Source organism: Strongylocentrotus purpuratus, unplaced genomic scaffold, assembly GCF_000002235.5.
Source record: "Strongylocentrotus purpuratus isolate Spur 01 unplaced genomic scaffold, Spur_5.0 spur5_scaffold_21, whole genome shotgun sequence".
Classification (NCBI taxonomy): Eukaryota; Metazoa; Echinodermata; class Echinoidea; order Camarodonta; family Strongylocentrotidae; genus Strongylocentrotus; species Strongylocentrotus purpuratus.
The window spans coordinates 20311102-20383190 of NW_022145607.1; the positions used below are offsets into that span (position 1 = coordinate 20311102).

Sequence of the window (72089 nt, forward strand, 5' to 3'; positions counted from 1 at the left end):
TGGCAGAAATGGGAAATAATTGAGGCAGCAATGATTCTGCTGAAAGCCTGAAATATTTTTGAACTATATTCTGCTTTAAAAAAAAATCAACTGGTAATCTACAAAAAAGTTTTTTGAAAGAAAATCACTATCCTCTTTAGAATACTACTGCAATGCTATAAATATCAAGTGGTGAATAAAAAGAAAGAAAAGAGGAATATTTTATGTTGATTCCAAATTTTCCAATCTTCCAAGATAATTTTTTCAAGTGGGTCTCTTTTTTTTATAATTGTCATCCAGATCATGGACCATATTCCATGAGAAAGAAGTGTTTATAATAAAAGAGAGTTTGCATCTCCAGACTATCACCTGGTAATAGGGTAAGGATTAGAGGTAGAGGTGTTAGATGAGACATGTAATTACAGATCCCCTAGTAGCCTATAATCTAGGCGGAGTGCCGAGCTTTTTTCTTTGCTGCTAGACTAACCCTAAGCAGAACGTCTGATACGGCAAGACTACGAATCGTGAGTCGCGAAGCGGCTCACCGCCTATAATCACTGGTCGTATTCATGAGGTTTTTTCGTACGAAAAACTGCCACGGATTCATGGTCGATAATAAAAAAAACAACGACTAAAGCTACACCAGTGATTATAGGCGGTGAGCCGCTTCGCGACTCACGTTATAGTCTCGCCGTATCAGACGTTCTGCTTAGGGTTAGTCTAGCAGCAAAGAAAAAAGCTCGGCACTCCGCCTAGATTATAGGCTAATCCCCTAGCAGATTGATATATTAAGTTAGTCTGCAGCTTCAGACCTTTCATTTATGACAAAATGAATTTCCTTCATATCTGAGAAAAAATGAATTTACTTTGTATCTGAGAAAAAATTATTGACACTTTCCAACAGTACTGTATTATTTGACATTTACATGTAAATTGAAATGAGCACTTGCAATCACATTTTCCATCAGGGTTATTCCATGGATGACAAATTGAAAGACTGTCAAATTCTGTTAGTTTACAAGTGTCCTGACAAACTATCGTTGGTCATTAAGGAGAATAAAATAATTGAAAATCATAAAAGTATTGACATTTTAGTCTTGATGCTTCATTTAAATCGGAAGATAAAATAACATTTACAGAATCACATCTCACTCTCAGGCCTTATTATGTGCTGATGTCATCTTTATTTCACATATTTAGAACTACTGTAGCTGTAAATTATCATAACATTATGATAATCTATAAATACTTGTGTTTTCATCCAATCCTTCTCAATCCTGAACTTTCGTGACCTCAGATGTAACCCCTGTTTCCTGGCCCTATGGCTATGGAAATTACATCATCAAATGTATCTTCCATCAAGCACACCTGCTATAAATTGACCAACAAAGGATGAGAAGGTTTGATTGAAGAATATATCTCAATTTGGACCACAAAACACTAATTCTTTGACAGTTTGATGCACAGATACCAATGTAGGCAGCTGTTTTTTAAATCCTCAGTTCTCCTCCCATAGACCACACACATATTACACTGCACCATTCACAACTTCTTTGACAGACACACCAGTAGTCTGTGTTTGCATACCCTGTTAGTGCTCTACCAAACACACTAAAATTATCCTCTTGACTTGAGTGAGTGTACATGTACATGTAAAGTAAATTAAATAAAAAGTCATACATTTTGCAGTTAACCAAGTCAGAAATTCATAAGTTCTGTATTTCAGGATTTTGAAAGATATATTTTCATTGCAAATTTAACAAAATAATGATAACATTCAGTTTAATTTTTAAATGAATAGATTTTTGGCTAAAAACCAAAGCACATCGAATTTTGTAATAAACCATTGTATCAATCAATAAGAAAATAGTCTGTGAAAGTATGACAATGCCTTCATAATATGATATATCCAGAAAGTCATTATTCATGCCTTATGGTTATTTAATACAAGTAATGACCTTTCAGTGCTATTATCTATCTACAGTCTTCAATTCTTTCCAATTCTACCTTTAAAAAAAAAAAAATCCTGAACAATTTTTCATCATAAAATCAATTGTTATCCTAAACAATATTCAATAAATAACAGATCAAATCTTAATTTTCTGTTCCCAAGACCATGAATTCCCAAAAGGGGTCTGCACTGTAGACTAACATATAACACCAAACCAGAGGAGGAGGAGCTTAGTAGTGATGAAAGTTTCCACAACTAGCCAATCAGAACACAGGAAACTGTCTGGACACAGTGCTTCTATACACACCAGTGCATACTGGGTCTGGGAAACTCTATCATCATAATCCTCCCACTCGCACTTTTCTCCTATTCTCAAACACATTTACCCTCACTAACTTGAGGGAGGCTGCATAACAAATCAGGGGAAACAAGTTGTAAAATTTACCTCTCTGCGATTTTACATCTCGAAAACACCTTCTCAGCTGGGGGAATGATAAGCATGTGCAGCAGTGCTTCAATGTGCATTTGCAATCATAGATTTGACAGCGCATCAACTGATTAGTCGCAAAAGGGAAGCACAATTGGACATAATCTGTATAGTACATGGAAATGCGAAAGCCATTGGGACAGAAAATCTGCTCTTGACATTTTTAGACTGGCGAAGAATTCAACTTGAGTTTCTCTCCAGCTCTCTCTTGGCCTGAGGTCTATCCCTTTCTGGAGAAGAGAACTTGGTTTTTGTTTGGATGTTTCTGGTGAATTCATGGATGATTTAGCTGGAGCCACCATCAATTAATACTCATTAGCATTACAAGACAACAGCCTTGGATTGTACACATCACTGGAATCTTTTAAAAGCGTATCAAATATTAGTTTCTTTCAGCTGCTGTGTTATTTTGTCTCTGATTTACTGTGCATCTCGTTCATCTCCATCATCATGAACAGAGCTGTGGAAGCAAGTTTTCTATGAAAATTTGCAAAATACATGTCAACAACATCATCGTCTGATCATCTCGTATTTTATATTCTTGGGAAGCAGCTTCAAATCAAGTTAAGCCAAAATCAGGCTGTATTTTCTACGTTCAGAACTTCAGACTTTATGTTGAGCGGTTCTCTGTTATTCAACTTCTAGAAGTGTAGAGTTTTTGACAAGCATCTTCCATATTTGGGGCTAGGCCTACTTGGGACTTCTGCTTTTATTTGGAGCCCGGCAAATCAATCATATGACTTTCAATTCTAATTTCTACCAAAGGACGAGACTTGAAACAGGACTTCATCAGGAGAATCACATCACAGGGACTGATTACTGGTCCTGATTATCTCCTCCCATCTCATCTCGCACCCTGTATCCATCCATTCTCGCTCCCAGCTCTCTGGCACAAACTTGAACCCTGGCTTACGAACTAAAAAGGATTACCCTACGCAGGACCTGCCTCTACATTGATTAGAGAGAGCTGTCGAATGGATTGATGGTAAGAGCATTCTTGGAATACTTCGGTCAGACTCTTGGATCTAAATGTATATAATCACTCACGCCTGCTTGATGTTCACTTCACCCGTTACATTATAAGCATGTATTTCGTAAATCAATTGCTTTTAATAGACAATATATCCTGAAAATTGTTTTAAATAGATATTGACTGTATTACGTAAATCAATTACTTTAAATAGTAGCTAACAAAAGATCGGTCTATTTATTTTTTATGTTGAAATAGAAGGTAATGAAGCTGTTCATTACTCCCATTCAAACAAATGTAATAAAACATTATTAAAGGAATAACTAATTATGTAGATAAACTTAGAGTATGAGATAGTTTTGCACCCTACATAGATTCATTTATATTTTTAAATAGTCATCAAGTAATTTTCTTTCTTTTTGTAAGTAAAAGCAAGTATGAATTTGTAAATGATACAGGTGAAACAAACTTGTTTGATAACCATTTAGGCCTACAAGTTGATATCAAAGTTACATTAAAAATTATCCTTAATATTTACAATTTACAGTTATCAGTGAAAGTGGAAAAGATCACAGAAATTATTGAAAAATAAATATGAAATTACATTTAGATGAGCACTATTAATGTGTATATTTTCTGTAACACATTCAAATACAGCTCTTATCTGTCATTGTCAGTTAGCAGATGTCACTATCATCCCCTTCACGACTTCAACCAACCAAAACTTTTCTGAGGCATAAGATAACATACCGATATCTTCAATTTCCTTCCCCATGCCCAGCAGATATTTGAGAAGTTGGGCATGTGTTCGTTTGGGAACCAAAAATCATTACTGTGCAAAGATAAAAACAGATAAGTGAAACATGGCCATAACTCTCCCTCTCTCTCTCTCTCTCTCTCTCTGTTTACTTTATTCAGGCATGGAGTTTATATGATGGTCTGTCCTGTGAAGCAGTTATCACCAAGCTGAATCGCGTGACCTGGATTACCCCTACATAAAGCTTGTACTATCAGAGGAAAAACAAGGAAAGATTATATGCTTCGCCATGCAAACAAGGGAAGGAGCGTGACCACTTTTCAAGCTTATCCACTGGCTTGTTCTTTTTTTCCAGATATTTTCTGAAGAAATTTGAAACAGCAATCCTCTGTGACATTTCGAACTAGAATATTTACTTGTTATTTTAACAGTACCCAGGTAGGCCTCATAATAAACAATGGATCTCCTTTGTTTTACGTACTCTCTTGCTGTTACTCTTATGCTGACAAACTGTGTTTCCATGGTTACTGGACAACTAGAATCTATTCGTATATCGCCCAATGACCAAAGTATTCGCGAGGGTGGGGAAGCGCGATTACCCTGTATCTTGCAACAACCTGGAATATGCAATGTGTATTGGTACCGCAAGGACATGCAGACGTATTTCTTCCGGAATGCTGATTTCATGCCACGCATCCCTTCCGAAGTCAGTGAGCGATATTCGATTGCTGGGAACGCATCAGCAGGTGATTTTACTCTGCGCATTGTGAATGTTTCTTCATGGGACGATGGAGAATATCAATGCGCTTGTTACGCACCATCTCATAAGGATACTTTGACCTCCGATCCAGCAGTTCTCCAAGTTCTTATCGCTCCACCTGATGAGTACCCTATCTGTGAGGTACGGAAAAGACATGGATTATTGTTGCCAGGGGATGAGGTGGAATTGATATGTCGCTCAAGTGAAGGTTCACCTGCGGTACAGCTGGCGTGGTACAAAGGAGATCAAAGACTTCATTCTGAAATGTCTTGGAATTATGAGATTGTTGCTAAACACAGAACCGTTGTTACGCTGCGGGATAATCTATCAAACTATTACTGCAGAGCGGAGGGTGAAGCTCTTTTGCTGCCACGGAACTGTACCGTTGATCCTGTTGCCATGGCAGCCCCTCCACCTGTTCAGATCGACTCCAACTTTCAGAAAGTCTGGCAGGAGTTTGAAAGCGGAACGCTTCCGTTGACTGGAGGCCAGCCTCGATCCCGGGACATGATTGAACTGAGCTTTACGTGCGGACCGAGCACCAACTTCAGTCGCGATGTGAACAACTTCACCTGGTATGTCAACCATGATCCTATCCGCCCCGAAACTTTTGGATATATCTTGGAGAATAACGGGCGTACCCTTCGCGTAACTGACTTGTCGATTCTCTACAGTGATATCGATGTCGAGATTGTGTGCGAGTTGTCTAACAATGGTTGGACGGTATCAAATAGCACCACAGTGGTGAGTCTGAATGGCAATGTTCTTGGAAAGCCAACAGCCACCGTGACAAAGACAGAGCTTCCTACTGCCCATGACACTGACATTTTAATCAATAAGCATCCTAGCAAATGGAGGCTCTGGCCGATCTGGCTGTTAATTGTTTGTGTTCTAATGTCTCTTTTCTTGCTCATTCTTCTGGCTATCTACGCACCAGTTATTTGTGGCTGTAAAAGGAAGAAAGCTAAGAATTCTCACGCTCACTGCCATCATGGTGCCACCACAAAATCTGAATTTCATTACACACACTCGCAGGGATGCAGCACTCTGAGAACCTCCCGCGACACGTTGAATGTATACGAGTTGCCCGAGAGCGAACGTGGTGGAAGTGATCAACAGAGGCAGCAAGTGCAAGCGACGCTACATGTGGTGGTTCACTCCGCTAATCACTCCTCCAACAGCCCAGTAGACAGCATGCCCGTCATCTCCACCGCCGAGACTATCGTGTCCTCAGACTACAGCACCAATGACTGCCTGGCCACCACATCCTCCAAAGCCATTGGAAACTACTACCATCCCGAGGTGGGTCACTACCAGAAAGTCCGTCCTGGTGCGCGCCCCGCCCACTTCAACTCGCAGCTCCTTGTTCCCCCTTCACCAAGGCCACACCCACCGGCGAGGACCGACTCGTTGGAGCCTCATTACCAACATCCGCGGTCGCCCATGTGTTGCATCAACAAAACATGGGGGCATAACGTAAGGCATGAGAAACCGTTATGCAATCATGCCCCCCTCGCTATGTCTTCCCAACCCGATGTCACGGAGGGTTGCTATGTTCGGACATTACCCCTTCCGCCTAACGAGGTCAAACAGGCTAGGTTGGTGTACATGGACACTGGCCCACTTGATCAAGTCGGCAATGGGACTGTGTATTCTGATGTTCCTTTGGATGATGGGGACAACATTTACGAGAACATCGAAGGGGAAGAGGGAGAAAAGGGCAATAAACAAACCCTTGTATAATGTTTGTTCATGATCAAAACCTACCTGAGAAATACATGAAGATGTAAATTTACATTGCTCCGTTATACAAGTATGAAATGGAAAATCAGAAATTAACAATTATCTTGAGTTATATTCAATATGAAAATACTGGAATTGTCCTCTAACTTGGTGGAAACTTTATTAATATACACCACTACAAAAACTTAGCGTTTTGTTTGTGTTTAAATTGTTTGTAAGAAAATTTTTGAGTTTCTGATGAAAGTTTTAGTATTTTGGGGAACTGAGCAACACCACTTGAAGATGTATTCTCAACATTGAATTTTGAAATGCAGGAATGTGTAGTTGGTGATGCTTTATAGACAGTGGTCAAATGGCAGAGATATTACATGCGTTACGAAAATGGTCTATTAGTAGTTTCTACCTGTATTTTATGAATTTCTTGTAATCTTGAATTGTTTCCTTTCATTTCTACAAAAATCAACAATGTATTTTCATTAATTTTATTCACCAAGCTGCCTACCTCTAAGTTTATTGTTGAATGAAATAAGGTGTTTCTTAGAACTTGGAAATGACATAGGTACTCAGTGTTTATTTCTTACTACTATTTCTCCCTTGCACAAATAGGTTATGCTAGAAAAATGTCAAAAACATGTTCGTTCTTCTTTGTCTACATTCGTATTCTATCGCCAATTCTATCTCCAATTTTAATGCTATTACATCATGAAACCGTGATATCAGTATCATGATATAATAAAATGCTGCGCATCTTCAGCAGTCTCTTATTACTGGCCAGATATAATCAGATTATAAAGTGGGGGAGTTAATTCCTTAATGGTCCAATGACCTCCATCAACATCTCCAAATCACTCCTCCTACCAGTCTCCTTGGCACCATCATTTTGATTCTGTGAAGTCCCCAAGGTTTCAATTATCTCATCTTGTTCTTTCAATCATGGGTATTACAACATCTGTCTATTTAATTGAGCTGACAGACTGATGCATCAAGTCATCCATTTCATTTGACGGGATGGTTGAAGGCTTGTATTTTGTTTTTATTTTGGAATGGATTTTTGAATAGAAGATTAGATAAAGAAATACCTCAACAGAATTATTAGAAGTCATGAAAAATGTTAAATGTGTTGTATTTGGGCAGAATATATCTTTGGTGTAGACTGATTACAAATACCTTGCAAAACTGTACCACAAAATTGTAGTAAACGTGCTATTATATAAATAAGCTTCTTTTATATATCATATTTTTCTTTAAACAACATACAACATATAATTTAGCCATTCTAGAGTTCTAGTAAATACCAAATCAATTTGTCAAATTGATCATGTCTGGATCCAAGGGTTTAGTAGTGAGTTTCTTACCCCTGTTTATTTGATTATTATTGGTTCATACAAAAGAAATTTCAATTTCCCCTCTTCAGTAATGATTTTGAAATGTCATTCTGTCTGTATGATTTATAGGACTATTTATTTATAACATGATTGGTTTTACAGTAATGTATTCAGTGACCACTTATCAGGCTAACTAATTCAATTACAAGCCACATTGTTCCGATTAAGAAATTCAATATTTGTTTATGCACGATTGCACATACATGTACTGCAACGTTTTTCGACTTCTTGAACGAATACTCCTATATCCAGTGGGGTTGCTAATTCAAATGAATAAGTGGTGTTTGGTCAAATTTCATGGAATTTATTTTTTCCCTAATTGGTGATATTTTACAAGTGGACTCACACAGCTGTTCTGATTCCAACAGGTTTATGACTTCATTTACAGCTACATGCAGTATTGCAGTTACCATATTTGCTCTAGTACTTTGGAGGAGGTGGTAGGTAGGCTACATGTATGGGCTGTACCATTATTATCATCATCATTGAAGAGTGTAGGGGTTAATGTACTCTTTGAGGTCACTGAACTTGGTTATGAACAGAGGTCACAATTTCTATACTAGTACATAAATATTGATGTACAATAACATTTGGAACAGGAGGGGGTAAGCATATATAAACATGTTCTCGTACCTCTGCATATCTTTGCAATTTCTTTTTATTTAATGTGATGATGTTTTGATAGCATGTTTATTTTTTTCTGGTGCATTCTGTTGTTAGTGATGTAAATATTTATTTTCAAGCAAATATTTGTATTTTCACCAAAGAAACATGTATGCTGTCTGTAGCTGCATGAAAAAATGGCGGTGGATACTGTTGTAATTTCAAACTGTGTATTAGAAGAAAAAAAATTTGACCATGTTTGTTAGGTTAATAAATAATAATAACAAAATCAATGTGATTGCCATAATTTCCAACTGAAGTAGGCTTGAAAAGATATCAGAATTGACTCAATGATCTATATAGTGTAAAGTTGTCAATAAATGAGTTGATAATTTGATAATTGATATGCAATAAATTGCAATTATGCATCAACTTCTTTTGTGAGATTAGAAAATATATGTCTTCTCTCACTAGACATATGGTCTAGATTCAGGTTTTACATCTAGGGTAAAGGGTTAGTTATTGTACTTAAATTCAAATTCAAACCACTTAGACCTAGGCTAATAAACACAATATAATGATAATGACTATTATAAAGCAAAGGAACTATTTTCACGAAAAAAAATGGAAAGAAATAGAAGTTTCAGGCTAAAGGATTATTGTTTCCTGTTACAATGAAATAAATCTCATTCAAATGTATTTGTGATTGGAGTGCATTGTGTTATGTCCTTCTGGGGTAAATACTATTGCCCAATCGATTTGTAGTTAGATATTACCCTACATTTTTTTGTGGGGGGGGGGGGGTCATTGTTGGTGCATTTACATTACTCAAGAATATATGAAGTTCACCTCTAGACATGTACATGTATGCCTTTATCAGGGGTGATAGTGAGCACTAAAAAAAAAATAGGTTTTTTGTTTTCCCCTCAACCACGCCCCCCTTGAGTAAAAAAAAAAAAGGCGATTCGCGGGGAAAAAACGGCATCTAACAACATTCCCCCCTTTCGAGTAAGAAAATTGGGAGAAAAAAATAGGGCAAAATAGGGAAGAATAGAGAAAATAAGGGGGGAATCAGGAAAATCAGGATAAAAAAGGGAAAAAAAAAAATCTGGTAAAAAAAAAAAAAAAAAAAAAAAAAAAAAAAAAAAAAATTAAATCGGGAAAAAAAAAAATCGGGAAAAAATCGGGAAAAATAAAAAAAATCGGGAAACCGATTTAAATCGGGTTTTTATCAGGCCTGCTTTATATCTTTATCTGTATTTAACAGGAATATTATGAAGCGTGCATTTGTGATGTGTATGATTCTAAATATTAGTCATCGATTGTAAATAAACTTATTTTCTAAATCATCAAATCATTTTTCTCACTTTGTTTCTTTGTTCCATTGACTTGTATATGTACATGAAAGATTTTTACAAACACAGACAAAATTTCAAATGTTTTAATTTTGCTTTATCAATAAGAGTTAGAATAGCGAGAAATTGTATATACAGTCTTTCCAAGCCATAGAAAATATGAGAAAGATGAGAAAGAGATGGAAATACATGAGGATGAAAGAGAGTGATAATGAGTTTGAGAACAGAAAGAGAAAGAGTGTGAAGGAGAGAAAGAGAAAGAGTGTGAGGGAGAGAAAGCGAAAGGGAGAGAAAGTGAAAGAGAGAAAAAGAGGAAAAGAAGAGAAAGAGAAGAGAGAGAGAAAGAAAAAAAAGGAGGGAAAGAAGGAACAGAGAGAGATAGACAAAATAAACTGAATTTTCAAACTTAAATTTACAATTTAAGTTTACAATTTAAGTCAAGCAATTTGATAAAGACTGGAGTCATAACTTACGTTCGAGCACCAACACAAAATCTTGGATGATAATGATATGACAAGATTTATTGCCAGACATGAGCTACAGGTAATTGATAATTTATTACATAATATTCAATTATCACATTCCTTTTTTTAGATCACTATCACTCAACAGGTGCCAAAATACATTACTCTTCACAATTACAAGGTGATATTAAACAGTTGGGACAATTTTTCTTTTCAAAGCTCTTCTCTTTCTTTCTTTTATACGACAACAAAAAATCTTTAGAGGAGCCAAGTGTTTTGTTTTTCCCCTCAATTTCGGTTCTTTTGATGAACTTGTCCTGGCTTAATTGTTACCCATGCTCCACCATGTTATAGTGGTCTACTTTCAGAGAGACTAATTTGAAACTTCATACAGGTGAAGACAAAAAGAAATCAGTAATTGTACCTTTAAAACAAGCCATATTTCATCACTTGCTGGTGCAACTGGAGCAGAAAAAGAAGAGGTTTTAACCCTGACAAGTCAAGTGAGCACAGTGGGTCACTTCATAGCGCCCAAGGAGAGGGAGAGGGAGAGGGAGAAAAAAGGGGGTTTGTGATAGGATTGACAAGGACGTCACAAGAACAGAGCCCTCAGGCCGCCCACCACCAGATTACTGCAGCAATAATAGCCTGTTCAATCCAGAGGACATTTACACACAAACTTGTATAAAGAAACATTGTACATGTATATTTATATTTATATATATTTATATGTAGAATCATTGTTTAGCAAAAGGGAAGCTTACATTGGATAACAAGTTTGTTGCCAACAACATACATGTATACAGATTGTTGTGCATGTACATGTATAAAGAAACTAGTTGAGAAGACAAATAAGCTGGCCAATCACCAGTGGCGTTCACAATGAATGAGCCCCGCCCACTTACATGGTTTTCATATGATACAATGTTTAGAAAAGAATAGGACCCCCTGATTTTTTATCAAGTTCGTGTTTGAAATGATAAATAAACTTGTATTTCACTATACAACGTTTCATTCAAGATGTTTCGTTAGATGTACAATGTTATAATACTGATGTTCAGACAAGGAGAAAATCAATTACTTATCATACAGCTATACGGTTTTGGTACATTGTGGTCTGAATGGGGCCAAGAGGATGTGATTACATCGAGGGCAAACAATGATCTACACTGTTGGGCTAAGGGGTTAGTGTAACTGCAACCCAACCCATTGGTAAGATGCCCGGCAGGGAAACGCATGTGTGGGACTGTTGTTCTAGCAATTTGCTCCCATCTTATGAGGTGTGATTAGCAGCAGCCTAAGCGCTCAGGTAGACAGGTGACCCAAGGGGGATAATCGTTGGCAGGACTGGTAGAACCTGCAGGAGAGCACTTGAAGTTAAAGTTGAGTTCTGGTTTTGTGTGATTGCATTGTGAACAAAATGATATAACAGTTCTTGATAAAGGAGTTTAAATCATGTACATGTAGCTTAATGAATGAGAACAGTTGTGTAATGTGACATTATGAGGTATGGTAAATCATGAAAGGTCAACTAAAATTGTCCTAAAGATCACAAACAATGAAAATCCCTGCACACAGATGTGGGTTCATGGGACTATAGACCCCAAAATTAAGGAAATTCAAAATTCAAAATCAATTCTAGGTAAAAAACAAAAACAACAAAAACAACTTATGATTGGAAGATATCATTCAAGAGAAATCCTTTTCATGCGACACCACTACTATAATTTTCTTCCACATGCATTTAAAGAAAAAGAAAAAGCTCACAAATTTGTCTGACCTTTGAGAGAACTCAATTTTCTCTTTAATATGGTTGAGGTTAGCGGCTGTTTTCAGTGCTAACACGGTAGGAACAAGCTAGCTATTGTTTGTCCCCTCATACACCTGTGTATGATAACAACGCACCTGTTTTTAAAGTAGGTTGGATTTTTATCCTTTTCAGGGAATATCAATCAAGCCATTAAGTAGGTCCTGTCATTAACCTAGCTTGCAGGGAAAATGCAATAGAGTTTGTTTTACCAATCATAACACACTTTAGTCCTATATTTCATGGTATCTGTCCAAAGCATAGACTGGAATTTTTCAAAATATGTAACTGTTCACAAGAGCTCTTATTGGTTTTTTTATAGTCTGTTGAAGGGGTGACAGATACGTCAAATTGAATATTCAATTTTTGATTATTCGTCAAACGATAAATATGTAACTTGTGGTTATAAATATCAAACTAATAAGGAACACGGCTAAATTATTTAAAAACTTATAATACATCCTAAAGTAGAGATATTTAAAAAAAAAAAGAAATCATAGCTTGGTGTGCTGAACTTATTTCATTTACCGTATTCATTTTTTTAAAGGGGGGGGGGCGTTCCCTCTTGGCGTTCATATCTTCTTCTTTTTCGTCCACTGGGGGCACTGGCAGACACAAGAAGAAAAAGTAACTACAAGCATGACTTACAAATATCACTCCATTGTTTGTTTCTTGGTTATATTCATAATGTTCAGAATATTTGTGCTGATTTACATCAAAGACCAAAAAGTAAAGAAGGCTAGGCAAGTGTGAACCTGGACATTCTTCTTCAACTTGTGTGACATGCTACGGGTCATTGCTAATACACCCTAATACCAGGGATTGGCTTAAACGCCACTCTGTCCAACCAATAAGTGGAACCACTTCTGACAAGTATTTGGGGGTTATAGTGAATGACAGAGAAGGGAGGGAGGGAGAGAGAAGGGGGAGAGAGAAGGGGGAGAGAGAAGGGGGAGAGAGAATGTCAGAGAAGGAGAGATAGAGATGGAATGACAAAAGAAAGAGAGGAGAGAGGAAATTGTGAGATGATTTTTTTTTTTTTTTTTCCTTCAAAGGAATGGAGAAAAAAAAACTAAACAAAGAAGGACAGGGAAAATGAAGGAGGGCAGATTTAAATAACAAAAGTAGAAAGCAAGACAAGGAGAAAGAGAGAGGAGTGAGGGGGAGAGAGAGAAACAGAGAGACAGAGAGAGAGAGAGAGAGAGAAAAAAAAGAGAGAGAGAGAGAGCAAAGGGGTTGTAAGGTGGAGGTTGATGTCACAAAGTGAAATCAATTATGTTGCCACAGAAAAAGTACTGTACATGCATCAGACATTTATTAACTAAAGACTGAAAGAAAGACTCTACATGAATTAACATTAGCAAATAAAAGATAAAAGAAAATGACAGCACAAAATCTCCCGTCATATTATTTTCAACACTAGAGGGAGCTATACCAAAAACCTCTCAAAGTACATTGTGATTTTCATAATCACTGCCAAAGGTGTTTTTTTTATTTACCTTCCACATCACTCTATTCTCATAATAATCAATAATTCCCTCACTCACACACAGATATGATGCCATAACACAATGTATACAATAGCAATGCAGTCAAAGGAATGCATTCCTACAGAAAAGGCAAAGTAAACAAAGAAAAATACACACAGATTGAACTTCCACTTTGCACACCTCTTCACCTCTTCAAAAATAAAATTATAACACCCAAGTTGATTTCATATTTCATGAAAAACAAGTCACTTCTAGCTATTAAGAACATAACCAAACATTGAGCAATATTGTATGAATAGACAGTTCAAACATGTGAGATGCCACTTCTTTATAAACCCATTGGCCGGAATTCACAAAGGAGGTTTAAATTTAACCCATGGTTTCAAATTAGTGCAAAATAAGCGTGACACAAGTCAGAGGTCCAATATTAGACGCGCGCAAGGCAAGGTACGCCTCAATTTGCGCTTATTTTAAACCATGGGTTAGGTAAATGAGGGTTTAAACCATGGGTTAAATTTAAACCTCCTTTGTGAATTCGGGCCATTGGCCAATAAGGTAACCATCCTGTTAGTGTAGGAAATGGGTTCAGGTCACTTCTACTGTTTTCCTCATTCCAACGATACATAAAACCTGTCTAGGAAGGTCACCAGTCTAGAGGGGTCACTTCTACTCCTTCTTTTTTGGAGGCCTTCTTCAACTTGCTTGCTTGTTCAAACACTGAACATCAACAACAACCTCTCCAGGGTGGTGTCTTTACTTATTAGGATACTTGTAGTGCTTGTTTAAAGCGGGACTGCACTTTTTGTAGCTACTTGTGCCCTCTATATAGCCAACAATGCCTAAGCGGTACCCGTTAATCCCCCCATGGTCCCCTTTTTCTTTTGTTAATTGAGAGCTGATTTGATGAGATAGCCACCTGCCAGTGACCACGCAGGGAGGTCTAATCCCTCCTGGCCAAACTAGTGCAGATAGGCTTTAAAAAGTAAGATATGGAGTATTTGCACACAAGCTTTCATTACATTTGACATCATGAGAAAGTGACACAATCTTCTTTCTGAGCCCTAAACATATCACTTTGTCCAGGTTTCAAAGCAGTACTACTCAGCAAGGAAAATACAAAGGCAACACAATATCTAAACAACCATACTTAAACATTCTGGCAATCAAATAAATATAACAACCAATCGATAGAGTCAAAGACGGACAACCAACAAACAGAGTCAAAGACAAACAAACAAACAAGCGAACAAACAAACTCACAAAGAGGACTTACCGCTTCTTCCAGCGCTGCTTGGCGGCCGCACAGGCACGTGAAGCTTTTGAGTGAATCCACGAAGGAGTTGAGAAGACCTGCAGGTTGACTGGCGATCAGATCGATAGGGAACTTGGTGACGAGGTGATTGAGGATGCTGGCGAAACCCAAGGCTTCATGGTCCTGGACCTCAGAACTGAATGATACAGAGAACGAGAGAGAGAGAGATTGTTGAATGTTATGGACATTTCATCAAGTTCAAATGAAAACCATTGGAGCAGAAGGGTGGTAACTTTTTGTATTCATGACATGAGTTAACGGCCCTCTGGCTCAAAACTGACAATATTATTTAAATAATACTATTTCATAACCCTAGAACCTAATTCAATGTTGACCATACATCATTTCTAAAGAAGTATGCTTCAAAAATCTTCAAAGCCTTTAATGCACAAAACTACACCTGCGTCATATCGTTGACTTGATAACATCATTCTTGGTCTTCTTATCTACAAGATAATATTTTTCAAACTTTGTATTCAACAAAGACAAAATGTCTCATGCAAAGATCCACAGAGATTATAAATTTGCAACTTAAAATAGCCACAAACAACCAAAGAACATCCTCAAGATATGCTAGAATACACCCTGACTGGGGTAACCTGTCTTAGGACGACCCTCAAAGAGTCGCTGCATAAATTGGGCTAACCAGCAAAGTATTCACTTTAATATAATTAATTCACATTAAATAGCAAAATAGAATAGCCATGTAACGATCCTCAAGGACAATTCAAGAAGACATCCTTGAAAAGGGAGACCTTAACCATTGAGACTCTAGAAGGGAAACAAAAATAACCTTGTGGAAAGATCTTTAGAGACCATAAAATTGCAACACAAAATATTTACGTAGCGCCCAAAGAATGTCCCAGAGGATGTTCCTACATGTAGAAGACATTTCTCAACGGAGTGCCCTACTGAACAAGGGTCAAGAACTTACCCATTGAGAGCCTGGAGCAGACATCGGATGAAATGAGCCAGGTAGTCACTCTTGGCCTTGCGGTCAGCAAAGACGGGTCCATCGAGGGTAGCTAGCTGGGATAGGCTCTGCATGGCGAGGTGACAGGAATCAGGATTTAACCGAGTCCTTGCATGAATCTGAAAAAAAGTAAAGGATTATCAATCTAATGGGGCTTCGCAAGAAAGTTGCAATCAATTGCAAATCTCCAAAATCAATCTCATGATTAATTACAAATTTGCAATTGAAAGTAACTCAACTTTCTTGCAACAATAAAAGCTAGATCTAGTTAACCTAATTTAATTGTTTAAACTTTAATCGTAACAAAATCCTTGGAAACTTAGGAGACTAGTGGGGCGTTGCAAGAAAGTTCAGTTGCAATCAGTTGCAAATATCAGTTGCAAATTTTGCAACTTGCAATCAATTGCAAATTTCTTGCAACGTCCCATAAGATATAAAGATCTTCATGTACACAAACTTGGCTGGGGAGGAATTAGAAAGTGAGCGACAAAAGAAGGGGAAGAGAATATGTTTAGCTGTTTTCAGCTTGTTTTTGTTTTGGTTGTTTCCTACGAAGGATTTGAAAGATCTGATGGAATGGATTTTAAATGAAGGAGAAGACAAGAGCTCATGAAAAGATGACTGGCATCTACCCAATGTCTAATATTAACAGAGGCAGTATATTTTGTTTGAATAAAATCTGGATGAGTATTCGCTTTAGGTGAAGCAAAGTGTAAACATCCTTTACCCATTTCCAAGTTGTATCAAATTATCAATAAGTGCCATTTTTCTAAATACGGCTTAGGATGCGATTTATGATGACATAAGATGCTTCACCTCTTTTCCACATGAATAATGAAGAGCTAATTTCAAATTGATGTTGGATGTTTAGCCTTAAAGGTAAAGACCAGTTATGGAAATGCCCCCATCTCAAAAAATGAAATGGAAGCTCTTATTACCAATCATGTGAAAGAATATGTTTTGACTAATACGTGATGATAAAAATGTTGCCTAGAAACCGCCAACTAATTGATATATTTGGTAAATTATTATATCTATTTGGACCTGATAGATATCGCCGCGCACGTGTCACACACGTATCGCATAGTCCCATATACATCTTTCTGTGTAAAGTGCTTGTGACTTTACCAAGACTGGGCCAAATTTCTTATCATTTTGATGATTCCAGAACCTTGCAGTACACACCAATACTTCTATGCTAGATGATCAACCTTTTCTAATCGATTCCACAACGTTTCTTTCACGATGCAATCGCATGACCATAACTGGTCTTTATCTTTAACCTGTATTGAGAACCAGTTTACCTTGAAGAACAGGTCTAGAAGTCCATGGTCTAGAAGGGGGTCTCTCCATTTACCATCGGGTCTCAGAGGGGGTGTGTCCACTGGCTGGAATGACCCAACACGACGTCTCGCCGGTGAACATTGGAAAGTCAAGGAAAGTATATCGTACAACTGCATTGAACAAAACTATCATCATCATATGAATTACAAAAAGATTATACAACACTGACAAAATCTGTCAATCCGAATGTTTAATCCATCATCACAGACTTTCACAGTGTCTAAACCACCTTGACTCAATCAAAGTAAATCTAATTTCAGAGGATATTAATTGTAGCCTTTGAAAAGGGAAAGTGAATATTTATGTTAATAAAACTCCCCTCAAAACACCCCAAAAAACAAGAAACAAGGAAATGTGATTTTTTTTAAATGGATAGATTAGTAGCTGGATAGATATCATGATGGCAGATAATCAGAAGTTTCCTGACATACATCCAAGAGTTTTTTTGTTATAGTTTTAATAATTGAATGAATTTTATGGAGCCGTGCTGGTCTCCAACTTGGCACCACAATACACACCATGTTGAAACAGGTTTGTCAATAGCTTTCAACATTATTTTTGTTGTTACTTGCTGAAAAGTTCAGCATGATTCATCAAATGGTGAATCATGGTGACATGGTCATAACAAACAGGCCTGTGTCAGTAAGTACTGATGTGGAAGGATGCCAGGATCACTGCCTACAGCAGGCCAGCTAATCACCTGTTCACACATACCCAGAAATCTCTCTAAATAATTACCTCCAACCTCAGTGTGAGTAATTGTGATATGGTCATGACACATTAGTCTGTTTGACTATGGACTGGTACAAAAGGATATGTCTACCAAGGGCGAACTCTCAGCTCATGACCTGTTCACATATATTAAAGAATCTGCGTAACACCCTACCTAGATAACTACAGCAATCCTTGGTGAATAACTTTGATATGGTCATAATAGTCTGCAGTATGTGAAAGGAACAGTCCAACAAATGTGAACTACCGACTCAGGACTTGTTCACAACATGTATACTAAAAATCCTACCTAAATAATTACACCGTACCTTAGTGAATAACTGCGATATGGTCAAAAGATTATTTGTCTAGGCAGACTTGAAAGGAAATGTCAAAGAAGTGTGAACTACCAACTCAGGACTTGTTTATGACATGTATACTGCGGATCCTACATAAATAATTACACCAAACCTTAGTGAATAATTGTGATATGGACATAACAAATTAGTCTTGACTGATGTGAAAGGATATGTCTAACGAGAGCGAACTCCCAGCTCAGGACCTGTTCACATATACTGAGGAACCGGCTGAAGACCTTGGCTGTGTCACCACTCAGAGGCCCCTCTGTAGACATCATTTGGTGCAGGATTTGGACAGCATACATGAACACCTTCTTTAGGTCATGTATCTAGAACAAAAGAAAATAAAAATTATTTTTAAGAAGAATGCTTTTCATGTTACTACCACTCACTAACTCTTTCCATGGAGCAGAACGCATAACCAGCCCAAGAGCCCAATATTCCATTTAAAATGTCAATCTGGTGCTGACATGATTTAATGAGATTAACTGCAGAATACACTACCATGTATCACTACAATGTATTAGGTTTCAGGGTAGTATCAGGGTCAGGGTTCAGTTTAGAGTAATGTTTAGGTAACGATTAGGTATAAAGATTCAGTTTAAGGTCAAGGTTAAGTTTATTTAGGTCATTTAAGTGGTGAGGTATACCCCCAAATTATGTCATAGCCTTCAGACATAAACCTTGCTGCACATTCTATGTTTATCTCTTTATTACCATATAGCATTTAAAACTTATTTGACTTTCAGCTGTTTTTCAATTAAGCAAATCCAACTTGTATTGTTATCACTTATAAAGAGGCTAATCACGTAATTGATTGGTCAATTGACTGCATCTCTTATGATCAAGGACCTTATAGATATTTAGCTTTTAATTTGTTCATATATTCTGTTTTTGCTGTATATGACAATCAATACAATTTGTTTACGTCGAGTTCAATGTTTGCACGTTTACCCTTCCTCACGAAATCCACTGAATACTAAGCCTAAGATAACGGTGGATGGGTTCTGTGTAAATTTGTGTTACATTGAATTGAAATCATATTCAAAGAAATGAAATGACGATAGAAAATACCTCAAATATGTGCTTGCATTGTATGTGAAACTCCCAGCTGAGACCGATGTCACTGGTTCGTGTGGATCCAGAGTATTCATTGAGGAGGGCAGTCAACATGGAACACGCTATCATTTGCTGAAAAATTCATGACAAAAAAGAAACCAGTAGATTAGAACAGTATAGGTACTCATACATCCTTAGCAAGAGTATTTAAAGGTAAAGACCCATTCTGGTCATGCGATTGCACTGTGAAAGAAACGTTGCGGAATCGATCAGAAAAGGTTGATCATCTAGCATATAAGTATTGGTGTGTAATGCAAGGTCTGGACTCATCAAAATGATACGAACTTTGGCCCAAACTTGATAAAGTTACAAACACTGTACACAGAAAGATGTATATGGGACTATGTGACACGTGCGCCATATCTATCCGGACCGGATAGATATAATAATTTACCAAAAATATCAATTAGTAGGCGGTTTCCCGGCAAAATTTGTATCATCACGTATAAGTCAAAACATATTGTTTCACATGATTGGTAATGAGAGCTTTCATTTCATTTTTTTGAGAGGGGAGTGTTTCCAAAACTGGTCTATACCTTTAAGATTTAAAAAAGAAAGCAAATAAATTAAATGCTCAACGGACCCCAATTCATCAAGAATATTCATCTGCGGGACATTTAATTCACTTGCTGTGACCATTTAGAGTAATCCAGAGACACAATCGTAGCATCCAATATTATTTTATCTTGGGCCCTCTTTGTTTAGTAAATGCATGTACATCGTATTTCAAACATATATTTTGCATCAATAAAAAAAATCTAAACTTCTTGTTTGTTCTCTTGCATTGGATGGATTAAAGGGGGGAGCAAAAAAGTCAAAGGTATTCATCTCTAAATTGGCTCATGCTCGAGGACCAACACAAATTTGATACATACTTTTCACATTCCAGCTAAATATGAATCCACAACAAAAACTATCATCCTCACGTAGGAACCAACATATTTTGTTTCTTGTAAATACAGGGCATGACCAAGGGGGGCGTTTCACAAAACTTGTCATTGACAGTCTTTCTTATAAGCTACTGAAATCCTTGCTTCTGATTGGTTATTAGCAGATTTATCACTGATTTTTGTCATTTGTCATTGAAAAAAGGCTTTGTGAAACGTTGCTCCAGTACAAAGAACTTACCAAGGAAGGATCTCCACTTGTGATGATCTGTGAAATATCAGCAAAGAGACCTTCCCTGCCGTTCTCCTTGCTCTCCACTGTCCCGCGTTTGAAGATTACTGCTACAGCTTGTAGAATCTGCTCTCTCACATAGCTGGGTAATCTGTACAAACAAGAAAAAGATATGCATTTAGATCAATTCAATCAATTCACATCAATTCAATTCAATTTATTTGGCATTCCAAAAAAAACACATCATAAATACAGAATTCATAAAAGGCCAGGACCTCCAAGAAGCACCAATGAGGCACCTATTAAGTTAAACACATTTATTGAATTAAATTACAAAGAAATAAAACTTACAAGATATATTATATAATATGTATATCAATTTTAAATATCATCTATAACAGGTATCGACATTGGAAATGACAAATTAAACTTTTCATGCTGGTGGTACATTATAAGACCATGCATAATAAGCTTCATTCAAATTCCTTTGGGCTACTTGTAAATGGGCTGTTACAGAAAATGTTACCTTTGAACATCCTTAAAACTGCACCAGTTAATATACATGCTTTTAAACCAGGGAGGATCCTTAAAACAGATGCTTGGGATACATCAACCCCAATAATTCCAAAATGTTAAGAAGTGGCTAAAGCAGACCTGTCGATGCCCTAATAATAGCGATCCAGAGCCCGGTTGCATAAAATTTACCTTTGATGGTATTACAATAGCCAAGCCATCAATGGCAACTACCATGGACACAGGGCTCAACAGCCAATCAAAATCAAGGTTTCCATGGTAATTACCATTAATGGCAAAGTTGGTCAGTTTTGTGCGAAGGGGCTAAGATCCCTGGAACAAAAATTTGATATGGAGCACAAAGTTAAACCATATGATGGCTACAATTACTGTAAAATTATCATACTATGCCATTCTTAGTCTATCATCTTCGAAAAAGGACAAAGATCTCTTCTTACCCTGGTTTGTGAGTGACATATTTGAGGAGGAAGCTTCGGACATTGTCCACCTGGGAATGGTCAAGCATTGCCCAGTCTCTGATGACCGCTTCCTTGACCGTTGAGGCTGCCTGGAACAAGATGTAGTCAACATTGCTGTGTTCTGTGGATGGAGAAAAAAAAATTGTTTGTAAAGGCAATGAAATAGAGGCCAAAACCAATGCTCCCACCTATAACTTACATGTAGTACATGTTATGCACTTGGAGTTAAGACTGTGTCACACAATACACATATGATCTTGAAGATTATAATATCAATATTTGAGGGATTAAAAAAAAAAATCCTAATGAATACATTCCGTTCTTGAATTGTGAGGATGAACCATCATAACGTAGGCATAGAGCTGTCTGTAGAGAGATATTTATCAATTAATTTATAATTTTTATTTCATGACTGGATTCATTTTGCTTAATTCATTTTGTTTCAGTAATCCGTACTTACTAACAAACTTATCACCTAGGTATTCATAAATCAGTAGACTAGAATAAAGTAAAGTGTTTTTTTAAAACTTGGTCTAACTTTATGTATATAAACAAACATAAACCCTATCCAACCATACACATTCGTCCTGAAGAAGATGGATACAACCTACAAAAACATTGAGATAGAGCATGAGTGGGCCCTTGTCAGGGACAACCAACCCTGTCGAAAGAATATGTGGTGTAACCGCAAACCTCGCTCAAATATGGCAGCCTTCAAAGATTACAAACCAACATTATTTTCATCATACCACCTTTCGTTATCCCATACTCACCCAAAATGAATTGGCAAGCTTGCAGTGGATTTGATGCTCTTCTGAACGCTAGAATAGTGTGCTCAGCTGCCTGTCTCTGCTCCTGATTCACAGTGTGAGGAGGCGCCTGAACAAAAAGAAATTGGAGATCAGATTAGGATAGATTGATTGATTGATTAATTGACTATGGACAAGCCCTCGATTAAGCGGGCACAGGGAGCAAATTTTCGCTCATAAAACCACCAATTGCGCCCATAATCATCTACAACTAGACCGCAAGGCGTAAGTGTTTGCCCTGAAAATGCACCCATAAAATATTAGGACAGAAAAAATACATGAATCACGAAACAATTGCCGCGCACAAGCTCTCTACTAGCTAGTATTTAGTGTATGCATTTCTTGATGTGGAAGTGTTTGCCGTGAAAATGCGCCCGTTGGTACTAGTCTATAGGCTATAGCAAACATACTTTCATGCGATCGCTAGATGGTGCTGTGGCGCACGCACGTACGTACAAATGTTTTGAAGGATCAAGAAAACAAATCGTCAAATGGAGAAATAAACAAGCATTCAATAAAAAAGCTAGCCGGCCAGCTTCCCACCGCGAACCTTTCGAGTCCCGGTAACAGAAAGTTTGTGTTCTGCCGAGAGTGTGGCGGAAGGTTTGTGTGTGAGGTGCGATTTCGATTTGGGATAGACTTGCCAAGTCCTTCTGACTTTCGATGTTCGTGAAATTCATGATTTATTTATTCATTTGCTCATCAATATTTTTAGTTACTTTAAAATACTGTTTAATGTGCACATTGATGTTCTTAATCAATCTTTCCTGTTGATCTTGTTAAGATTAAAAAGTTATTAAATTGATCGTATTGGCATAGTGAAATAAACATTGTATCTTTGAACTCAGTCTATTTAACTTTTGTAATTGGTTGTCATTATCTGTTTTAGGAAAATTGCCCCTGGTTCTAAAAGGTGAAATTCAAAGAAATTCACAAATATGTCAACTAATTTATCACTAAAAACTGGTAAGCTAACAGATGGCCGTCGTTCAAGTTTTAGGTCAACTACATATTGGGTGATTTATAAAAATACAAATACAACCACCTCCATAGCAGCTGGGATATACGAGAGATTCGCCAGAATATAACAATGTTTTAATGACGTCACAATATGGACCAATACTGCCCAAGCAGACGACATCCCATAAAGAATGAACATAATTGCAAAGCTATTATTTGTCAAATTATAATGAGTTTAGTGTATATAAATGTAATGGCATGTCAAACCATTCAAAAGGGGATATGACCCGATTCTGATAACTAAAATACACAGGATAGGGGTTAACAATCAAAGAAACCATTTGTTCCCTCTTGAAATGCTGAACATAGCGCGGTGTGTGCAGCTGAATATACAATGGCTCTTATTTTGTTTCCAAGCGACAGATTCCTTTATTTTTGTATCGCTGCATTTGTCATAAAAATAAAACCCGACGGTGGTGAAGTAAGAGAAAGAACCCAAGAGAAGATGAAAACACAGGCACTGAAAATGACATCATGCGACGCATGCATGCGAGGTGTGCTGCAGCTGTCCGATTGTACCGTAGTACGTAGAACTTTAGCTTACATTATAGCGCATGTTCATCCAGTCTCTGCCTCATTTTCCTAAATTGGCACCTTCCAGAGGAACCTTCTAATTGGATATTGCTGGCTACCATTTGCTCAACGTTATTACATATTACTGCGAGGAAAAAACTTGCGATTTTCCATTTGATTAGAGACTTTGGTGGTAAGCACTTTTAGCACTGTTTTATTATTATTATTATGATATTCCAGTCAAATCTTCAATTTTGTATGATTTTTTCAGCATCCTTAAATTTTGTATTGGCATTGGCATTGCCATTGCGCTCTCTGCTAAAGCGGGCCCTCTCTTACTTAAATTCAAAGCCGTTTGAGCGGCTCGGCCAATGGGAGAGCGTAAACTCGCTGTAAAGCGCTCAGCGCGGAAAGTTCTACATGTGGAAAGTTCTACGTGCGTAACAGCCAACGAAGATTCGCTATGATATCGTTATGTTATGGAATCATTATCATGTTTGTTTTCCCAAATTCATTGAAAGCCTGTCCCACAATGCAGTTCACGTTATTAACCTCATTCCCCATACATTGATACCAAGATCGTTCATCGGGCAAATTTGACCCATTAATTTGAGTTTTAGCAGCTGTCTGTACTCTGTAGCGTGTAAAAAATGTATTCTAAAACAGTAAATTTGACTGATTTTGTATAATTTGTGTAATATTGTGAAATATTTTTATGGATTCTTGACATGTTTAGTCTAGACCGATAGTTTTTCCAAAGGCGAGCGTGTGTAAGGTATGTGTAAGGACTGTGCGAGAAGAGATTTATGCACAAGCGACGAGCTTTGGTCATGCCTGTAAAATGATTGTAGACACCCTTAAATTATCCCTTAAATCTTCCCTCAAATGGCCTTATCGTTATCAAAGTCCCCTCTCTTTCACAGTGTACACACACGTTTGCATGCAAAGTCTACGGAGATGGATCGAAGTCCCTCGCACGCAGACGCAATAAAGCTAGCGCTGTGTAGAGAAATGAGAGGGGACTCGGATCACGATTATGCCCCTTATCTGTAACAAACTATACACTCATTATCAAGTTCCACAGCAACATAATTTTCAGTTTAGATCATATCCTCCTCTTCAGCACTTCACTTCATTCAGTCTGGCCAAGCCTGGCTACGGCTCGTCTACATATATTTACGCCACACAAAGTGACCGTAAACCGGCGCGCCAAATCTGCCATTCATTCTCATCAAAAGCTCATGCGTAAATCGAATTCAACATGTCAACACTAACAACAAACGAACATCAAGCACAAAAAGTCCATAAATATGCTCGGAGTCAATATCTTACCAATATAATATGTGAAGCCTCTTCTAATTGTCTCAAAAAGTCACCCATTTTTCTCCAAAATCGTCAGTTCATGTAGCAGAAGTCGTGTGTCTCCGTGGTGGTAGTTATAACCTCTGCGCTGCCTTCTCAACGAAGTACTTCCGGTAGTGAGTTGATGACTCCCTCAGTCTCCTCTCCCTAGCTCTCTCAACAACTCACCCCCCCCCCCCCCCCCCCCCCCACTCAGTCGGAATGACCGCATGCGTGTTGCCAAAAGGGGTACTTTTCGTGCGACAAAGTCTGGCCCGAGAATTATAAAAAAAAGGGGTGTATTTGACTTTCATCCGGAGATTTCTTTAAAAAGGGGGTGTTTTCTTTTTTTTCTCTCATCTCTTTGGACTCCTGAGAAGTTATTCCGAATTTAGGGGGTACATTGAGCATTTTTCCTGATTTAGGGGGGTCTCCAAGGCAGGAAAAGCCCCCGGCCCAAAAAGCCCGCGAAAGGGGGGTTCGGAAATGTTGGCAGTCCTCAGATAGGGGGTGCTTTCCGCAAAAAGAGGGAACGAGCATAATGCATACCCTAAATAACACTGAGTGGGGGGGGGGCGGGCTCAAAACTCCCTCTCATCAGAGGCGGCGCTCCCGAGAGCCCCCTTTTACATCAGAAAAGTGCCCCCTTTACTTTGACATGTGCCCTTATTAATTTTTAAAAGTGCACCTTCCCTTTTCCACCTCTGATAAGTGCCCTTTTTATTTTGACACGTACTCCTTTTCCTTCGACAAGATCTCCTTTTCCTTTGCAATAAGTGTCCATTTTCCATTCTCATAAGTGCCCTTTTTTAAATCTCTATGAAGTGCCCCTTTTCAGGTACAAGAAGCGCCCCTTCACCTCTGATAATTTCCCTATTCAAATCTGAGAGGTGCCCCTTTTCCTTTGACAAGTGCCCCTTTTCCTTTATGAGAATGTGCTTATAACCCCATCAGGATTGGGTTTTTCCTCTTTATAAGATGTCATTTTTCGCACTGCGACCTCACAAATCTTAACAATTTTCCTCGCTCACTTTGCTCGCCCGCCAATGAATTTTCAGAACAGCACACCCAACTGCAAAGTATGATATATGCTTAAGCAATATCTTATATGATCTATATAGAGAAACAAATAATACAATTATCCCTGATAATGTAATCAAAATATAGGGGTATATTATCAATGTATCAAAAATGGTATGTTTTCGCTTTGAAGGTGCCCTTTTCTTCAGAAAGTGCCCTTTTTTGTTGGTGTCCCCCCACACTTTGGAAGTCGCTCCGCCGCCTCTGGTCCACATGCTCTCTCTCTCTCTCTCTCTCTCTCTCTCACTTTCTCTCTCTCTCTCTCTCTCTCTCTCTCACTTTCTCTTTCTCTCTCTCTCTCTCTCTCTGTAATCACTTCAGTAAAGTTCAGTTGGAATATTCCACTCAAAAGCAAACATATATAATACATTTTGTTCAACACATCAAACAAACTCACAAGAATTCAAGCGACACGGGCAGTGTAGAAGAAGAAAGCTTTTAATATTTTGAATTATAATCTATCTGTGAACATGAATAAGTCACATATTGCACAACATACATTTCCACAAAACAATATTTTCTCTATAATTATCAACACTAGAATTAGTTTGAAATTGCACAAAAAGATTAAAACACATATTACATCAAAATAATCGACAGCTGGATAAATACTGTCGCAAACCTGTCTTTCATTGATTTCATTAATACCCATGATTTGCACAAGTTAATGATGTCGCTGCGATGAAGCAGGGAAAGTGTCCCTGGATAGAGCTACTACAAAATAGAATTGCTAGACGCCTATATGGGAAAATGGATACTCATAAATAAAGCGTCAGTATTCGCCAGATTCTGACGTTCATGGCGCTCTGCATCTTACATCATAGCTTAATAAGCTTATTGAGAGAGACATGGTTCAAGAACATTTTCGGCAAGATGGCATGACAATGTCGAATTGATATTTCAATAAGTATGAGTTGACCCCCCCTCTCTCTCTCTCTCTCTCTCTCTCTCTCTCTTTTCTCTCTCTCTCTCTCTCTCTCTCTTTCTTTCTCTCTCTCTCTCCCTCTCTCTCAGGTTTTATGCGAATGACATGCAGGACCACGTATAAGAGCCATCTTAAGTTCTTTCCCAACCCCTCTCAATTTTTAGCCTTTGTCTTCCTGGCATGGAGCACCGAGTGCTAATTTCATATTCGCTCGTCTTCCATGTTACTGGTTCTAAACTAACCTGCGCATGAGGTTCCCTGCGAAATTATTCAAGCAACGGACTAGAGTAGGGCAAATTCAGTGATTGGGGTGGTGTGATCGCCACATTGTTTTAGCACAAAATTGTTTGGAACCAGCAACCTTGACAACTTGGCCAATTTGACGTCACCCTTCGATACTCTATTATGTCTGTCACATATCAAGTCCGACACTATTCTAATTCTTGGTCTTCCACTTCCACATTTACCATCCAACTTCCCTTCTAAAATGTCTCTGATCATGTTATCCACCTTAATTTAGGCTGAGATGAGTAATTGATCATCATCAGAGTATTCTACAAAGAACGTTTTACAATGCAGAGTGAAATGTAAGGCCTATAGTTTCATGTAGAACAGTACCAACTTAAAATCAAGCTTTTTAACTCAGAGATGAAATATGTATATGAGAGAGATATGCACTGACACCGTCCGATATTAGTTTTGACTTCGAATGATAAAGGCATTACAATTCAATGTCATTGTATTCATAAAATACGTTTTGATTATTTACACATTCATGAATGACACAACAATTTGTCGATGATGGGATAAACTTCGCTTATCAGCAATAACACCAATTTCCCTCACACGAAAATAAAAAAGATAATGGAAAAAGTAATATCATCGCAAAAGTTGGGAAAGGATCACATCAGCGGCGCATGATTGACAAGATGATGAAAGTGGTAAGAATCTGAAGACGAAGTGGAATACTAGAGCTTTTGAACATTTGAATGCTCAGGAAATTAAAATTCAAAAGATGACAATTTTTGTCATGATGATAATTTATTAGAATAATTCTTCTTGTAAACTCTATGAGGGCATGACAACTTTCATTTGTCTTGAGGTATATCTATAGTTGGGGACTAATTATTAACTGATCCTTGGTTGTCCATTTCATGGAGAAACTCTCAAAAACGGCCTTGGAAGTTTTATATTTCAACGTAGTGGTGTAGCCAGGAAATTTGTCAGGGGTTCAGCGAGGTCACTTTGAAAGAAATATATTGGGGTACGTACAAATAGGCGTCCGAACTGAGCTGACCCGCGATAAATTTCCAATAGCCGGGATACGAATTTTGGGCAACCGTTAAATGATATGCCCTATGCCCTATCCGCTGCAGCGAGGCTGTGCATTCGAAACAATCTATTTGTCTGTTATCTTTAATACTAGTATTTTCATTATGATGACAACATAACATTTTTACTTTCATTAAGATCCCGAATTCGTGTTTGTTCCCAACATTTTAGAAACTGAAGTTCATTTTCGGGTAAGAGGAGTCAGCCCTTCCCTCGTCGATATTTTTCTCTTGCGCTTCCTGCCCCCTCCCCCTCCTCACCCAGGGCTACTTTAACATTTGAAATGAGATGATACACAATTACTCTAATGTTACATACACAAATAAATAAACACCCAGCGACATTTTGCCCGGTTTGAAGGAAAATAAACTGCGTTTTTTAAGTCCACTTGAAAAACACAATTAAGCTTCTTTTTTTTTTTAAATCCAAAAAAAAAAATCAAAATGAAAATGAAAATTGAAAAGTTACTCGCAATAAATGTTATCCAATAGATTTTTCAAGAAACTGATCTAAATTTACTTTACATAATATCAAACTTTAAGAGGCGGTTTAATCATGGTTGTGTCAAATGGTAGTTATATTTTTTAATATGTTCACTCTGAGTCCAAGATAATTCAAACCAAGAAATAAAGTTGTTATTTCTATCAATATGAGCTCTTTCAACTCTTTCAAGAAACTATTATACGTATTGTGTTGGCGCACTCTCCAATAGCTTGAAAACCCAACTGTTGGACACCATCTTAAAAATGATAAAATAACGGTATCTATAAATAATTATAATTTGAAAGAATGTGTGTACCTATATTCTTCGGTTTTCTTTGCTAGCGGCACGTTGTAAAAATTCGGCAAGTTTTTGGATCAAAATTTGTTGTTTCATCTCTTCAAAGAGTTGTGGAATCTGCATAGAAAACAGAGAAATGGAGCAAAAGAAAAGTAAGAAGCATGTTAACAATGATCAGTTGAGACAGCGCACAGTGGGCCGGGAAGAACCAAAGTGCGCCAAAAGTAATTTATTTTGATTTTGTTCTTCTTTTTGTTCTTCCCCAGTTGAAAGATAATACATTCCAGAGTAACTCAATAAAAATATCTAATTCCGGTATGCTCAATAAGGGTATACATTTACTCCTTCGACTAGTAAAATTTGACATATTCACAGTTTTAGTGCAAAAGTGACTTATTTGATAAAAACAGTCATATTAGATTTTAAAATTCTACATTATTGTTTCCAAAGTGGCACGTAGCTTGAATTTGTAAAGTGAAGCAGTTGATTACAAATGGTAGTTGGAAAGATTCGATTCTGTTAAATAGTAAAGTTGGTATTCATCAATTATTATTTGAGTTAGAATACGCAAAACTGAAGAAATGTTTCCCATGCCATTGGTTAAATAAATTATACGTTCGAAATAATTTTCAATTAAGTAGTAAACAAAACAATTCAAATTTGATAGAAGTAGCTACAGGAGATTTTGTTGATATATCTAGTTTCAAGACGAAACATTATTATTTATCCCTCCTGAAACAAATGCTTCAAAAACTGATTGTTACACGTTACTAGGAATATTACTTGAATTTACTTTTTTTTTTATAAATTGGCAGAAAGTATGCAATTTTAAATTTCAACAAATAGGAAATAATAGGAAAAAGCAAGTTAATTTTAAAGTATTGCATACTTAACATAATTCCATCAAAACATAATTTATGCAGATGGCGTATAATAGAAAATGACCAGTGTGATATATGTAAAGGAACAGAAACCACTTTTTATGTCTTGTTGAAATGTAACAAGGTTAGAGTTTTTTGGAAAATTATTAAAAACTAATATTATAATTACTTTCATGAACAAATAAATATGAATGAAAAAGCATTAGTTATAGGTTATTTTATTGAAAAAAAAGGAAAAATTTGTGATAAACTTCATGTTAATTTTATGAACATAATGTATATCCAACTTCGGTATGATGGTAAAGACGTACAATAGTAAAAGTCTGTTCATTAATTTCGAATTGAAACTACGATATTATTTAGCATATAACCAAATTTGTTAATGACAAAAAACAAAGAAATTGTTCGAAAAATGTTAAGGTTATAACTATTTATTTTTTATTACTTTTGTCTTTTATTATTATGTTAGAATGTAAATTGATGTAAATATATATGAAATGTGAAATATGCGAAATAAAACACCTTGGTAAGAGGACAAGAAGAACAAAAAGAAAAAAAGAAGAAAAAAAATATAGAGATTTGAAGAAAAAAAAAGATAATTTTATTTCAAGTCCTTACCACTTACGTTTGATTGAAGTTCATCTGGGATATCCTCCCAGTCCGGAACCGATGCTTCTGATTCCGATGCCTCTGAAAAATATTCGGCTTCGTTTGCAACCTGATCTTCTCCTGCGACATAACTCTTCCAGCCACCCTCTTCGATGGGGTTTACCGAGGCGGCGTTGTTTTCAGCAGGATGGTTCGATTCCTTGTCGGTCTGTTCGTCCAATGTCGCCTCCCTTTCCTCATCTTCCGTTTCTTCATCGGATTTAAAACTGCCCCATTGCGTGTCCTCACCCGAATCCGACTGCTGATCCTCATAGCCGAGGACGTCGTTCCCTCCGCCATCACCCGTTTCGGCTTCAGCCATTAATGCCTGTAGCAGGATTTCTCTCTGGAGCTTTGGAGATGCGTCCCTGATGTTCAGCAGATGCTGCAGGATGTTGTCCTTGGCTTCCTTGGTCTTGATCGCAGACAGGAGCCGGGATACCTTGTCCGAGCCCTCGTTTGGACCCTCCATCCGACCGAACTGTAGATATTCTCCCAAGGATTGTGGTTCCAGGAGGTCTTGCGGATCGAAGCCATTGTAGGGTAGGTCGAAGCTCTCTCCGCCCGATTCCCACGAGTTCGGGATAATCTCATCGGCGAACTCGTCTTCCATGAAGGGAAACCCATAGGCCTTCTTCCTGTAGAGTGACTTCACTACCTTCCTGCCGAACGGGGGAGGTGGTGGGATCTGCATGACTCTTCGCACCCTGAGAGCTTCGTTGGATCTCAGTGGGCCCCTCCCGGCGAGCTCGAGGGCTAGGTCCTCTAGAGATTCATCCATGATGGAACGCTCGACATCCTGCGGGGAAAAATAAAAATAACCGATTCACTATCAGAATACATCAATAGTTAACCGAGTATAACATCTCTAAGCTACCGCTGCTTAGCTGGTTAGCCGGTTACCAGGTTCAGAATTAGGTTCCACGACACCTTGACTCTACCCTTAACCCTAACCTAAAACATAATTGACTACAGCCAAAGAGTGTCTAACTTTGTATCTATGATATTTAGGCGCTGACGTAAAAGAGAAAGAGAGAAGAGAAAGGACATGAGGGCAGGAGAGAGGGGGAAAGGAACATGCACAGAGAGAGAGAGAGAGAGAATGAAAGAGGGAGAGGAGATGAGAGGAGGACAAAGCCATACAAGGGCTGGAAAAGTGGGGTGCAGAACAGCTGATCCGACACATAAGGTATTTTATCATTATAAGATTTAGGACGAAAGTTTATGTTCGGGTAGAATGTCCCGGGGCCGGGGTTGAAATTAGTAACATGGTTAGTGTCAGGAAAAGACTGCGTTGCGTTTGTCACTGGACCATGTACCGAAGAATACCGGAACCTAACAATTTTGAGATTCGGGTAGGCCGTTTTTGAACTGTACACTCTTGTAGAACTCACCTTGAGGTACTGATAGCGCTTGTTAAAGTGGTTCATCATGTCGACCCCGTTGGTCTGCTCCTCCAGGAGACCATTGTCTTGATCGAAGTCTGCAGGCAGTTCCCATGGCAACGTATCATCGGGTGGTAGTTCTGGCCGGATTACGTTGTCTGGTGGTGGAAGATTCGGGGGCTGCGGGTAGAACGATCCCGGATCGGGTATTTCGAACTCCTCTTCCGGGTCCTCATTGACGGCCACTGATAGAAACAAATAATGGAAAATGCACTCTGAATTTTGATCGAACAGGCAGAATATTATAGAGGAAGCTAGGCAATTATAGATAATGGGAATTGCGCCTAATTTATTGTTCAGTAACATGCAGCGTTTATTACTGACACCTCGTCCAGTTGTTAAAAATCAAATTGCGAAGCCACGGGATGAAGAGCGAGACCATAGAGCTATATGGAGATAAGTCCCCTTTTGTAATCAAATGTTTGTATCAACCTGCCCCGCCCCCCCCCCCCCCAACAAAAAAGGTTCATCATCCTTCTGAAGATTGGATCTTTTGCTGCTCCGATATGCTACGGGCTTTTTTGCCAAGTATTTAGGGTTAGGGCTCAATAAGGTTTTTGGTTGGGATTAGGTTTCGGGTTGCAGTTATATTTTGGACTACTATTAGGTTTAGGGTTAGGCTAGTTGATACTGGGTTTAAGTTGGGAATTCCGTTTAGAATATTGACCGTGGAGTAATTGTCTATAGCGTGTCGCAAAACCCCCATACAGCCCGTCACCATGTGGAGCTTTTCCGATTGTACCCTCCCAAATTAATAATTTTGAAAAACTAATCTCTTGCGACGAATGTAGTTTATCACTTACATGTGCGTTTCCGCAGACCTTCCAAAGTGGGCATACTGTTGATGAATGCTCTGAGATCTTCTTTATTTCTCCGTCTCCTGTCCAACCTCTGTAAGGGTGCTCGAAGACTACCACGCAGATTCAGAAAGACGTTCCTCCAATTCGTTTCTTCCCTAGGGTCAATTTGTTTCCTCTCCTGAGGTCTCAGGGGTTTCCTTCCAAGGTCGTTAAATTCAAGCACGGATTCCCCTGCCTCAGAAGAACTAGTCCATGAGGTGTCCAGCTCAGAGTCGCCATCGACGACCTCGTCTGCGAAAACAGAGGATATTTCGGCATCAACTTCGGCCTCTGCCAGGTTTTCATACATTGGTTTACCTCGCCGCCCCCACCCCAAGTCTCTCTTGAAACGTCGGCTAGGCTTAATATGAATTGCCTCCCTATGTTTCTCGGGAACGTTGTTCATTGCCGACTCAACTGCATTGTTCTTAGGTGTGGCCTTTGAGCTATTCTTTGGCACTTCTTGGTTACCTTGTGTAAGTTGACCCGCGAAGCGCTGTCTATCTTCTGAAACAGCGCCGAATTTGTTCTCGACCATTACGTCTAAGTGGTCATCGTCACCCTCCACGGCTGATACATCGTAGGATTCTCCTGTAGTTGAATAAAAACTCTCCTCCCCAGACACCGACTCGTCGATGTCCTCCAATTCGTCGGTCGCCTTCTCCCGCAACTGGTGAAGAAGCGACTTCAAATGTGAAATGGAGCTGTACAGTGGCTCAAGTTTCTCATTCACCAGTGCAGTTTCAATGTCAGCCAGGATGTCTTCCTCAGTATTTTCTTCATCCACGTCGTTGATGCTTGTAAAATATCCATCCGGCAACCACGAGGGGTACGACATCGCGTATTCCGAATTATCGACATCGTTGGTTATGGATACGTAGGATAGATCCTCCTGCTTGTGCTCTTCACCTTCTTCTTCTCTCCGTTCGTTCTTGTTTGCCAAATATTCTGCTGCTACAAATGGGGGTATCAGATCCCCATCGCCTGGCTTTGGCAAGTCTGGTAACATAATATGCGGGCCTTCATCTGCACAATGGCGATACAAATAAACAGAAAAGAATATAAGAAATATGCATATGATGACCAGTCCACATAATATTACATCTATGACTTGGCCTAATTTATCAAATAACCCAGCTCTGAGGATGAAAATTTGTTATGGACACATACAAAAACACGACTACTTAACCAAAATCAAACTCTGTGATTTAGTGATATCTAGTTTTTCTGATAAGAAGATTTACCTTTTTTTTTTTAAATGTCATCCTGTTTAATACTTACTGTCTATTATGTGGTCAAGGCATCATCTGGACAAGAAAATATTTGTCAAAGTTAACCGACAAGACCTGTTACCTGACGAGAAGCTCACGGCTTCATGACATATTGGTCATATCGGTGCATGGTATCCTTAAAGTTCCCGTTCAAAGAAAATCACGAATATGACGAATAACGTATCACTAGAAACTGGTAAGCTAACAGATGGCCATCGTACAAGTTTAGGTCAACTACATATCGGGGGACTTATAAAAATACAAATAAGACCACCTCCATATAATTTAGGATATACGAGAGATTCACCAGAAAATAACGAAGTTTTAATGACGTCACAATATGAACCAATCCTGCTCAAGCTTTCCTATACTGTACAGACCTTTGGTGTTATCTACTAAGAGCTCGTTTTCCAGTTTGTCTTGGTCTGGAGCACCGGTCGGTGCGCTGTTCCCGCCTCCCGAGATGACGAGCAGGGAAACCAGGGCACACAGAACCTTCATCTTGAGGCACTGTAATGATGAAACGAGAAGAAGAATGAGGTAGAGGAGAGAAAGATGGAGCGGAGGAGAAGAAGAAAGAATAGATAAATATTCGTTTGGCTCGCAGTGTATGGTCAACAAGGGATCTAAAAGATCACGACATTTCGTGCGCCGCTGCAACACTTCGTCAGGTGATGTCAGTGTTGCGGCGTCGCACGAAACGTCGTGATCTTGTAGATCCCTTGTTGACCATACATTGCGAGACAAACGCATATCACTAGCGATATTATTTTCGATACTACATCCGCAACGAGTAATATATTTAGCATTAATAGATAAATGAACAAAATAAGCATCAATGAAAGGAGTTCAATAAACCCTATACCTTGGCATTAGATCGATTCGTAAAGCACCAACACCAATAAGTGGACTAATGTCTTATGGTTGTCTTTCGAAAGAGCAGGTGCTTTTTCATGGACTACCTTGACACGATAAACGAGTCAATACACACATCTGTGTCTGCAACACCTATTCCAACGCATCATGATTGATATATTGATAAGGTAACACCCTCACTGCGCAACTTGGAAGATAGCACTCTTGTCTCTGTCAAAGATCTGCACAGCTTCTTGATAATTTAATTGTCTCATAATGTAATATATACAACACGCGTTTACCACGCATGTTATTTCCCGCATATTAACATAATTCATGTAATATGTCTTTCATTGTTTCTAGTCATCTAGCTTTTCCATTAGAAGCATGATTGATTCCTTCTATTTCTATTTCTTGAAGATTGTCTCATCGTGCATCAGAAAAGAACGGTTACTGCTATAGTAGGCAATATACAGTACAGGTCGTTGTGATTGAAGCGAGGTTTATGATTACATATTTTATCATTTTATGAATGCATTGTTTATACCCGATTCAAAGGCTTTACCATAACAATATTATTCATTTCTCGACAAAATCACGTGGTGTGTGTACATGTTGGCATCGTTACAACATTTTGAATTGGGGGGGGGGGGGGGAGTATACTGAGATGGAATTAGGGAGTTGTCGACAGCACTGATATTTGCCGTGATAAGTTTCAAGGGGTTGGAGAGGGTAACACCCAAACACCAATGTTGCCTAATGCTTCTTTGTGTACGAACCAGAGGCGTACCGTGGGCCAAGGTATTAGGGGTGAACTGTCGTAGTGGAAGGGGGGCAGGATTACTTGATGAAAGTAAGGCAAATCACCCAAGTCAACAAGACCATCACTCGGGGTAATTGTGGGAGGGGATAGTTTCGTCTTCTCCTCATTCCATTTCCCTCCCCCTTTTCTCCTCGCTTCTCCTCCCCAGCCCCTTGCCTTATGTAACAATTTTGATGTGGGAGGGGAACGTGCCCCATGCCCACCGTATCTAAACCAGGTAAGCACCAAAGTGTATCTGTTACATCCAAATTACATGTTAAGGTTACTGACAACAGATTAGCTACACATATAGCTGAGTCATTCGACGCGGAACTAAAGAGACTTTTCAAGATCCGTTCACATCCAATTCAAATGAAATATTTCTGACAATAGTATTCATAATAATCATCATTCTCCGGCGGACGTGACATTTGCTTAAAGTATAAACTAAAACAAAGTCTGTCATTTTAGATAAAGCAATGCATTTCATTGCTTTACCAACTTCCCCTCTGATCTTTAGCATTTTCTTTTTACCTTAACCGAAGTCTCTCTTTAAATCCAAGACTATCTATAGCTGTCGACTAAATTTCAAAGTCTTAAGGGCCCGAATTCACAAAGGAGGTTTGTCGACAAACCTTGGTTTTCGTGCGTCATATGACGCGTTTTGACGCGTTTTGACAAACCAGGTTTGTAAAAACGCGTCAAAACGCGTCATAATTATGACGTACATTAACCTCGGTTTGTCGACAAACCTCCTTTGTGAATTCGGGCCATAGTGTCTTTGAACTTTAAAGGAAATGTATCCCCTTTGGTAGATTCGACATTTTGTTCGGGCTTAAAAAGAAACGACATTGGAGGTAATTAGAGCATCAAGAAACAAACTTAAGTCAGAAAACATAGAAACACTAGTGACGCAGATTCACAGACACAATAAAATCATACTGTTTTACTTGAAATTATCGATTGCTTTCGGTCCATTGTTATGGTTTAATTATTTGTGTCTGTTAATTATTGAATAGCTTCCATAGTTCTTATAGTCAACAAGTGTGAAAACATGGTAGTTCATATTTTTTCTTCTATTTTCTCCATGGCAGCACTGTTTTAAGAGTCTTCAGCTATATAAGAAGCCCCAATCAGAAATAATAATGAACGGCAAAACGTTGAGACCCTTTCGTATTTAGTGTTGTTTTTAATTAACCTGGCTCTGTATTTTAATTATCTGTTTCTCACTTTATCATCAAACTGGAGAAAAACGACGAGATCATTGCTTAGTTCCTCGATCAGCGGTGAGTTGACCGTACTCTCTTCCTCTCTCCGTCTCTCTCTCTCTCTCCCTCCCTTTCTTTGCTCTCATCTCTCATCTCCTCTCCACCTCTCTTTCCCCTATAATTTTCCACCTTTTCTCTATCTCTCTTTCATAGATGTATGAGTAGGGGCGGGGGCTTTACAATCTCGAAAATTATGAATACCTATATGCGGTAAACCGCAACCTCCATATGAGAAGTGAGGCGATCTATATGTCTTATGCAATCTATTTTGTTTTGATAACTAAAAACTTCTTATTGTCACTTCAACAAAAAAATTAATAGTTTTAACAACTTTCTTTGCTCGAGCGCAAACTTCAGAAGAGTGGAAGGTCGTTAATCGATCAAGCGACGTACGTCAGGATATCCAGTATTTCATACACACTTGTGATTGGAACTATCCCCAAACCCAAAGTAAATTGAATTGGATCCCCACCCCCTCCCCTAGGTCTACAATCATTGTATGAAGCACTGATTTTAAGCGTTAGCTTTAAACTACCCACGTGATTAAATCCGTTAGAATTAGTTTTAGTTTTTATAGACAGGCATGAATCGGGAATGAATGTGAGATTTCCTTCTAATTGTCAATTTATTCACATTTAAATCCTTCCCACTGCCGTTCGGGCGTGTCGTTCTAATTCTGTGGCTCTAAGCATCATTACTAATGGCGCCCTGCCGTATAAAATTATGAAACAGGAAAAACAAGACATTTACAAGCGATTAAATATGCAGAAACATTTGTAATTGGCGATATGTGCTTGCAAGTCTCCTGGATTGTTTGTTGTTGAGAGACTTAATTTGGAAACGCTTTGAGCTTATTTAATCTCACCCTAATGATATAGATCGTGCCATAGGAGGTAATATCTTCATTCGAAAGATAAATAAAACCTGCTCTAGTTTAGACATTCTATGTCAAGCAGCTTGAAATAAAAATACTTATTCACCATAAAAGTCTTCTATACATATAATTTTGCTTTCGTATCTTTTTTACAAGCACTATCCTCTGAAACTATCATCTTTGATGCTTAGCGTCACACTGCGGGGAGCTTTTGAAATAGATAACTGCTTATTGATCGGCTTATTTCTCGCCTTTTCAGCCTAGATAAACCGCCCACCTGCACCCATCATCCACAGAACTCTTAAATAGTTCTGTGCCATCATCCCACTCCTTATCTATATACACTCGATGGGAATGGCGCCTCTAGTTGGACTTCGAGTGATCACGTGACCAAATTTAAAGAGATTTAGACTTAAAAGACCCGAATACATATGAATAAAGAATGATCTATCTAGTATGAACTGTTCAATATTCAACACAAAAAGACCTCAGTGACCTTTATAAGTTTCTCTTTAGAATATAAAATATTATCTGTGCTTTCATACTGCTTTTTTATATTCTCGCGAAATGTTAATAAAGCTTATACCTTCAGCAGATGATTAGCAGCATGATGAACTTTAAAATACAGTCAGCGATTCACTTTCAACGCAAGCTTCTTATTCAAATTGAAGATGTAATGACATAAATCATTTCCAAATGGTTGTGTAGGAGGCAAAGCAGCTTTAACAAAAAATAAAGCAAAACATTTCTCATAAATATCAATTTTTATATCAGGTAGGCCTCAGTCTAACTACCTTAATTTGTTCACGTTTTAGTCTGGCGTTTTAGACGGGGCAAGGAATAAGGAATGCTGTTCTAGCTATAGCCTAGTGAAATCCAATGAAAAGTTGTGGTTTGAATCCCATTGAAGAGAGTGGATTCCACTATTTTTAGCCATGATTTCCACTTCTAAACGGAGTAAAATTATATGCCTAGTTCATTCTGAGTTTAAAATACTACTTTTTTTAATGCATTGTAAGGTGAATTTATGAAGTTTTAACTTTATTTTATTTTTGCAATTTAAATGTTTTTAACTTTGTTTGCCCTCAGTTAGTTAGTTCCATGATGGGAAATTGCTTTTCTAATCATGTTTTTTTATCCTGAATGTTTCAATAAGAAAACAAATACAAAATATGAATAAATGGATGAATACATTTATAAATTAATGAATAAACATTTAGATGAAGAATAAATAAATAAACTAATCAATGAAAAAGTCAATAACTTAGTTAATAAATAATTAAGATTAAGTATATAATAATAATTATAATATTCCGCTTTTATATAGCGCCCAATACATCGATACAACGATGCGTCTAAGCGTTTGACAGATACATCATATATGAAAAAGTACAAAAAAAAAAAAAAAGAAAACGATGACTTTTCCAAATGGATCAATGCAATGTTTTTGATTGGTCTGTTGTCAGTCTGCTTTTGGTCTGCCGTCCGTCTCGTTGGAGTGAATGAAGTATCATACTGACTCCTAGATGAGAGGATTACACTCCTGAGCATTTAGAAAGTAGGCTGAAAATACGACACAGCTTACCAATCTCCGAGAGTAAGTGTGTAGGTTCTCCAAGAGCAATGGTTTCTAACTTGTCAATATTAGTGCCTTTAGGGCGTTTCCCTGTAACATTATTATAAAACAAAAATCAAGGAATACGTAGTCTAAAAGAAGGCGAAGAAGAAAAAAGGCAAAAAAAGACTAAACAAATACAAGAGAAATAGACAAAAAACTAAAATCTCCCAATAACAACAACTGCAAAATTTAATTTTTATGAACAAAGAGTATACAGTTTAATAATCCAATACAGAGAAATTTTTAGATATCAAGTCCAAGGCCATACATGAAATCGCGATGCCATCGATACATCTGAAAAAAGCTCGAGACAAAATTCGAAGAATTGTTATGACGAATGTTGAACTCAATTTCGTCATTTGAGCAGAGCAAGAACTATTGGTTGTCTAGTTTACGGCTCCGAGCCGGGAGCGTCCTCCTCTCCATTAACCCTCGAAATCGTGCTTAAATTACAGTTAGAATTTGGATCTGATAACAGAATGTGAATGAGCCATTTCCGTTTAAAAATTGTGATGAGTAATATAAATAGGTATTATTAATCGTCATTTAAAAAGACGGGTAACATGCCCTTTTTCGCCTTGCAGGAAAGTAGAAAAACGTTTAATTTAAAAAAATGAACTGCATATATAATTAAGTGCTTTTAAATATTGGGAGAGAAGGGATTACGCTAACACTGTCAATGTATTCCAATCTTCATTGCAGTTTAGTAGACTGAACAGAACTTGTACAAATATCTGGATACAGTGGATAGAAAATATTTAAAAAAAACTGTCACAGAATCAGTTGTTTACTGGACAAAATCTGTGCCAATATTTGGTTATTATTAACGGTCACATAATCACAGCTGTGCAAAATGAAATTTCAAAAAGGGACAGTAACGACGATAAACTGACTAAATCATGTTAAAACTTCTCCAAGGCTTTTGTAACATCCTTTATCGTGCATAATGTATGACGTTAAGTTAGTATACGAATGACATACATTTTATTTCTGTCATAATTTTGTTTGTCGTAGAAGATTTCGTGGAAGAAACTGTTGCTAAATATGGTAAATATCATGTATTGTCAATCAAAAGTAGATTCGAATTCGTGTGCTATTGCTTTGTCGTAGTCTAGTGGTGCTTGGCTGTAGTTACATGGGTCTATGGTACGTATCCCAGCACGTTAAAGTAAGGCATTTCATTCATGTTGCTTCTCTTCTACCGGGTGTATGAATTTGAAGACGAAATGGTATGAACGTCATTGTACCAGGATTACAACGTACACGCTTTTAAATGGCGCCTGGCAGGAATGTTCCACAAGGACATGCTGCTAACATTCATAAGTGGTCCTCGGGAATATTGGCCTTGTGAAACTGAAGTAACACATTACATGTACACTGATTGTGTACCCGTGAAACACATCTCCTGGGAGAGGCCAATCTACACAACTGTAATTAGCTACAGGAGACCAAGTTTTGCTGCAAAGTCGAACCACATTACCCAAAACAAGGGATGAAAATAACTAGGCTGAGCATGCAGATATATTCAGTTTGATTTGGTGTCGTGAATTAAGGACGGTTCGTTTTTATCCCCGATGCCGACTTGAATTAACATTTAAAGGCCAGTAAGCAAAGTGCTATATAGGGAGAAAATGCGATTATTAGGAATAAAGGGGAATAAAGAAGACGTAAATTGCTAGTCTGGAGCCGGGAATTGACCGGGGATGCGCAGGTATAATGCAAATAAGGTATAGGAATCGCCAGGGAATAACAACAGATAGGCAATTGCCGAGATGAGAAGGAAGATGAACTCCTTCGAATCTGGAAGATCAGTGGATAAGTTTAAAAGTTGGGGTGAGAGAGATGGTGAATAACCCGCGATACCTCCGAGAGGTGTATTGGGTTACTCCCGCGCTTTTGAAGATCGCTTCGGAAGAAAAAGCGTGGTGTGCAATGTAAAGAGGGGTAAAGGGGGACAGATTGCAAAGTTAGGTTGGTTCGGAAAGGGAAGAGCAGACGCAGAAAGAAGGGGCGAGCGAGATAGACAGAGAGAGAGAGAGGGGGCTAAGAGAGAGTGAAAGAAAGGCGCAGCTATTATGTAGAGAGAGAGAGAGAGAGAGAGAAAGAGAGAAAGAGAGAAAGAAACTATAAGAGGAGGCAGATCGGGAGAAAGTGAGGGGCAAAACAAAGGAGAAGGTAGAAAAAGAAAGAGAGACAAAATAAAACAGAAATATAGAGAGAGATAAAAAGCCAGAAATGAAAGAGAAGCAGGTGGATATAGAAACAATAACAGAGAGGCATATAAAAGAAAGTCGGTGAGCTTGGTCAGTGAAATAGATTGAGGCACAGGGGTCGACTGCAGAGGCAGACGGATACACCCAAGGAAAAGAAAGAAAGAGATAAGACTACAATACAAAACGATAAACCGAAAATAGGTATGGACCAAAGTGTGAATGAAATGATCATAAAGGTAGCTTGAAAATAACAAAGAATGCATATACGTGGAGAGTGAGTAAAAATGGCATACAGAGAGATTAATACGGTTCACAGGACTGTAAAGTGTGAATCAAATTTGGAGTTTCACCTTACGCCTGCGGTTCAACAAAACCTCAGAGGAAAGTGCAAGATAAATCCAGTTCCACCCAGATTTGCATTCGGGTCATGTCTTTATCGTCCATTTTCCCGCTCAAAGCACACATTTTTCAGCATGATCGATTTTTCAACTTCATCAGACTTCTGAACGTCGCAAAGTGAGAAATGATAACGACGTTAGCATGCTCACAAATTGTTTCGGATGTTTATTCTATACCAACCTCCACAAAAAATGCCTTCATTCAAACGTTTTGGCCAGTAAATGTTTACATTTGGATGCATATTGAATCGACGACCGCTCAAATTCACACACATACACACACACAAATAGTGTATAATTTTGTATTAGAAAGAAAATATAAATCAAATATAAAATAAATCTAATCTTTCAAGAACCTCCCCAAGTGCCTTTTTCAGATAACAATTAGATAAGATTGACAATCAAATAAATAAATGAATAGTTAGATAGATAAATAAATTGATAAATGCAATCAAGGATATTAAATAAGTTGCATACACGAAGTACAATTTTTGAAGGCGCACATGAACTCAATTTAGGGGGCACATGTTTCATGAAATTATAGTTTGAACGATAAGAAATCAAAGGGGGGAGGGGTTGGTACTAGCCAGTTGTACCCCTATACCCCTAAGCAACGAAGCACAGAAAGTTATTGGATCGTAAACAAAAATCTAAACATGCTTAGACGAAATCTACAAAATCCTGTTACCTAGAATTTGATAAAACTGGATTATATAAAGTAATCCCTGGTAAGATGAAAGAATTAAGAAGATGCCCTCAGGTTATTTTTATCCTTTTGATTGAAGGGTTTTTCGAACCCGTAAAAGCTTTCATTTCATTCAACCGCAGTAGAAATCTAAGTCGTTCACTTAAAGGAAATCTGATGGTAATCTAAACAAAAAAGTTACAGGAAAAGAATTTTTTTTAAAGAGCATAATACTTACAAATCAAATAAAAACAGCTTTGGGTGCAGTCATGGTAATTTCTAGTTTATTAATCAATTTGTTGTTAAATCAAAATAAACTACTACAATATATAAGGCCAGAAATGGATATAATAAGGATATTTCATAAACTATGCAAATGACTTCAACAAGAACGAGTAAAATCATGGAATTTCATGAAACTCGATATGAAACGCCATCCAGATTAACTGTCTCGTCTTCAATACTATTTTCATCTTCACGTCTACTTTGGGGACTTCTATCAAACCCACGATTAGCTCGCCTTTCCAAATAAAAACCATGAACTGAGTCGACATTATTTTGACTTTTTAATTCACATCACGTTCATCTGGTGATGGGTTCAATCCTTACGTGCTCATAATAGTGATTAAGCTTGGTCAATATTTATACTCTAAATTTACCCTCGAGATTTCGATTTGTTTCTACAATTGCATTCCCCATTTCCTCCTACCCGCAGTTGCAGATGGAATATAGATTGATTTTGAATTGGAGGCCGGTGTAATAAAGTTCGGGAACACCCCAAGGGGGAATATGTCAAATGTATTTGGTATGGCTTGATAACATAATAGTAAGAACGTTGGTCAAATTTGAGAGCGGCTGTCGTATATTTCATCTTAATGATGTTGAATAATAAGCAAATAAGATATTGGAGAAAGGATTTAGAGCCTCTAGCTGTGGCCTAACATGCATTTTATAGTAGAGAGAGATAGAGAGAGAGAGAGAGCAGCTTTACTAAAAATTAGATTTAAGCGCTATCGCTTTTTTGTTGTTGTTACAATAATGTTCAATATAAGTCAGGTATATTGAAACCATTTTCAGTTTCTATAATGGGATGTCAAACAGAAAAATACAGTTCTAAATAATTATCTAAAAACAAGTAATTGATTCTGCTTATATTTTAAAAGCTGCATGATTGTGTGTGGTAAAATAAAATCGCCACAGTGAGAAAAGTTCTATGGTAAATATATCATCCGATGGTTAATATATTATTCACCACAACGAGGAATGCAATTTGTCATGTCAAACCCCCAAAAGTACAGCTGTACAAATTACTGTAAGATGTACAACGAAAGCTGCAGCTAGTTAGAGCGCTCAAGTTGTCATATCGGTGGCGGCGAATAATCTTTAAACAATGGTACTTTACAGCGCATTCGATGGTAATTACCTCCTCCCCCCACTTCCACACGCACATGCTACCCACACCACCAAACGATGAATTTAGAAGAAAACAAAAATCTGCCCACATATACCACCACAGTGTGTTATGACACTAAACAAATTACTCTGTAATGGGATGGAAATGTGATGCATAAATGCGGTTTTGAAAAGGTTAATTTATTCATTTAATTCATTTTTATGCGGCAATTGTACTATAACCTTATGATTGATTTCATAAAACTCTTGACTTCTTTGTGGAAACGGTGGTTGTTATGACTCGAATCGTAATATGACATTTGAATGAAGGTCTTTTAAAGGGATAGTTGAGTTCTGTTGCAGAGGGCGCTACACAAAATAATTTTTGTGTGAGATAATTTTTTTACGAGAATTTATATGCATGTAAAAATGGTGAAATTACAGAGGATATTGAAAATATGTTCTTAAATGAATTACCCAAATTAAGTAAAGAAAATAAAGAGTATTGTGAAGGCAAAATAACACTGGCAGAATGCTATCAGGCAGTAAAGGAAATGAAATGGAACAAATCACCAGGCAATGACGGCTTCTCGACTGAGTTTTATTTCACGTTCTGGCCAATTTTAGGGAAAACAATAGTGGAGGCTTTTAATGAAAGTTTTGAAATAAAAATGTTATCGAACTCACAGAGACAGGGGGTAATTACACTAATTGAGAAAGAAGGCAAAGACCCTTTGTACATGAAAAACTATAGGCCAATTACTCTCTTAAATGTAGATTATAAAATATTGTCGAAAGTATTAGCTACAAGGGTAAAGGAGGTATTGGAGGATATTATTCATTACGATCAGGTGGGCTATGTTAAAGACCGGAATATTGTGAAAGCGGTTCGGTTAATTGATGATACATTCTTTCAGTCCTTGTATCAACCTGTAGGCTTTTTAATTGCCGTAGATTTTGAAAAGGCTTTCGATTGCATTTCCCATAAACTTTTATTTAAAGCTTTGGAACAGTTTGGGTTTGGTAAAGTTTGGTGTTCTTGGGTTAAAACCCTCTACACTAATGTTAGCAGTTGCGTGATGAACGGGGGACACTCAACAGGATATTTTGGAATTAATAGAGGGGTAAGACAAGGCGACCCCCTATCTCCATATTTATTTGTAATAGTTATCGAATTACTAGCTCGTTATATTAGGAAAGATGAGAGCATTAAAGGGGTAGGATTCGGGAATAAAGAAATAAAGCAAGTTTTGTATGCAGATGATATTACATTGTTTTTAAAAGATATGGATTCAATTAATAAAGTGAAGAAAGTTTTCAAAAACTTTGAAAAAATAAGTGGATTGAAGATAAATATGGATAAGACAAATTTTATGTGGTTAGGAGAGGAAAGTGATAGGCCGGGTTTACCCTTTTTTGGACATAGGGTACAACATATAAAGATCCTAGGGGTATATTTCGCACGTCATTCCAAAATAAAAGATGATTTGAACTATAAGGAAATTTTGAGCAAAATCAAAAGACTAATCGGTTGGTGGAAGCAACGAGATTTAACGATGTTTGGCAAAATTAAATTGTTGAAGATATATGTATTTTCAAAACTAAATTATGTTTCGTCTCTTATGACAGTCCCACAAAACATTTTTGAAGAAATCGAAAAGATTTCTTTTAATTTTATTTGGGGAGGGAGAGACAGAATAAAACGGAAAATATTATATCAAGATTACTGCGCTGGGGGACTCAGAGTAACGAAGTTTAAGATATTTATCAAGACTCAGAGAATAATGTGGATCAAACGGTTGCTCTATGGAGAAAAGTATTCAGGTTGGAAAGTAACCTTTGACCACTTTTTCAGATCACTGGGGGGTCGAATTATATTTCTTTGTAATTATGATATAAATAAAATGGACTTGAAGGGTATACCATCTTTTTATAAAGACATGTTGAAGGCATGGCAAGAATTAGATAAATGCAGACACTTTGGAGAAAATAAGAATAATCCGATTATATTTAGCAATAAGTGTATAATGTCTCAGCAATAAAACATTTTTTGATGTCGAACTATTTCAGAAAGGTATACTTCAAGCATCAGATATAATTGTCAGAGGTCATTTAAAACCGATCTTACATTTTTTAAATTTGGGTTTTGCAACTAAAAGCTTGCTTAGAATTCAAAAGATCTTTTCAGCAATCAGAAACGAATGGATACAAAGTGATTTTATGGAAGTGGACATTGAAAATTTTGAAATAGAATTGATGATATATGGACGTTTACAGAAACTATGTGATATAAAATCTAGGCGGTTATATGATTACTTCATTGAAGACCTTCAAAAAGAGTATACATTACATGTTACAGATGGCAACTGTCAATTTGATCTTGGAATGACGGAGTTGAAAGAAACATTCACAAGGATGAAAGGTGCAATGCTTTGTAATATACATAGAGAGTTTCAATACAAACAATTACAAGGGGCTGTATATACGAAAAGAGAGCTCTTTAAATTTGGTTTTGAGTCAGACCATTTTTGTTCCTTTTGTGGACTAGAAGTAGAGACATACCAACATTTATGTTTAGATTGTCTTAAAGTTAAAAGATTATGGCAGGAGGTAATTCAAAAGTTACATTTAATCGAAATTGACATTGATGATTGGAAACCCATATTTATGGGAATATCCGGAAATACTACTAGAATATTTGTAATAAATTGTATCATATTTTTAGTAAAGTATATCATTTTTATTTCTAGAAAAGAAGGAACTTTGCCATCTGTACAGAAAACAGTACATATGCTTAAAAATTACAGAGACGAGGAATACAAGATAGCCTTCAAAAAGGGGAAACTGGGGATGCACTTACAGAAATGGGAACAAATCGATGCATTTTTACCTTAATGGACGTGGGTATTATGTGGGTATTATTATTATTAGTAGTATTATTAATTCTCTCTCGTGTACAGGTGGACAAACCGGAACAGGTTGCATGCAGCGTGTGTGTCGGCGTGAAGGGGGTGTGAGATGGGTGGGCTAGGGGGGGGGGGGGGGGGGTGAAGAGTCTGTGTGGTGTGAGTTGAGGGAACAGGTTGCATGCAGTGTGTGTTTGTGTTTGTATGGTTGTTTATGTGTGTGAAAGGGGGTGTGGTGTGGGTGGGCTAGAGGGGGGGGGGGTGTGAGAGTGTTGTGATAGGATGGTAATATGTAACTTAAAAACCTTCCTCTACTGTTATTTTGATTATACACTGATACATGCAAGACTTTTTTTTTCCTTTTTTTTCCCTTTATGTTCATTGATTAATGTAACTTATGATATGTCTTGTATCAAAGAACTTGTTTTATATTGCTTATCTTGATAATTTCTTGTTATGTGAATTTCTTGCTATGTGAAATTATGAGGAAGGAAATAAAATATCATTTAAAACAAAAAAAAATCTACACTTTAAACCTTCCTCTACGGTTATTTTGATTATACACTGTTACATGCAAGAATTTTTTCCCCTTTTTTTTCTATGTTCATTGATTGATGTAACTCATGAAATGTCTTGTATCAAAGATCTTGTTTTATATTGCTTAATTTGATAATTTCTTGTTATGTGAATTTCTTGTTATGTGAAATTATGAGGAAGGAAATAAAATATCATTTAAAACAAAAAAAAATAATGAAAAACTGAGTGTCAAGTTTGAAAGAACATAATAATTTACATTAAATGACAAAATCATCTTTGTTTGATCAAAATCGATTCAGAGACGGCTGAAATATAACGATTTCTAATACTTGTGTAACACCACAAATATTAGATATTTTGAAAAATTTGAAAAAACCGTTGAAAAAACGAAATAACGCCTTTTACATCGTATTCCAGCCAATGCCGATGTTGGTTTTTTTGATTAAATAATTAAATAACGGTCCCCTTGTTTTTTTTTATGGTGGAGCTGAATTGGAATGCTCGTATTGGCTAAATTTCACACATTTTGGGGTCTAAAATTACCTTCATAGCAATTTTAGGTTCTAAAAGGGCACTAGAAATGTCATAGATAAGATAAGATCAATAACCATGCACTTTGAAGGCATTTGCGGTCTGAAAACAGAACTCAACTATCCCTTTAACGTCAAATACAGACTGTATTCATAGCGCGACGTTATATTTTCCAAACATTCTTTATTCTATATTCCCAATGGTTATTCATGGAGATCACACTGCGAGGCAATTTTTATTTTTAATTCCGAAAATCCCAATAACATACCAAAGCTGGGACATGGGCATGTTTTGGTGCATAGTACTTCATACTATAATTTATCATATTGTGTTTGCTGGGGGGGGGGGGGCACGTTTCTTTTAAATGAAGCATGATTTCAATGGAGACAAAAAACAAGTTACTAGAATCCCGACAAATCTACATCTTGACACAACTTTAAAACCACATTCCAGAGAAGCGAAGATGACGCAAACTTCATAGGGGCTGTTTGTCGTACCCTTCTTAGGCGCTATGACGTCAGAGCGTTTATAATTGCTTGAAGTAATGAATGATGGGCTTTGATTAGAACGATCTTTACCTGTTGCCATGGTAATGGGGCGGATGTAAGGAACGAAAACCATGGAATGTACAGTAAGCTGCGTAGTTGATTTAAGTACGTTTGTTTTGTATTCCTGTTCTTGGATATTTTTAGCTTCTATTCACTGTTATCGTTTCTCGGTTTTAATTGTTTTTGGACCCCTTTGGTTACGTTTGAAATGAAAGGAAGGAAGAGCTGAAAAGGGGAAGCATGCATTGCATTTTATTGCTGAAGCATTTTCAAGAAACTGGATAATGCGATGTGCCGTATGGCATATCTTCGTCTCCCCTCCCTCTTTCTCTCTCTCTCTCTCTCTCTCTCTCTCTCTCTCTCTCTCTCTCTCACTCACTGTTTCTCTGTCTCCCTTCTCTCTCCCCTATTTCTCTGTCTTCCCTTATGTATCCCTTATGAGGAACGGTCTTCCCTAAATTTGCGCTCTTGTCACCAGTTATCCACTTTCAGAACTCAACTAAAGACATACCTATTTCAGGTTGCTTACAATTAGTCACTGCCTTTTTTTTTGTCTTTCCCAGTTAGAATCATGAACATACATTTTGGTAGTTTTTCAGTCTCGCCAGAGCCTTTGAGTAGGCAACTAGATATTGGCGCTTTATAAATTCCTAGATTGGATTGGATATCCCTCCCCATCTCTCTCTTTTCCTTGCCCCTCCCTCTCTACCCACTTCCGTCTTTTATGTAAGACCCTTACCACTCACTCTTTTCACCTCTCCCACCCCTCAGCAAACCATCCCCTTCTTCCGATCATAAGTGCTGACAAACCGATGAAGTGCGTCAGGATGATATCATTCTCATTGACCATGGTCACATTCCCTCGTTCTAAAAATGGAGAGGCGTCAGACAGTACCGGTCAATACTGAAGGGTTATACTAGTGAGAAATCCACAAAATATGAACCACCTACCCAAGTCACACCGTGAAACCGAATCCAAACTGACCGATTAATGACAAATCTTGTAATTTTACGTTCTAAAAAAAATGGAGAGGGCCAGAAGAAAAACAAAATGGTTGTTACCAGGGAATAAAGGGATGTAAGTGATCTGTAATGATGAACCTTAGATAAGTCACACCGCTAAACCCACTTGCATACTGACCGACAATCGACAACTTTTACACATTCGTGCTGGTAATGTGACTTTTGTTTTTCAGTTTATTTTTCTGTCTTGTGTCTCGCTGATGTGACTGGGGTATACAAAATGAGGTAGGCCTCCGCGTGAAAGATTCCACCAGAAATGACCCTCCTACCCCAAACACACAGGCAAAGCCGACTCCAAACTGGGACTCCGATTAGCTACATATCATGGCCATTCACGGTTATGTGATTTCTGTTTGGTTTATAATTATCGGTCTGGTGTGCCGTCGTTGTGACTGGGTCCACTGGGGGATATAAAAGGGGTATGAGGAAACTTCGACGATGAGCTTCACACCCCGGTCTCACCGATACATCCGACTCCAAAGCGACCGATTAATGATGTTCGCGGTAAAGTGAATTTCTTGTTCATCCGATGTTGGTCACGTTGATGAGAGTGGGGTACCAGAGTATCAACTCCTCATATTCTAGTCTCTCTTGGTTAATGCCGCAGACCGCCAAAAGCAATGGCACATTTTCTGTTCGCTCTAAACGTGAGAATTTAATCCCCCAGTCCACCAGTGTCATGAATAAAAGAAACGGAACAGGAGTTCTTCATGAGGCTGCCATTACATTCAAGTGACCTTTTGGTGAGCAAAATGAATGCTATAGATATATCGACTTTAAAACACGCAGAAAATGCCTTCATGATTTAGTTATTACCCCCATTACACTGTTTTTTGTGGTACGGCCTATGGCTATAATACATGTTTATCTCAAATCTATAGCTATCTTATGTGATGAAGAAATTTAGCGTTCTGAAATCCTGCAATATGACCATTCTATGCACAGACCTACTTTATTTTATATTAGGATTTTTTTTTTTTTTTTTTTTTTTAAACTGATGTGGATTGTTTGAGTGTATGATAAAACGAAATGAAAAACTTCATCACGAATCATGACGAACCTCTTGAGTGCATTGAAACCATTGAAGGGGCGCTGAAGAAAAGGGGGTCACCCGTAAAATGTGAGATAATAAGGCAATCGAGCGGGTAAAAGGTAGGGAGGGGCGGTATCTTCTTTCTTCACGTTCTCTCTGACCCCTTAGATTTGTGAAAACAAATATCATAAAAAGTTTCAAGCTCCAATCTAAACATTGTTTAACATTTTGTTTTTACCCATAAGACACCGTATACGCTTTCAACCGCCAAATCCTACTATTGCATAAATAAGTGTTTACAGCAAAAAATGCGGGAGAACAGATTTTTTTCCAGGGAGCATATTTGAACACGGATGTTCTTGATTTCTGCAAAACCTTTCTCTCAGAAATCCTATTTCATTCTATTCTTCTGAAGAAAAAAAGAAGACCCAAACGAGCTTGGAAAACATTTTGTGAGCTTTGATGCATTAAACAAAAAAACACTTGATATATATATTTTAAAAAAAATTCTCGGTAACTGAGCTCCCACTCAGAGATTTTTCTTTTTTCTTTTGCGTCTCAAATTCATGTAAAGCATTTCTGATTTACCTGTAAGTTATAGTTTACATCATTATTTTCAGCAAACTTATTTGTGTAAATGTTTGTTCAGTCATCTTAATCCTATGTCGAATAAATTATCCCACAAAATTTACGAAATCATGACAATAGTTGTTAGCAAACAAAATAATGAAAGATATCTGCACCATCAATTCAAACATTCCTGTAACTTTGAACCAATCCCGTTTCGTAGACATTAATAATAAGGCGGCTATGCAGCAAAACAAGAAAACAAATTCTAAGATGACAGGAAATGAGAACAAGTATAACAATCTCATTCATAAGTGGAAAAAAATAGGATTCCTTTGAAATGCAATGCTGGATATAGATTTTCTCTCGAGATTATCCATCTCTTCCCCTTCGCCTATACCTCTTCTCAATCCATTCTCCTACAATCTAACCCCCTTTGGCTTTATTCAATACTTGCAGAGGAAGCCCGGTGTCATATGAAGGAAATGCCACTCAAAGTATGAGGAAAATCCGTTAAGCATGTGAAAGTTATGATATTTTAGAGCTTTAGTTGGTGAAGCGCAAAATGACAACTCGGTGACGTAGCATTCGAGCACCGGACTTTCCCGTTTGCTCTATTACTAAGAATAATACATTTCTATCTTCTGAAGATAAATATTCAATTTAGCACGTTACATAGATATTACCATGGCACCTCTGTTTATGATATCACCCAGTTATGAAATATATCCATTCCTTCATCAACAAAAATACTAATCTATGACATTTTCAGTACAAATCAGTTGGACAGTGGCTCGATAGAAACATTTCAAAATGGTCAATTTGAATAATTTGAAGAAAAAAACAATATAACTTCGTATCCTTTATAAGATTTCTCCAAAGTTTTACTCATTTCTTCCTCCCATTAATCTTTTTTAAATCCAACTTTCCAAGGAACAGAAGGCATTCTAGGGAAAAAGAAAGAGACAATACAAACGTTTGACGCTTCTGGGAAGTTATTCGAACGTCATAGCATCGTTGTGTATTAACTTTAAGTTTACATCAGTGAGGATTTCCCCCTTTAATCTCTCTCATGAAACGGGGATTTCGCACGTTTCTAGTAAATGTGTCTCTCGAGGAAAGCAGGCAATCCATTGCGAGACGGAATCAAAGGCTCTCAGAGTAAGAACAAAAAACCAAGTACGCCATTGCTGGTGTATACACCACGCAGAATTCATGTAATATATTAACTTAACATTTTGGTTCTCGACGGTGAAATTTTAGGAAAGCGTGCAATATTTGTCAATTTTATTACAAGTTTACCCTAACTGATTTTCTTTTCGGTCCTTTTCAGAATAACTTACAATGTTAACATTTTACTTTATGAGGGGAACTATTCTATCTCAAAAGTAATCGGGTAGGAATAAAGGGTCATACATGTCGTGAATATTTATTATTTAAACAAAACAGTGCGAAGAAAGATAAATCGGGAGGCCCAAATGGTTTAGTGTATTAAGAGGGTGATGTATTTACATGTATTTACTGTATATATGTAAACATAAATGTATATGTTATCTAAATCTGTGGATCATCCACAGATTCATCTATTTTGGCATTCTCGCAGGAAAAAACGGCATTCAAGGTTACTTATCTTGAAATAGACAAACTACTATGTGAAACATCTTTGTGCCTGCTGTCACGGGTGTTCGATTAATCGCTATTGAGTCGTAACTAAGTGGTGAGCCCCTGCATAATCGCGATAGTCATGTGTCGTCTGCGCTGCTGGGCGAACGAGGCAACGCCACGGAGTTCGCCGCGAGGTGTGGACCACAAATTATGCGCGGGAAATGGGCTGCAATGGAGTGTGAAAGTAACGTCCACTGGGGCGGGATTTGATTGAGTTTCCTAGATGGGCACTTTGGTGCGAGGTGGATGGACGTAGGGGGAAGAAAGAGACGCAAGCTGAATGAGAGAGAGAGAGAGAGAGAGAGAGAGACAGAGAGAGACAGAGAAAGACATATAGACAGACAGACAGAGAGAGAGAGACAGACAGACAGAGAGACCGAGAGAGAGAGAGAGAGAGAGATAGCGAGAGAGAGAGAGAGAGAGATATATATATATATATATATATATATATAGGATTCGGGTATGAGAGAAGAAAGATAAAATGAAGAGGGAGGAACAGCCACAGAGAGAAAGAGAGACGGAACGAGAGAGATGTAAATAGACCGACAGAGAGATAGATAGAGAGAATCAGTGGAAAACATAAAACGAAATTACCAAGGACAGCGGAGTTACAGAACAAAAAGAAACAGTTTCGGAACTAACAAAAGGTGTGTAAGCCATGAAAATGAAGGACATTCCATAGAATTCAGAAAAGCGTGAGAGAAGCGAGGGAAGTGGAAATCTAATAATGTAAAACTAATAACGCGCTGAAAACTGGCTGTAATAGATCAACCTTAATTCACCCGGTCAGATTTAATTAAGTTTAGTGGAAAACCGTTCAGTACTTGTAAAATGAATACAGTGCTAACTTAAGGGTAGATTAGTGGGTGTTTGATATAGAATTAAAAGACACTTGATGGATAAGGCAGAATTCATTAGATCGTTGCGAGCTCATCCAACAAATAGAAGAAGACAAAGTATCTGGCGTTTGGACATGTCGGGGGATGAGATGAAAGAAGACAACAAATACTAGTAGCTGGTGAAAAGAGGATCCTTTTTTTATGTGATGGAAATAAGTATGTTGGTAAACAATGATTTAGTCCGATTTGAAACCGTCAAATTGAAAAAAGAAGATTTAGTGTAACTGTGATGATCACAAGTCATTTGCACGAACGTAGAGTAAAAGCGAGAGAGAAAAAGAGAGAGAGAGAGTGAGAAAAAGAGAGATTGCGCGTGTGCGTTAAAAAGAGTACGAGAGAGAGAGATAGAGAGAGAGAGAGAGTGTGTGTGTATGTGCGTGTGTGTGTGTGCGTGGTGTGTGGGTGGTGGCGTATGTGAGAGAGCATGTGTTTTTACAAGAAAGAGAGTGATGAGAGAGTGTGTGTGTGTGTACAAGAGAGAGAGAGAGAGAGAGAGAGAGAGAGAAAGAGTGATAAGAGTGCGTGTACAAAAGAGAGAGAAAGAAAGAGAAAAAGTGATTAGAGTGTGTGTATACAAGAGGGAGAGAATGAGAGAGAGAGAGAGAGTGTGTGTGTTATTGTTATTCTTCTTATTATTAGAAAAAATCTAGCGATTTTATTCCTTTATTCTCCTTCTTTGCTCACTGTTTTGTGAATAATTTATTTTATTTGTGTTATGAAAACGTAATTAAGATTTATATTTGTATGGAATTATTTGAAGTGATTTTTATGTTTAATAATTTATTTTGAATGAAATCTCTAATACAAAAATATGAAGAAAAAAGAGAGATAATGTGAGAGAGAGGATTGATAAGAGAAAGAAGATTAGCCTATTCATGTAATTGGACATAAAAACGACAAGCGTGCTGTTATGCAGGTAAAGATATAAAGAAAAACGAGAGAAAATATTGTTCTCGTTAGCATCTGGAAGGATGCTAGAAATGGTATTCTTCAAAAGAAAAAAAGAAAAAAGAAGAAAGATAGAGGAAAAACAAGAGAAGTGGCCAGAAGGCGACATAGTTCGAGAGTAGATGGGGACGGCCATACAATGTAGGAGAAAATATATATATCAGAGAAATAGATCAAGAAACCATTTTTTTTTTCACTCGGTCGATCGCGGAGGACGAGAATCGTCTTTACTGTTCCGGCGATAAGTTGATGTCATTTTTTTGGAAACTGAACACCATTTATAATCCTCAGGTAAATATCGCATGACAACTTATTTATTGACTTAGCCACCATGTTCTCCTCAATAATATGTTTACTTCACAGGGATGGGATCTGATATAGGTTATATCATAGACAATCTATCCGTGGTTGCATAAACCGAGAACATCTTAACGCCGACGTATTGGATGGATAGACATACTCGATCCGAATCTTATCAAAGATTAATGCGGACGAGATGAATCCATTAAATTCTAAAACGTTATAACGTATCCTAACCAAACAACGCAATTAGGGATGCATTATTCAGTTGCGTATTAAATCACCGAGACAGCAAAATCCAGTCGGGCCCGGGAATTTGTAGATCATCTAATTTAGTTTACTAAATGCTTGCGAGAATGAAAATGTCTATACGCCTTTAAAATAACAGAGGAATATATTAAATAAATTGTTAGATAAGCAAAATTCTGCTGTAACGTCTTTCTTTTTCATTTTACGAAATGAAACAGTCCCCTAATAGTGAACAATACAAGCTTGCAATTCGCAAAGCACACCATGACCATCTGTACATGCTTTAATTACATTAGTAAATACAATTTTTCATTCGAAGTATAATAAGACGCCTGGTAGGATAAGGGTATACATGCATCAGCATATCTAAAGAACATTATTTTTTATCTGAATGTATCTCTATTTATTTAGATTGGAACAAAAATACACGAGGACAAAATTATTGAATTCCTTTAATGATTCTAAATAAATGCATGGGAATCAATAACAAAATTGATGAAGTTGATGCTTCCGTATTTATCAATACATTTTATTAATATTAAGTTGAGGTACGAAGAAAATATTTGTATGGGAATACTTACAAATGCTGATTTACCGCTAGCACAACGTCATCTATGTTGATTTTACGTCGGTCTGTTAAAAGGAGAAGAACGGAGAGGAAATTTCACTACATGAACACTCAAATAATATCCAGGTTAACGTATAAAATAGAAACTACTCTTCAACCTTCAGCCGTATGAGAGAATAGTATCGAGGGAAATACTAGTAGCTGAGAGGAACCGCTCGTCAGCTTTCCCGCTCGACACAAACAATAATGAATCGATACACGATACACAGAGTACACGGCGCCTTTTGTCGTGATCACGTGATCACCGCGGTTGAGCCAATACGGACGCGTATAAGGTAAATATGCAAGCCTAGGGTGAATTGAAGTGAAAGGTATGACATCAAAAGGGAAAATACATTAGTGTGGGGTTATCTAAATATGACTGATTTCTCTTTCTTCCGAGTCAAATTGGAAGCTAATTAGAGCGTAATAGGAACTCGACCATTCCACTTTAGCACGACTGATAAACACTAAATGAACGAACTCTCACAAGCACCCTCTTAAGTGCAATATTTCTCTTTCAATAATTAATGATGTTTTGTTTGGGGTAACATGTTTCTTTCGTTGCTGATTCTGCTTTTCACATGTATTTATTGGTCGTGGTTGTTACATCTGTCTCAAATTCATCTAATGAAATTTCCAATATTTTTAAATGTTAATGTAATACATTACGCGAAAGCATCTTCATTTTGTATCCTTACACAAAATTTAGAATATTACCATGAATTGTATTCCCCAATATTTGCTCTATATAATATCCTAATGTTTTATATCTCTTACTATCTTGTATTTTGTTTTACTCCTCTTCTCCATCGTCCTCCCCTTCCCCTTCCCCACCTCTCTCTTCTTCTCTATCTGTCTCCCTCCTTCCCGTTCTCCTTCTTTCCCTTCCTGCAATTCTCCTCTATTTCCCATTTTCCAGACTTCCTCTAGACTGGCGCACTTCTGTCTCTATATCGTTGTTTCCTGTTCTCTCCTTTCTGTCTCGTCTCTACCCTGCTCTCTCTCTCTCTCTCTCTCACTCTCTCTCTCTTTCTCTCTCTCTCTCTCTCTCTCTCTCTCTCACTCTGTTTCTCTCATTCATATCATTCTTTGGAGAACAAAGCCATTAATCATTTAAATGGTTCTAAACAAAACTTTCCAGCTGCTTTTTAATTCTTTATTTGTGTATAATGTATATATTCATATTAATTATGAAATTGATTTATGATGCGAAAAATAGAACTTAAGGAAGCCATTGCATTTTTTTCTCATACAAAATGAAATAAAATTCCAGTCTCAGATAAATTCTCCCCACGTTTTACATTAAATCCATGCTTTAATTTTGTGCCGCATGATTACATAGAGTGCAATTTTATTCACAAATTATTTTTAATTTCACCACAAATTGTTCTCCCTTTAAATGTCATGATGTTGTGATTCCATTTGGTGTTGGGTTAAATAGAAATGTATTTTATTCATTAGTCTGTACCCCCTTGCTATTGCAATATCTTGTTCGCCTAAATATCACCAAATGCCTTTGGGATTTCACCTTCTCTCCTCTTTAATATGAAATGGAAAGAAAAATGCGGGCATTTTTTTTTTATTTCATGTATTTTTCGTGTCGTCACTTGTGGATTGAGGCTAGCCCCAGGACGACGTCGCTCTCCTTCATTAAAGGCAATTAGTAATCATGAAAAATGAAATTACCTGAGAAATAACTTGTCGATTCTTGTTTGCGCTGAGGCTTGAATGCAGCCCGTAGGGGAAAACAGAAAAAAAGACATATTTCCCCTTCTTCGATGCCATTTATGAGTCATGCATTGAAAAGGGATAAAATAGTTTGTTTTCAAACTTTTTAAAAATCGTAAAGGTGGTGTTCTAAAGAAGATCGATACAGAAAAAAGAAGTAGACATGCTTGTATATTCAATTGTTGTGAGTGATTACTTAGAATGAGTGTCATCGAATTAATAATAAGTTAGGAAAAATTCTACATCAGCAAACATAAAGGACATAAATGGTTTTCTTTAGAGAATAATTATTAAAAAAAGGTTTAATAAAGAAAAAATAGTCTCATATAATCACTTCACCTCTTTCCAATTGTAAATCAATGTTTCTAGTTATTACTCTAGTTGTGCAGGTCATTTGCTGCGCTTTTCGATATTTCATTTTGAACAGTGGTTAAAGGAGTCATGGGCGTGTCAAATATAATTGTATCACACAATCCATACCTTTCACAAGAATGAAAATCACTCATCACATTCCCAATATCAAATGAATTGGAATTCAATCAATCAATGAAAAACTCAATTACTGATTGTTTTCATAATGCCAACCAATGTCACATGTTATACGCCTTTCGCGTTTCAACATTTCTAGGCGGCGGTAGCAAGTACAAGGCCGGGGCAATATTTGCTACCTATTTTTGAACCTCATGAAATATCACACTTTGTCACCGGCAGACCGATAGAGTGTCGTTCAGGTATACTAAGAATAGAAAATGATGGCAATACCTATGACGTCGGATGAAAATGGAATTGTCGGGCAGTAAATCACAGTGTTTGTCGATGTAACATCAAACATTCTCACGCAAAAACAATTAGAGACCCATAATGATAGAAAAACGAGAAGTCACTCGCTAAGAGCATAGAATGCAAATGAATGACCAAATATAGAGTTGAATTTTTCAGGGGATCTTAAATGTTCTCATCAACAAATAATGATTAGTAGAAAGTGCGTCATGGGTTCTACGTTCTTAGACTCGTTTATTTTTGCACCAGCGAGACTAACTGAGATTGGGACCTCCTCCTCAAAAGATGCGAGCGGAATGTTTTTTCCATCTCTCTCAGTTGAGGGCCCTGTTGTCGTAATAATTTCATCTTTCATGCTTGTGACAATTTCTCGTGTATCAAATTTTGGGGTTTGTTCGTTTGGTAAACATCTGGAAGGGCGAAAATATTTTTTGAGAAAAAGGTTTGCCCTCTTTCAAAGGACGTGTATGTAATAAAACTGTCGCCTTTGGCAAGGTCGTAAAATGCATTTTCATGTAGATCTTGTTCGACGCAAAAATCAGGAAAGGAAATTGTACAAACAATATATTTCTTTTAACTTTCGACTGCATTGTGAGTGTCACGTACAATTTAGATCACAGAGAGGGAAGAATAGAAAAGGAAAGATTTGGGTTCAATGTTCCGATTCCACACCCGAAGGCGTGCAACAAGTTGTAACATTTATTGTCGTTTATCACAATAACCTTATATATAAATGATTTAGAGAAATCACTAAACATTGCTTGAATGACGATTCTGAGAAGAGAGCGTGACGGAGAGACAGAGAGATGGGAAAAAAGGAAGAGATAATACAAGTTATCGGTTTTATTTCAATAACAAAGTCAAAAGATCTAACAATGGAATACCTAGGTCCTCTGTCAGAAGAAGAGAAACGTTTCTCGACGAGAGATACGAGAACAAAAACAATATCGACGAGGAATATGAGTGATTAAGTTACCTGAATTTAGCCAAAGAGTATCCCTGACCCAAGTTTGGTTGCACGTGGAGCAGTTATATGCAAATTTATTCTATACAGAGTTACTCGTTATAAGAGAGTCGTGTGGGTAAACCTTAACATTCGAATCCCTTGTAGTCTCCATTCAACCCTCGGGGGGGGGGGGAGACAAAAACAACTAGTAACAACTAATAACAAGATTAATTCAGATAATATTCAGATATGTATATACATTGTAAACTTTTGTAACCATTGCAATTCAGTCTTTGGACTGCGAGAATGGATAATTATCAATTAAATCCTTCAATCATTCAATCATCATAAAGGACAATCCAACCTTTGTAATAAGTTCTTTTGTATGAAAAAAGACAATTAAAAGAAATAGAATGGCGAAAGTTTGAAGTAAAATCGGACTAATAATAAGAGAGCTATGAATCTTTGAAAAGTGAGATCACCCAGCGGATTGTAAGGTAGACACGGACATATCTCCCGTTTGTCGTGCACAACAAATAATTTATTTCCGCTTTCTCCGAAGTACCTTCTCCTAGACCTGGGGCCCTATTTGAAATATATATATGGATTACATATTGCTATAGTTCCTTTATAGAGAAAACACCCCCTTTCATCATACTTTTTGAAAAGAAAATACAATAAGTTACTTTGTGTGTTGATACAAAAGGAAAGTTGTCCGGCGCTTCGTAAAAGTGACATTACCGATTCACCATTATTTGAAGTTCCAATTGAAAATTCAGAACTTTCTTATATTTTGATCCATTTCATTCAAAATATCAAAAGTCTGCTTCATTAAATTTGCTTTCTTTAAGTGTAGTTGCTACGATCGAAGGTTGGATTTTTCTTTAAGTTCAGATGAAATGAGAACACCATAGTAGTGGAAAGTACGGAAGCCCATTAGTGCCACCTACGAAATAAATTTAAGAGAAATTATCTGGCGGCCGCCAGTTAATTATCTGGCGGCCGCCACTTAATTATCTGGCGGCCGCCAGTTAATTATCTGGCGGCCGCCAGATAATTATCTGTGTCTTCACGGTTGTTTCATCGCAAAGCATGCCGGGACATAATTCTAGTACATTTTTGCCTTCGCCGTGATCAGCTGTCCCGTTGCAAACAACGGGATTCTTATCGAAGCAACATCTTAATCTTGTACATAATCCGCTATTCTGCAGTGATTTTCTTTCACTCCAGTATCGTTTGTACGGAAGCCCATTAGTGCCACCTACGAAATAAATTTAAGAGAAATTATCTGGCGGCCGCCAGATAATTATCTGGCGGCCGCCAGTTAATTATCTGGCGGCCGCCAGTTAATTATCTGGCGGCCGCCAGATAATTATCTGGCGGCCGCCAGATAATTATCCGTCTCTTCACGGTTGTTTCATCGCAAAGCATGCCGGGACATAATTCTAGTACATTTTTAACTTCGCCGTGATCAGCTGTCCCGTTGCAAACAACGGGATTCTTATCGAAGCAACATCTTAATCTTGTACATAATCGGCTATTCTGCAGTGATTTTCTTTCACTCCAGTATCGTTTGTACGGTAAGAAACCAAAGTTTGTGTTTATTCATTTTTATGACGAATAAAGCTGATAATACGACGTAATGCATGAGAGTGGGCCGGGTCAAGCTTTAGTAAATGTAGGCCTAGACCTCTAGATCTAGTCCCGTATGTTTAAATGTGTGTGCATTTTAAGTAGACTGCATGATTGCCTTGTGTCTATCTTGATCTGAATATAATAGTCTATGTATTGATGAGCTCTACTTGAGGATCTACATGACAGGGGCGTATGAAGGAATTTTTCGAGGGGGGGGGGTTAAAATTTGAAAATCGTGCCGAAAATTTCACATCGACTCAGCCAGCCGGAGAATGAGAGGGGGGGGGGGGGGTCGGTTAGAGCATCTATTTTTTCCTGAAAATATTAATTTGGCAGACCGATATTTTGTTCAGTTGATGGTAAGGTCACCTTTTTGGGGTCACCCTTTTGGGGCCACCCTTTAGCACAAAAATATTTCCCCATGATCTAGTGTGATAAGGGTTCTTTTGTTACCGTTATTCTTCAGGTTACAAACTTAAATTTGATTGTCTTTTTCCTTTTATTTATCAGTTGCAGCATCATCAAACACTATATGGCCGATGAATCAGAAGATGACGTAGATGCTACGAGAGAGCTCATTTCACAATGGACAACAGAAGTGATACGTGACTTTCTACAAGGAGGGGACTCAAGCTTGGAGAAGTCATTATTTTATGGGTGTTCTCTGCCCTGACGCTGGGGGTACTGTTCAGCCATTCGAGGTAGAGAGGTAGAGAGGAACTGGACGATGGATGGATGGGGGGGGGGGGGGGGGGAAGAAAGGCATGTAGAGATGGCCGTCTACTATGTATAGAGACATTTGTGTGCTACTGGATAAGGACCCTCCATCACTAGAGGGAAGAATAATGAGAGACTACAAAGAGGGGAAGGCATTTAGTTATTTTGTCAGTTTCTGGTTAGGGAGACATTTGTTTCATCTCCTGGGAGAAAGCTGTCTGAAATTCAAAATGTATTTGATACTTGAATAAATTTAGTTCATTTTCTAGACTGGTTCATGTCAAACCATTGATTCTACTTTCTTGTGAGTATACACTGTAGTCAGAGAGAAAGAGAAGTAACACGAGTAAAGAATGAAAATTGAAAAAGAAGCCAACATTTGAACGAGGAGGAGAAAATGGAGATTACGTTGTTGCCCATCAAGTTGGAATAATTGTTCTTACTGTTTGTACATAATGGTCATATATTATAAGAACTGTATTGATCAATCTCAGGAGTCTTATACATGTAGATTGATTAATACAGTTTTGAGATGATGATGATGATCGTGATGATGAACGAGAAGGAGAAGAGGAGGAATATATCAAGAGTTGATGAAGAAAAGATTGATAGAGGGGTTATCATTACAGAGAGAGAGAAAGAGAGATAGACTAACATGAGGAAGGGAGAGCAAGAACAAGGCTATGACATAGGGGAAGAGATAGAAATCAAAATTATATTTATACAAACATTTACTAAATTAAAATAATAAATTAGAATACAAGGCGAGAGGAAAGAATGCAAACTAAAATTAAGCAAAGACCATCACGATATCGTTCACATTATAATATAAATTAAGAAAAGGTACATGGAAACATGTACATTTGTAAAATTCAATCTTTCATTCTCTTGATCTTCCTCTTCACACCTAATTCTTGCTCTCCCTGTCTATCTCTCCCACCCCTCTCCGTCTCTCTCTCTCTCTCTCTTTCTCTCCCCCTCTCTCTCTCCTTATTATCACTCTTTCTCTTTCATTAAGTGTCGACATCTCTCTCAATGCCTCTCTCTGTTTCTATGTTTCTCTTGTTAAATATTTTAAACATCAGGTCTGTCTGACCTTCCTCTCTTGAATAAATCATGAATAACTTCAACTCAGTGTCCTACATACAGTAATGATTGCTTAGTAGTCATCTACAACCCTCGCTGTGTTGTTTGATTTTATTTATAAAATAAATATAACCATGAGATCAATATCAACAGGTTTAATGCAATGCATATAAGTTGACATCCTATGAAGAAGTAGTACCAATCTCTACCAATCTCTGGTTCGTAACAAAATTAAAAAAATTAAAATATAAAAAAACCGCTACTTTTAAAGAGCTTACCACCAAAATCTCTAAGCGCTATAACAAACAAAAATAGACTGATAAACAATTACATATTAAACAAAACAAAAAAAGTGTGAATAAACCTACAAATTACAATACATATACAGTACATGTACATCAAAGTGAACAGAGCCTGGCAGCAGAGTTTTGGATTCTCTGGACTTTTGCAATGAAAAAGATCTGCCTGTATTGACTTAACACAGGGGACTTATGCTAAAAACTTATGCTAAAAGGGAAGGGGGGGGGTGCTGGGAACACGCATGTGCTTACCCTAAATAACACTGAGTTGGGGGGGGGGGGTACCACCTTTAATGCAAACGCATTTAAAGGGATCCGGTAACTTTATCTCAGATTCTGAAACAAAATCCTGGATTTAGCTCATGCTGCAATGATAATTTTAGGTCAGTCAAGAACTCAATGACTTTTACAATCCAATCGCCTGTCTGATTATCAAGATATTTACGATTGGAAATCGAAACCAAATTTTGGGTTTGTCAAACGCTTTTCATAACACTACAAGTCTATTAGGGAAAACGAGTATGGTAAAAGGGGTCAATCAAAGATTTTTACTTTTTTGAGGCACTTCTTGATCATTTTGAAGCGCAGTTTTGTTAGGGCTTCAGTATTAATACACCATATCGCAGACACTGGTAGCACGTAGGACCATACGTCAATCTCGAATTAAACATTGTTAAACCCCGGCCCCCCCCCCCCCACTCAGTGTTATTTAGGGTACGCATATGCTTGTTCCCTCTTTTTGAAAGCACCCCCTATCTGAGGACTGCCAACATTTCCGAACCCCCCTTTCGCGGGCTTTTCCTGCCTTGGAGACTCCCCTAAATCATGAAAAATGCTCAATGTACCCCCCTAAATTCGGAATAATTTCTCAGGAGTCCAAAGAGATAAGAGAAATAAAGAAAAAATACCCCCTTTTTAAAGAAATCTCCGGGTGAAAAGTTAATACACCCCTTTTTGTACAATTCTCGGGCCGGACATTTTGGTAACACGTATGGGGTCCATCTGTTCTCGGAGTGGGGGGGGGGGGGGGCCTGGTGTTAAACAATGCCTTTTACAATACCTTTACAACATACACCATTGGCTGTCACATGGTTTGGAAATCACATTACAGATAATAATTCTACAATTGTAAGGTTTCACCTGTCATCATTTGATACCCGAAGGAACGCTTTTTTAGGGGCTAAATCTAATTTTTCTATATGCCTTCCCCTCTTTGAAGTCTCTCATTATTTTTCCCTCTAGTGATGGAGGGTCCTTATCCAGTAGTTACATACATAGTAGGCCAGTTCTGCATTCCTACCCCCCCCCCCCCCCCCATCCTCCCTATCCATCCATTGTCCAGTTCCTCTCAGTCTTAAAGGGGAAGTCCACCCTGAAATTAAGTTAGTTTTAATAGGAGTAGAAAAATGAGAGAAACAAGTCAGTGAAAGTTTGAGCAAATTCCGATTAAAAATAAGGAAGTTAGGATTTTTGAAGTTGTGATCAATCAAACACAAATTGGCAACTCTATGACGTATCATGCGAGCTCAACTTCCATTTGCTCAGTACTAAAAAAATCTAAAATTTTCATTTTCCCTTAAGAAAAATTTCAACCATACATGCACCCTAAATATAATAATTGCAAATATGTTTCTATACTCTCCCTGCAAGGAACAAATATATATTCCGTCATCAATAACGAAGAAAACATGATTTTATGGAATATTATGCACAAAGCAAATGAAGGAGAGCTCGTATAATAAGTCACAGAGTTGCCAATTTGTATTTGATTGATCACAACTTCAATAATTCATAACTTTCTTATTTTCATTCAGAATTTGCTCAAACTTTCACTCACCTGATTTTCTTATTATTCTGCCTCTATCGAAACAAACTTATTTTGGGGGTGGACTTTCCCTTTAACCTCGGATGGCTAAAAAGCTACCCCCAGCATCAAGGCAGCCGGCAGAGAACACCCATAAAATAATGACTCCTCGGTTTGCAAGCTTGAGTCTCCTCCTTGTAGAAAGTCACGTAGCACTTCTGTTGTCCATTGTGAAATGAGCTCTTTAGTAACATCTACGTCATCTTCTGATTCATTGGTCATCGTGTTCGATGATGCTGCAACTGATAAATAAAAGGAGAAAGGCATGTCAAATTTAAGTTTGTGACCACAAGAATAATTGTAACAAAAGAATCCTTATCACTTCTTTAACACAAATTCATGTAGACCCATGTAGATGCTCAAGTTGAGGTCATCGATATCAGACTATTATATCCAGCAGGGGCGTACGCAGGATTTTTTCAAGGGGGGTTTTAGGGGGGTTTTCTTAAAAATACACACGTAAAAAATGCCAAAGGGGGGTTTAACCCCCAAAACACCCCCCCCCCCCCTGCGTACGCGCCTGATATCCAGATCCAGATCGACAAATCTATCGTTTTTATGGCCTCTTTTTTACTTTTTTTTACATTTAGGGCCTAGAATCTAGAGTCTAGACTAATTCATTTGCCATCACCATCACTATCTAACTGTCGGCCATTCTAGTAGATCCTATTCCAATATCAATTATGTATAGTTTATAGGATCTAGACCTATTCATATTTCCTGAGACATAGATCTAAGTCTCATTTTACTGTAAATTTGGTTAACTTCTACCTAAAACACAAGGCAATCAGTCTACTTAAAATGCACACACATTTAAACATACTGGACTAAAGTTAGATCTAGGCCTACATTTACTAAAGTTGGACCCCTGCCCACTCTCATTACGTCGTATTATCAGCTTTATTCGTCATAAAAATGAATAAACACAAACTTTGGTTTCTTACCGTACAAATGATACTGGACTGAAAGAAAATCACTGCAGAATAGCGGATTATGTACAAGATTAAGATGTTGCTTCGATAAGAATCCCGTTGTTTGCAACGGGACAGCTGATCACGGCGAAATTAAAAATGTACTAGAATTATGTCCCGGCATGCTTTGCGATGAAACAACCGTGAAGACACGGATAATTATCTGGCGGCCGCCAGATAATTAACTGGCGGCCGCCAGATAAATAACTGGCGGCCGCCAGATAATTAACTGGCGGCCGCCAGATAATTAACTGGCGGCCGCCAGATAATTAACTGGCGGCCGCCAGATAAATAACTGGCGGCCGCCAGATAATTAACTGGCGGCCGCCAGATAATTATCTGGCGGCCGCCAGATAATTATCCCTGTCTTCACGGTTGTTTCATCGCAAAGCATGCCGGGACATAATTCTAGTACATTTTTTTTCCAATCGTAAATATCTTGATAATCAGACAGGCGATTGGATTGTAAAAGTCATTGAGTTCTTGACTGACCTAAAATTATCATTGCAGCATGAGTTAAATCCAGGATTTTGTTTCAGAATCTGAGATAAAGTTACCGGATCCCTTTGTACTACTTCTTCATAGGATGTCAACTTATATGCATTGCATTAAACCTGTTGATATTGATCTCATGGTTATATTTATTTTATAAATAAAATCAAACAACACAGCGAGGGTTGTAGATGACTACTAAGCAATCATTACTGTATGTAGGACACTGAGTTGAAGTTATTCATGATTTATTCAAGAGAGGAAGGTCAGACAGACCTGATGTTTAAAATATTTAACAAGAGAAACATAGAAACAGAGAGAGGCATTGAGAGAGATGTCGACACTTAATGAAAGAGAAAGAGTGATAATAAGGAGAGAGAGAGGGGGAGAGAAAGAGAGAGAGAGAGAGAGACGGAGAGGGGTGGGAGAGATAGACAGGGAGAGCAAGAATTAGGTGTGAAGAGGAAGATCAAGAGAATGAAAGATTGAATTTTACAAATGTACATGTTTCCATGTACCTTTTCTTAATTTATATTATAATGTGAACGATATAGTGATGGTCTTTGCTTAATTTTAGTTTGCATTCTTTCCTCTCGCCTTGTATTCTAATTTATTATTTTAATTTAGTAAATGTTTGTATAAATATAATTTTGATTTCTATCTCTTCCCCTATGTCATAGCCTTGTTCTTGCTCTCCCTTCCTCATGTTAGTCTATCTCTCTTTCTCTCTCTCTGTAATGATAACCCCTCTATCAATCTTTTCTTCATCAACTCTTGATATATTCCTCCTCTTCTCCTTCTCGTTCATCATCACGATCATCATCATCATCTCAAAACTGTATTAATCAATCTACATGTATAAGACTCCTGAGATTGATCAATACAGTTCTTATAATATATGACCATTATGTACAAACAGTAAGAACAATTATTCCAACTTGATGGGCAACAACGTAATCTCCATTTTCTCCTCCTCGTTCAAATGTTGGCTTCTTTTTCAATTTTCATTCTTTACTCGTGTTACTTCTCTTTCTCTCTGACTACAGTGTATACTCACAAGAAAGTAGAATCAATGGTTTGACATGAACCAGTCTAGAAAATGAACTAAATTTATTCAAGTATCAAATACATTTTGAATTTCAGACAGCTTTCTCCCAGGAGATGAAACAAATGTCTCCCTAACCAGAAACTGACAAAATAACTAAATGCCTTCCCCTCTTTGTAGTCTCTCATTATTCTTCCCTCTAGTGATGGAGGGTCCTTATCCAGTAGCACACAAATGTCTCTATACATAGTAGACGGCCATCTCTACATGCCTTTCTTCCCCCCCCCCCCCATCCATCCATCGTCCAGTTCCTCTCTACCTCTCTACCTCGAATGGCTGAACAGTACCCCCAGCGTCAGGGCAGAGAACACCCATAAAATAATGACTTCTCCAAGCTTGAGTCCCCTCCTTGTAGAAAGTCACGTATCACTTCTGTTGTCCATTGTGAAATGAGCTCTCTCGTAGCATCTACGTCATCTTCTGATTCATCGGCCATATAGTGTTTGATGATGCTGCAACTGATAAATAAAAGGAAAAAGACAATCAAATTTAAGTTTGTAACCTGAAGAATAACGGTAACAAAAGAACCCTTATCACACTAGATCATGGGGAAATATTTTTGTGCTAAAGGGTGGCCCCAAAAGGGTGACCCCAAAAAGGTGACCTTACCATCAACTGAACAAAATATCGGTCTGCCAAATTAATATTTTCAGGAAAAAATAGATGCTCTAACCGACCCCCCCCCCCCCCCCCCCTCTCATTCTCCGGCTGGCTGAGTCGATGTGAAATTTTCGGCACGATTTTCAAATTTTAACCCCCCCCCCCCTCGAAAAATTCCTTCATACGCCCCTGTCATGTAGATCCTCAAGTAGAGCTCATCAATACATAGACTATTATATTCAGATCAAGATAGACACAAGGCAATCAGTCTACTTAAAATGCACACACATTTAAACATACGGGACTAGATCTAGAGGTCTAGGCCTACATTTACTAAAGCTTGACCCGGCCCACTCTCATGCATTACGTCGTATTATCAGCTTTATTCGTCATAAAAATGAATAAACACAAACTTTGGTTTCTTACCGTACAAACGATACTGGAGTGAAAGAAAATCACTGCAGAATAGCGGGTTATGTACAAGATTAAGATGTTGCTTCGATAAGAATCCCGTTGTTTGCAACGGGGCAGCTGATCACGGCGAAGGCAAAAATGTACTAGAATTATGTCCCGGCATGCTTTGCGATGAAACAACCGTGAAGACACGGATAATTATCTGGCGGCCGCCAGATAATTAACTGGCGGCCGCCAGATAATTAACTGGCGGCCGCCAGATAATTAAGTGGCGGCCGCCAGATAATTATCTGGCGGCCGCCAGATAATTTCTCTTAAATTTATTTCGTAGGTGGCACTAATGGGCTTCCGTAGGAAAGAGACCCCCCCCCCCCCACACACACACACACACTTACGTAAATAATGAAAGAGATCTAGGAAGAGGCTTAGACACATAAAAATGCAGGACGGCATAAATTTGGAACATTTATTTAGAGCCACATACACTTTTAGCTACATATTTTAAGACGCATGTAGAACATGAATTATAGGAACACTGAGCAAGGAAGTTAATATGTTTTTGTACGGAAATACACAATCAAATCAAACTAAGAGACAGAGATACAGGGGAAAAGATTTGGCAAAAATCGAGGAGGGGGGGGGGGGCTGAGAGAGCTAGAATGAGACAAAAAGAGAGCGAGAGAACATATGATATTGGGTTGTTTGTTTCAGACGTCCCAAGTGGATAGAAAGGTAGGCTCCACTGGTCTACACTCGGTCAACACTTGGCCTGTTTGCCCTTTCGTCTCACAGGTATTTATCACAAGTGTTGAAATAAAATGGGAATGTCTTCCTCCCGTACTGAAAATACGGTAGGATAAACCTTTGCGTCTCTCTCTCATATATTTCTACATTTTATGTCGGTATTTGGATATGCTTTTCATCATTTGCACGTCTCCTAGACTTTTGTCGAGGGGTGATGGGGGTGCTCGGGGTGTGTACGTTAGTGTGAGTGCGCGTGTTTTAGATTGTGTGTGCGTGGGCGTGTGCGCGAGCGTGTGTGTGTGTGTGTGTGTGTGTGTGCGTGTGTTGTAGAAAGAGTGTGTGTATGTGTGTTGTATGTGTATGATTGGCGTATTAGGGATGGGTTCGAGTGGTATTTTTCAGACATAATTTTTTTCTCTGGTACATTTAAGAATTTCAGAAATGTAATCCTCTTCTCTATCGGTTTTGAGAATTATTGAAATGTTTATGAGAGAAGATTCTAGCTTCTTTTACCTTGCACATCGTCCCGTCCCGTAGATCATCACATCAGCATCTTTTTGAGATGTCAACAACAAGAGTCGCCTTTGGCGAAAGGGATTTCTCTTAGGAGTTAAGAACTACAAAATTATTGGATAGTTTCAAGTCAAGCTTGAAATCCTAAATCTTTTGTTATTAATTCTTGACTTGAGAATGTGGAAAAAAATTTGAACTCTTTTTATCTATTTATTATTGTGCGCCTCGGAATAAAAGTTCTAGATATATGGCGCAATACGAATGCCTATATTATTATTAATATTACTATATGCATTGGATAGTGAATATCACACAAAATATTTGAGACCTCAAATGAACTTCTGCAAATCCGTGAAAATTACCACAGGCCTTGTTAAAATATGCATGGAAAAGAGGTGATATACTTCTAAGGCAATCTTTTTCTTCTCCCTCAAAATGTCTTTCTTCTATTCATTCTCTTTTGTCTCCAGGTTCCTACCTCTATCTTCTTCCTCCCTTTCTCTCCCTTCTCTCTTTCCAGATGGACGGGCGTAAACAAAGCAAAGGCGCTTTCAGATGAATTTTTAAACAAGCGTATCGCCCTCGCAAGATACAGTCGGAGAGGACTTTGTAAACAAGTTTCTCCTCCAAACCTCTCCAAGATAATTGGGGGAGAAAGATTTAGGCCTTCCGTCACACTGTAGAAGATCTCAAGTGAATGGAAAGAAAAAGAAGAAGAACAAGAGGAGAACAGGTTTGTCTCTAAGGACAACTTATGAAAGCATGAGGACATCAGCAGCTTTAAGTTGGTTCCCTTACCAAATGAAAAGCTGATTCTTTCGAAAAACCCGCATCGATGACAAAAGCGACGGATTTCTCTTACAAAACGGGGAGGTGTGGGCCGACTGCAGACCTTAGGCAAGGGATGGTGTGACGAGTCAATATTTACGGAGATTGAGTGTCTGGTATATCGGGACCTAGTTTGAGGTGGGATGGATGCGAATTGCAGATGGATCAGAAATCAGATTACTGAATGGAAGGTGGAGCAGTGGGAATAGTTATTGTTTTACACGTACATGATGTTTTCTTGTGATCACGAGTTACAGACAGAGCCGCATGATTAGAAAGTGAAACAGGAGAGAGAGAGAAGAGCCAGAGAGAACGATACAAAGGAAGAAAAAAGAAGATAGAAAACGAGGACGGAAGAAAGAAATAGTACAATAGAAAAGAGAGAGAGAGAGAGAGAAGGGGGTGGGCATTGTTAACTACATAAATATTAGGGACGCCATTTTAATATTTGCCTGCACTATATTACAATTGTGTATACTACATAAACGTGATCACATCGTCAGCATTTTTCAACTAAAAGGAGGCATGAGAAAGATGAAATCACCACCGTTTTCTTAAACACCTTTCGTATGCTAATGTTCCTCAATGAATGATAAGGACAATAATGATCATCATTTCTTGTACACCGATATCTATTACAAGGGATGCTCAAGGCGCCTATGCAATATACATTAATGAAAAGCAGTAAAAGCGTACATAAAATAGACGTTGTACGCAATGGATTACACGATGTAATCAAGTCATCTGCTAAAAAAAGACAACGAGTTTTGATGTATTTTGAATATTATTAATGTCTAATATGAACAAAATAATTATCATGATAATAATGATGACGGTGATGATGATAACAATATATATAATATCAATACAAAATAATGATA

The 72089-nt window shown here is 37.8% G+C and overlaps 3 protein-coding genes and 2 long non-coding RNA genes across 6 annotated transcripts; 2 read left to right on the forward strand and 3 right to left on the reverse strand.

The window, feature by feature from the left end:
* The first annotated feature begins 2254 nt into the window (after nucleotides 1-2254).
* On the forward strand, nucleotides 2255-8211 carry LOC100892807. Its single transcript, XM_003723845.3, has 2 exons — nucleotides 2255-3402; nucleotides 4306-8211. Exon 2 carries the CDS (start codon nucleotides 4602-4604, stop codon nucleotides 6645-6647), a length of 2046 nt encoding a protein of 681 aa, XP_003723893.2. The 5' UTR covers nucleotides 2255-3402; nucleotides 4306-4601; the 3' UTR covers nucleotides 6648-8211.
* A 6672-nt stretch (nucleotides 8212-14883) lies between these two features.
* Nucleotides 14884-25486, reverse strand: LOC115928287 (exportin-4-like). Its single transcript, XM_030995370.1, has 9 exons — nucleotides 25355-25486; nucleotides 22454-22559; nucleotides 21660-21801; nucleotides 20698-20839; nucleotides 19525-19641; nucleotides 18623-18779; nucleotides 17341-17453; nucleotides 15998-16155; nucleotides 14884-15199 (listed from the first exon to the last, which is right to left on the reverse strand). Exons 1-9 carry the CDS (start codon nucleotides 25400-25402, stop codon nucleotides 14899-14901), a joined length of 1284 nt encoding a protein of 427 aa, XP_030851230.1. The 5' UTR covers nucleotides 25403-25486; the 3' UTR covers nucleotides 14884-14898.
* A 1379-nt stretch (nucleotides 25487-26865) lies between these two features.
* On the reverse strand, nucleotides 26866-56671 carry LOC757218. Of its 2 annotated transcripts, none has more exons than XM_030995309.1 (6): nucleotides 56458-56671; nucleotides 34946-35075; nucleotides 33259-34320; nucleotides 32405-32640; nucleotides 30988-31809; nucleotides 26866-29598 (listed from the first exon to the last, which is right to left on the reverse strand). In XM_030995309.1, exons 2-6 carry the CDS (start codon nucleotides 35064-35066, stop codon nucleotides 29500-29502), a joined length of 2340 nt encoding a protein of 779 aa, XP_030851169.1. In that variant the 5' UTR covers nucleotides 35067-35075; nucleotides 56458-56671; the 3' UTR covers nucleotides 26866-29499. The 2 variants fall into 2 exon arrangements, with proteins under 2 accessions (XP_030851169.1, XP_030851170.1); XM_030995310.1 differs by having other exon boundaries at nucleotides 30981-31809.
* Nucleotides 56672-61469: 4798 nt separating this feature from the next.
* LOC115928205 lies at nucleotides 61470-62326 on the forward strand. The gene is made up of 2 exons (XR_004065940.1): nucleotides 61470-61520; nucleotides 62086-62326. It is a non-coding gene; the product is annotated as an uncharacterized LOC115928205 (long non-coding RNA).
* Nucleotides 62327-68073: 5747 nt separating this feature from the next.
* LOC115928014 lies at nucleotides 68074-69181 on the reverse strand. Its single transcript, XR_004065818.1, has 2 exons — nucleotides 69136-69181; nucleotides 68074-68567 (listed from the first exon to the last, which is right to left on the reverse strand). It is a non-coding gene; the product is annotated as an uncharacterized LOC115928014 (long non-coding RNA).
* Nucleotides 69182-72089: the final 2908 nt, after the last annotated feature.

Bases quoted from the DNA above. Each gene is read 5' to 3' on its own strand.
- LOC100892807 (XM_003723845.3), top strand. From the start codon at position 4,602: ATGGATCTCCTTTGTTTTACGTACTCTCTTGCTGTTACTCTTATGCTG.
- LOC115928287 (XM_030995370.1), bottom strand. From the start codon at position 25,402: ATGGGTGACTTTTTGAGACAATTAGAAGAGGCTTCACATATTATATTG. The intron at 17,454-18,622 runs ATATCCTTTCAC...TCCAATGTTCAC, and splicing joins GGAGTTCGCTCTCGTTAGAC to CGGCGAGACGTCGTGTTGGG. The intron at 16,156-17,340 runs GTAAACTGGTTC...ACTTTTTTTCAG, and splicing joins TTCTAGACCTGTTCTTCAAG to ATTCATGCAAGGACTCGGTT.
- LOC757218 (XM_030995309.1), bottom strand. From the start codon at position 35,066: ATGAAGGTTCTGTGTGCCCTGGTTTCCCTGCTCGTCATCTCGGGAGGC. The intron at 34,321-34,945 runs GTCTGTACAGTA...GCCATTGTGCAG, and splicing joins CTTAGTAGATAACACCAAAG to ATGAAGGCCCGCATATTATG. The intron at 29,599-30,987 runs GTAAGTGGTAAG...TTTTCTATGCAG, and splicing joins CAGATGAACTTCAATCAAAC to ATTCCACAACTCTTTGAAGA.